Here is a 72089-nt window from a genome sequence, read left to right on the forward strand (position 1 = left end):
AAGTGATTCTAACTCGGATTTGGTTAATATATATGAATCTATCATTATTTTTACCATTTAATTAGTGTTTTGGGTTGGAAAAATTATAAAAATTTCATATAAACTATAATTTGAGGATTTGAAGGTCGAGTTGAGATCGAAATTGAGTAATTTTGATATGGTAGGACTCGTTGTTGAATGAGTGTTAGAATTTTATTAATTTTATCGAATTCCGAGACATGGGCCCCAAGTTGATTTTTTGGGTTGACTTTTTGACCTTTTGTTTTAACAAATAGACCACTAGGCATGCTGCCTAGTAGTTTTTATATTAATAATAAAAAAGAAAAACACACCACAAAGGAAGATTACAAATAAGGGGGACAAAAGTAACAATTGTCTTGCCGCTATGCCTTTGCTATATAATCATCCATCTGCGCCTCCAATACCCTTTGACGCAGCCTCTATAGGCTGCTGGCGTAGTCTCACAAGGGTGAATGATTTTATAGCTATATGGATATATTCCAAAGGCGTAGGAGATGAGCAAGCACATACTGCGCTAAACCTTATCTCACAATTCCTATTGAGGTATTAATAGCCTCAGCTACTAACCAGAATGTAAAAAATATGAAGTAGAACGAAGTAAGTACTGTATGATCATCATAGAGTTTATAACATACTCTATGATGATATTACATATGATTATGCTTAAAAAAAGGTAATATAAAATCATGTATTAATTAATGTCTTGCCCTGAATACTCTAACTTTATGAACTCTTCGACTTGTAGAATCTTGTTTTCTTTATGTACCCTCTTCAAAAAGTATTCAAAGTTCATCATTTCTTCTTTGATCGATTGTACTTGTTGGATCTTGTTGAAGTTGTCGGCACTGTCACTTTTTGTTTTGCAACCCTCATTGCAGGTTTCCTAATGGCAGGTCCTTCTGTCACCCTACCATCCCAACTATGTTGTCTTTCATCTGTCTTGTTCTTGCCCTCATTGCAACCACTTCTCAAATGTCTAGGCGATAAATCCCCTTCCCTAGCTATGTTGGTAAATGATACATGGAGTAATTTTTCCTCTTCCCATTCTTTGTAGAAATCAAGCCCCATATCAATGCCAAAAGGATCCTGTCCAGCTTGTGTATTCGTTACTGCAATACATGGTTGTAAATATTGTTGCTGATGTCCAGCATTTGGAGTTGATATTACTGCTTGTGGCGTACTTGCAATTTGCTTCTGCTGTCCAGCAACTGTTGGTGTTGCTGCATATTAACCAGACACAAGAGTATCAGCTGGAGTGTTTGCAAAAATCTGTTGTTGCCCAGTCCTTTTTGTTGCTGTATTTTTCATCCAGATAACACCTGCTTTGCTTGTTTCAATATGTTCCTGCCCAGCATTTGGTGGGGTTACTGCATTGTGAATGCATGTAGCACCAGGAGGCTTTCTAGGAATGAACTCTGGAGCATCTAAATTAAGCTTGCTCTTTAGTTTTCCAGTCAAGGTACTTTTAGTTTTTGGCATCAGATGGGCATCCTTGATACTTTTTTCCACGTGAGGGCTGGAAAACTGCAGCATTGTAGTGTTGGAACTGAGTATGTTGGGCCTCCAAGCTTGCATTAAAAATCTTTGCCCAGTTCCCTGTGTATCAACCGCAAAACACAATTGTCCATCTATTGGTGCTGCTGTATCTTCATCAACTGGTTGAGTTTGCTCACAATTTTGATCATTAACAGTTACGAGCTGAAGTCTAGCATTTTGGTCCTCTGCTTTTTTCTGTTGCTTTTCACTACCTGTGTAGCCTGTATTTCCAATTGCTGGTCTTGTCGCATCCTCCAGTTGTTGGTCTGTATGCTCAGGTTCATTCATATCATGCTCGACGTCACACAACAAAGCATCAAATGAGTTGGAGTGTGAAACACCAACGATGTTTGAGGACAAATTCTGCTTTTGGATACTTGGAGTTTGCAACCTACTAGGTGTAAGATTCACCACTTTCCAGTCATTGCCCTTTGTAGTAGAGTTGCTGGTGTTTGTAACAGAATGCCTTGCTAAATCCCAGCCTTAGGTGTAGCTCGTTCCATCTTTGTAGGTAATGCTCTAGTAGGTGTCAAAGCCCCAAGTACTTCATTATCCTGACGTACAGTTGTTCGATCACCAACTGCCATATCATCATGTACCTTCTCAATTTGTGCAGTAGATTCAGCTCGAGCAACAACAAAAAGTGTAGCAAGTGGGGCAGCAGTAAGTGTAGCTATACCGATCTGTGCTTTGTTAACTGGTCCTATGTTGCTGGTCGGTAATGGTTGTACAAAATTAATTAGTGATAATTCCCCATTTTTATATTTTGTTGCACCTTTAGATTGATCCTCAAATTTTCCTTGAATGTCAAGATCCTGCCCAGCACCTTTCGCCAATGAATGTACAACCCTTGTAGTGGCTTGATCCACAATTGTATTCAATAAACCAGAATGTGTCAAAACTCCAGGAGTAGCCTCCTCCATTCCAGCTGAAATTTGTGATTTTTTAGTTTCTACATTCATCAAGTTATACCCTGTTGAAGTTGCATACTCCAAGTCCATAACATCGACATGATTTTCCTCAACACCAGCTTCTATAGTTGTTGAGACAGCTCGATCAGTAGCAGCCTTCAAAGTACCAGCTGTAGCTGCATACATCCTTAAAAAAACCGTGGTAGCAGGAATATCAACAGGAATTTTTTCTTGTTGATCCTTCCTTACATGCATATTTTCTAGATAAGCAACACTACTCATAACTTCTTGATTCTCCAGTGCAACCCCATGTTGTTTATTACCAGAAGCAGCTTGACTCAAAACAGCACCCTGGCCAAAGGCACCTATTGGAAAATTCTCGTCAAATTTGTAGCTCAATAATTGATTATATGCTCAATAATTGTAGCTCTAATTTTTATTTTTATTTTTTCGTGTTTAGGCCGAATATGGTATGAAGCTGAAAGGTATAATGGTGTTCTTTTTCTCATTAACAACACCGTTTGGGATAGCACTTGGAATTGGTTTATCAAAAGTGTATAGTGAAAATAGTCCAACAGCACTAATAGTGGTGGGATTGCTAAATGCATGTTCAGCTGGTTTATTGAATTACATGGCATTAGTGGATCTTCTTGCAGCTGATTTTATGGGGACTAAATTGCAGAATAGTATGAAACTTCAATCATGGGCTTATGTTGCTGTTTTACTAGGTGCTGGTGGCATGTCTGTCATGGCCATATGGGCCTAAATTGTTTTGGGGAAAAAAAGAAAAGCATTTAAGCATTTTTTTTAAAAATAATTTTTCTCCCATCACAAATGTAAATAATTTTGAACAAAATAACGTAATGAGTTCGGTCTCCTTTTTATATGCTTTAGTACTTTTACACGGTTGAATTTTAAACTTGTGCTTAGGGTCGGATAGATTGAGGTACCGTGTTCATATGAACCATGTACTTTTGATGCAGAACATAAATTTATGATTAAAAATGCACTAAAATTGTAATAAACTGTAGAACGAACACATAACTTAAAAATTATAATGGGTTCAATGCTAAAAATCTTAAGATTAATAATGAATAAAATTTAAATCCTGAATATGTCACTACTCGTGCCACCAATGCAGTCTAATATTGCCAATACCTTCAAGGATTCAACGTATAACTAGATCATACTATTAAGTGTTGTTTAATTAGAAAGTGCACATGATGGACTGTACCATGTCCTTGCTATGCGAAAAAGCAAGTTATAACATGAATATATATTAGGGACGAAAGAATCGCTCCAATATTTCTGAAATATACTAGTCTGCACTCTGCAGAGCTCATTCTATATATCTACCTCCTCCATGCAATTATTAGACCTATTGAAACATTGTCGCGACTATATTAAGTTCTTGCAAGTTCAATTGTTGAACTTCTAGACTTTATAGGTATGCTTCTTTGGCATGTTGCACCTTGTAATTCCATTTGTGTAACAGTATTGGATGTGACGCCTCTGCCTGCGCTTGGACGCAGGGGCGGACCTAATGTATTGTTGAGAGTGGAGATACTTAAGGAGCCTAGGAGTTAACTGTAGTTAAGCTTAGAAGTTAACTATAGTTAGAGGTAATGTTAATTATTTGTTAAGAGTTAGTTAGGTGGTTAAACAATGAGCTGTCAGTGAGCTGTCATTAGTTAGTTAGTGGAAGTTAACACTGTATATATCTAGGTGTATTGACTTTCCAAATGAATATACAAAAAACATACGACCTCTCTCTGCAAACTTCCTCTTTCCTAATGCTCTGTAGCTACTACTTCAATCTCCATTACTGTAAATTCTACATCTCTAGCTTATAATTTTGACATGGTATTAGAGCTATGGGAGATTAAAGGTTGACCGTTTGATTTCATCGGAAATTTGTTGTAGTTTTTGAAGAGCATGGTTGCTGACGATACAAGTTGAGTCGCAATCACCCATTGTTTTTGACGGTAAATGATAATTCAGGTGCGATATTGATCGCACTACAGCTACGAGGGACAAGGAATTACTCTGTATGCAGCCGAGCGATGAGAATTGCGATCCTTGGTCGTAGCAAGTTAGGGTTCATCGAAGGCACATGTAAAAGAGAGAACTATGGTCCAAATCTCGTTGATTTCTGGGAGTGATGTAACGCTATTGTCTTATCATGGATAATGAATTGTGTTTCAGCTCAATTGTAAAGTGGAATTTTCTACTACTCAAATGCATGTGCAATTTAGAATGAATTGAATGAGCGATTCAATAAGGTAGATTGCTCGAGGATTTTCCAGATTCATAGGCAAATTGCCACAATTAGCAAAGGTACCAGCTTAGTATCAACCTACTTCTCAAAGTTGAAGTTACTTTGGGCAGAATTTGATTATCTGGCCCCAATTCCGGAGTGTGATTGTACTAAATCTCGTAAATTTGTTATTTTTATGGAACTACTGAAGTTGTTACAATTTCTCATGTGACTTAATGAGTCTTATGAACAGTCGCGTAGCCAAATTCTTATGATGGTGCCAGTTCGTACTTTGAACAATGCCTACTCCATGCTCACTGAGCGAGAAAGCCAAAGAAGCATGTCTACTGCTTCTGCCTCTACTGAAGGAGGAGAGATGACCTCTCTGATGGCTGTAGAAGTGGAGGTATGCAAAGACAAAAGAGTAACTATAATGTGCAGTGTGATTTTTGCAAAATGTCCATATGCATACAAATTGCTATAAAATTATAGGATATCCAGCTGACTATAAGCCTAGGATGAAGTTTGGGAACAATACTGCTAACAATGTGACAGTGGAAGAGCATAGTAGAATGGATTTTGGTGGAAATAATAGCAGCACAACCATTGCAGCTGGTGTACCAACTCCATATTTCACACAAGCCAATACAATCAGATTTTGCAGCTACTTAACAAGGATAACTATGCAGAAAGCTCAACCAATATGGCAGGTACAATCAAAGCATTATTGGTTAATTCTGATTCTAAAAATTGGATTGTGGATACAGGAGCAACAAATTACATGATTTCAGATTTAACATGTTGTTTGAAAGGATAAAACTTAATAATACTAAGAAAGTTCATATGCCAAATGGTAGTTGTCACAATCCAAAATACCAACCCATCGTGAAGGCGCCTAACACACCGGCTAAACTAGCTAAAATATAACAATAAAGGACTAGAGTAGCATAATTTATAAAAATAGCTTAAGTCTGAATCTCAATATAACCAAAATACTGCTAATACAAGATAAATCCCCCAAACACTGATAAATACAGAGTTGTGATCTTTATAATGGAATACAAGTCTGAAACTAAACAATAATATCACTGTCTGAACTATAACAATAATATGTAAGGAAAACGACAAGTCAAAACTGCGACCAAGGATGCAACTCTACCTCGCCTCTCTAACTCAGTCCAACAAGCATGCCTACTGCTAATAACTGGTCCCCACACCTGAATCTGCACATTTAAGTACAGAGTGTAGTATGAGTACAACCGACCCAATGTACTCAATAAGTATCATAACTAACATCGGTGAGATAAAATAAGCGAGAACTATAAATGATACTAGCTATGACCTGTACAATTTCATCATTTTTAACAAGTACAGAACATTATTGAAATCAAGTCATAAAGCACAGGAAGAAACATCTGTGTGTGAATGTGCACAGTTACTCAATTACCCGGCTCAGTCAATATTCACCATATAGAGATGATATGCAGATGAGTTAGATAATAATCCATGCAAATTTATAAGTAGAGATGAAATGCAATTCCAAACAACACTGACTAGATTTTTCTCAATATCCGCGTGTACTCTATCAAGAGAGAAACATGAGAGGATTACCCTAGGGGATGGATCCGTATCCACATGCTGCACGGACAACTCACGTGTTGCATGGACAACTCATGTGCTAATAATATAAACTGCACGAACAACTCACGTGTTACATGGATAACTCACGTGCCAATAACATCAACCGCACGGATAACTCACGTGCCAGGAATCACAATCCGCCTGGCGTGTTCACAGGCCACCAGTCCAGCTCGTAACACAGATAAATCAAATATACAAGAATACAAGTACATGATCAATGATTACCAAATTCATACATGATCAATGATTACCAAATTCATACTCCTGGACTGGAATATCTAGCATGCTATAGTGTAGGCATGTTCAATGTGTGGTATCACAACTAAAATAGATAATTCCTTCGTGGAATAATAGCTTATTACTTCCAACCGCAAAAATAACCTTAATGAAACCTCAACATGGTACAAGTAGATCGCAGAGGGGTACTCATAGGAGAAACAACTCAGTTGACGATTAATAATCAATTCAAGGCATGACATATCCTAAACACTAACCCGAGCATGGATAAATAACCTAGTGTTAGCACATGGGCTCAAACCCCACACATGTGCACGCCCATTGCACATAGCTATCACAAATAATTCAAGCAACTAGTGCCTCAATCAAGTTTAGATACGATACCTCAAGTAAACCAAATCACTCCGCTAACAAGCCCTTCCCTCACGTATCAACCTATGAAAGGATCGAATCTAGCCAAAAATAACGTAATACTATCAATACAAGCTATAAGAAGTGATTTCAGAAGATAAAGCTAAGATCTTTAACTCAAGTAAAAAAGTCAACCCCAAAAGTCAACTCCGGAATCGCATATCGGAACACGATAAAATTCACAAATTCCAAATACCCATTCAATTACGAGTCCAACCATGCCAAAATAATCCAATTTTAACCATAAATCGCCCCTCAAATCCTCAACTTTCACTCTCCAATAACATAGTCCAAAAATCTCCAAATTCTAACTTGGATTCCTAAAAACTAATATTTATGGATAAAAGTGATTAAAAATCACTTACATATTCAATCTATGTGGAAATCTCTCCAAACATCACCCTAGTCCAAACTTCAAAATCCCAAAAATGAGAAAATCAACTAAACCTTTTGATTTAAAATCACTCCCAGTGATTCCGCTTCTGCGGACAAAATCAGCGCACATGCGCTTCCACTTTTTCGGAAAGGGCTTCGCTTCTATGAAGTTCACTAAACTCCCGACCTACCACTTTTGTAGCTGAAAATCCCGCTTCTGCGGTTAACCTCAAGCTTTTGTGCGTGCGCACTTGAGGAAACTATCTGCATCTGCAGTCCTAGTGCCTTCGCTTCTGCGGAAACATCGCTCGTACCTGTGAAGTTCCTTACCTAGACCGAAATTCCTCTCATGCTGTAAGGCCCCGTAAATTTTACCTAAAAACTCGGGACTTCGTGGTGTTGGGGTAGACTTATGCTGTATGAACCTTTTGGGTTCAACGATGCACTGGGGAATAAAGGAAAGATTTTTCGCACTGGGTAGACACAACCGCACCGTACGCCACGCCGCCCCATGCGGCGCGCTTGTGGCGATTTCTAGAACATTTCGAAAAAATGTTTCTGGGCACATTTTTCACTGCCGCGCTGCGCCATGTGGTGCCCCATGTGGCGCGGCTATGCTAATTCTGGGTTTTTATAAGCCGAAAATTTATCTAGCTAAGGGTTCATTTTTGGGGGATTTTTTGGTGTTTTATAGAGAGGGGAGAGCGACTCTAGAGAGAGGATAGGGAGGACTAAGGATTTCACTACTCTACCTTGAATCAAACCTTGAAATTTTATCAAAGGGTTGCTAGGGCTTCAAAGAGGTAAGGATTTGTTTCTCCAATTCTTCAATTTCGAAATTTAACTAGAAATGGGTAATTAGTAAGATAATTTTTGGGCATGGAAGTTGTTCATCTTGCATGCATGTGTTATCAAAGGGGTGTAAGGAGATTGTTGAGCTAAAAATGATAGATAATGGGCTTGGGATGATGGAATCCTCCATAAATAGACCTTGGAACCTTAATGCATACCTAGTGTTTGATAAAATGCTCAAATGAGTTAGAACCATGATCATCTTCCTAATTTTGGTTCAATTTGTTACATTTCTAAAATATATTGAAGTTGCTAAGATTTACGGAACATTTTAGAGTGTAAGGAATCTCAAGTGAGCTATGTTTGCTAAACTATTCTTTAAGAATTGAACCCCCCCATTACCCTTGTAAGTTCCAAGATATTTATTATAAATCGAGTATTCCGAATAAGTTTTGTGACAAAGATGTATGTTCAATTCTTGTTTCAAATGATTTTATCATGTTGTATTATAAATTGAAGATATGTTCGAAACCATGGATTGTGTATCTACATGTTATAATTCCAAGTCGTGATTTATGTAAAAGTTATTATGTCAATTTGTGTAGAAATTGTGATTAGGATTACACCTCCACCCGCATACATTGAGGCGGGGCGGCATGGCCACTTTATGTAGGTATTGGTAACGTTGATGCATTTACACCCGCATATATTGGGGTGAGGCGGCATGGCCGCTTTGTGTAGGTTTTTGGTACTGTGGTTATACCTCCACCCTCATACATTGGGGTGAGGCGGCATGGCCGCTTGAGTAGAGTTGTGGTATTGTGTTTACACCTCCACCTGCATACATTGGGGTGAGGCGGCGAGGCCGCTTTGTGTAAAGATGGTTACAGAGGATCTTATCTTAAATTCTATAAATGTTATTGACAGCTCTTGATAAGCTTGCTTTGGCTTAAACAACTATCTATGTTATTCTATTGTCACCCTGATTCATCATATTCATATTGTACTTCCGAGTTATGAAATTGGTGTTTGGTTTTCATACTAGTACTATTCGACATGTACTAACATCCCTTTTATGGGGGCACTGCATCTTTAATGGATGCAGGTAGTTCCACAGCGGAGGATATTGACCAGTGATAGCAGTGCTCATTCTTCCCAGCTGACTTGGTGAGCCCCATCTCATTCCGGGGTCGTGCATCTTTTGTTTCGTATGTGTTATCGTGTTTTAAGGTATAGCCGGAGCCTTATTGCCGGCACTATCATTGTACTCTTTGGTATCTTTAGAGGCACCGTAGACTTAGTGTGGGTTGTATATAGGTGTTGGAAATGTTAAACAAGTCGTGTTTTGATTGAATCACTTGTTCCACTTTGAACCATGAAGGAATGTGCGTGTTTTGGAGACTTATTAAATGAAGTAATTAATGGTAACGAATTTGGTATTGTCTACATGATCTCCTTGTTGGTTAATTAACGAAGTTATGCATACTCTTAAAAATCATGGGTGAGTTGGGTAGAAAGTATTTAATAGGCTTGCTTGACCGGGTTCACTCGGTTAAGCGCTAGTCACGCTCCCTAAGTTTGGGGCGTGACACATGAGTCCTTATAGCCGCACCTATGGCCAAGCCCACCGCAGGTGTGGTTACACCAGCAAAACCAACCCTTCATCCATGCTCTAAGTCCAAATATTGATCCGGTAATAATCCAAAACTCACCCGAGGCCCCCGAACCTCAACCAAACTTGAAACTAACTTAATCGAAGCCTTAAGTCACATCAAACAATATTAAAACCATGAATCACACCCCAATTCAAGCCTAATAAAACTAAGGAATTTCCAACTTCTAAAACCAATACCGGATCATATCAAACCAACTCTGATTCACTTCAAATTCTGCACACAAGTCATAAGTCACACAACAGAGCTATTCCAACTTTCGAAACCAAAATTCGATTCCGGTATCATCAAAGTTAACTCTCAGTCAAACTTCTCAACCTTCCAAACTTTCAACTTTCTTACTTTCGCCAATTCAAGCCAAAACAACCTACAAACCTTCAATTCAATATCCGGAATACTCCTAAGTCTAAAATCACCATACGAAACTAATGGATCCATTAAAACTTCATTCTGTATTCGTTTACACACAAGTCAACATTTGGTCAACTCTTTCAACTTAATGTTCCAACCTTGGGAATAAGTGTCCCAATTCATTTCGAAACATCCCCAAAATCAAACCAACCACCCCGGCAAGTCACGTAACCACAAGTGAACATAGAATAAGAAATAAATAGGGATACAAGACAATAATAATGCACAAGATGACTCATTGGGTCGTCACAGTAGTGTTACTGATGTGTCACATAGCAGGGGATTATTGAATAATGTGTTATATGTCCCTAATTTCAACTACAATCTATTGTCAGTGTCTAAGATCACTAAGGAGCTACAATGTTTTGTTCTTTTTTTCCTGATATCTGTGTATTCCAGGACCTCTGCATTAGAAGGGTGAGGGGATTGGTAAAGAGGATGATGGCTTATACCTGCTGCCTCAATTTTCATGTTGAAAACTCTACAGTATCAGCTAAAAGTTTAAGCACATGATCTGAGAACATGGACCTTGGACTGTGGCAAAGAAAATGTCTTGACTTACCTTTAGTATATTGTATTAGAACTATAAAATAAAACTATAAAAGAATGTTCTGTTTTCCCATTAGCTAGACATACTAGATTACCCTTTCAAAATAATCAAAGCATGGCTACTGAAACTTTCCATGTGATACATATAGATGTTTGGGGCCCTTACAAGTACAGACTCATGATGGAAATAAAATGTTTCTCACTATTGTTGATGATCATTCCAGAGTTACTTGGTTTTTCTTGTTAAAATTAAAAAGTGATGTTGTAGTCATTTTGAGATAATTTTTTAAGATGGTGCACACACAATTCAATAAGACAGTAAAGACAATAAGGTGTGACAATGAGAGTGAATTCATTAACATTGAATGAAAGGAGATTTTATTATCACTTGGGATAGTACATCAAAGAACTTGTGTTTATACACCCCAACAAAATGGGGTGGCTGAGAGGAAACACATGCATGTATTGGAGGTTGCTAGGGCTTTTAGGTTTCAAGAAAGTATCCCACTTATGTTCTGGGGTCATTGTGTTCTAGCTGCCACATACCTTATCAATAGAATTCCTTCAACAGTCTTAAAAGGTAAAAGTCCACACGAGGATTTCCATGAGAATAAACCACCTCTGGATCATCTAAGAGTACTGGGATGCTTATGTTATGCAAAAAGGATGCCTTTGCATGATAAGTTTGCACCAAGGGTAGTGGTTGCAGTAAAGATAGGGTACTCCGAAGTAACTAAAAGATACATACTATATGGTTTGGCTAACCATACATTTTTTATTAACAAGCATGTTGTTTTTATGGAAAATGTGCTTCCTTTCAAACACAGGCCTGAGGCAAGTTCTCAGCTATTCTTGGATGATACAGCTTGGCTGAGGCCCTTGGATATCAAAAGCCATCTAGAAGATAATTCTTTTGATGCAGTGGATAATATTCTATTTGCAGAAGATTTTGAAGCCATCCTAGATCAACCATTGCAGCCTGATGACATGGTCGGTCCTATCATACATGATTTACCAACTAGAGAGTTGGCAGACCTTGTGCCAGATGCTGAACCACCAGGTGTTGAACCATCTGTTCCTCATCCTCCTTCACCAATGCCACCAATTGATTCTACTGTTGTACCTATAAGACACTCTTAGAGGAATAAACAACTACAAGCATGGATGACAGACTTCATCGTAGGATCAAAATCTAAGAGCACATAGCAGCCACCACATTCTATTCATGCCTCTATTGTTTATGACTTATTGATGCCTTCCTACAGGAAATCCTTAGTTGCTTTTACTTCCATAGTGGAACCTATGACATTTCATGAAGTATCTAAAGATCCACTTTGGATTGAGGCTATGGAGATAGAGTTGAAGGCTCTTGAAGATAACAAAGCTAATGGAGACATTGAAAGATACAAAGTCAGGCTAGTGGCTAAAGAATATAGTCAGCATGAGGGGTTGGACTACAATGAAACCTTCTTACCCGTGGTTAAGATTGTCACTGTCAGGGCAATGATGTCCATAGCAGCCATTGAAGGTTGGCACCTACATCAAATGTATGTCTACAATGCATTCCTCCAAGGAGACTTATATGATGAAGTCTATATGAAACTCCCACAAGGCTTTACAAGCCAGGGGGGAGAAGAATGGAGTATGCAGGCTTGTCAAATCCTTGTATAGATTGAAGCAAGAAAGCATGCAATGGAATGTCAAATTGACAGATGCACTGATCAATTTGGGCTTCACTCAGAGTTCACTAGACTATTCATTATTTACCAAAAGACAAGACAAGAGTATTATAGCAGTTTTAGTCTATGTTGATGACATGTTAATAATAGGTAATGACATGAATTTGATAGAGTCCACTAAGAAGGATCTGCAATAAGCATTCAGGATGAAGGACCTTGGTGAATTGACGTATGTTTTGGGAATTGAGTTCTCTAGATTACACAAGGTATTTTGATGAACCAAAGAAAATATGCCTTAAAGCTAATTGCAGATTTAGGTTTGAGTGCTGCCAAATCAATTGGGACTCCTCTGGAGTTCAATTAGAAGCTTACAACAAGGGAACTTGATAAGATAACTGGAACTACAGAAGATGAGTTGTTGGAAGATAAAGGACAATATCAAAAGTTAGTTGGTAAACTGTTGTACCTGACTATGACTAGGCCAGGCATTGCCTATGTAGTGCAAACTCTTAGCCAGTTCATGAAACAACCTAAAAGATCTCATTGAGAAGCAGCTTTAAGAGTGGTGAAATATGTGAAGATGGCACCTAGAATGGGGATATTGATGAGTAGTAAGTAGGGTAACACACTAATAGCATTCCGTTATGCTGATTGGGCATCATGCCCAAATACCAGGAATTAGTTACAGGCTTTATATTAAAGCATGGTGAATCACTCATTGCCTGGAAGTCCAAGAAGCAAAATACAATATCAAGAAGCTCTGTAGAATCAGAGTACATGAGCATAGCTTCTACACTATCAGAACTTATATGGATAATTGGTTTATTTAAGGAACCGGGAGCTGAAGTGAGGGAACATGTTGATTTATATTATGATAGCAAAGCAGAATTACATATTCTGGCTAATCCAATATATCATGAGAGAAAAAAATATTTAGAAGTGGACTGGCACTTCATAAGGGAGAAGATTCAGCAAGTGTTAGTGCAGACACATCATATCAATTCGAAGGGAGCAACAAGCAGACATTCTAACTAAAGCATTGTTGAGATCACAACATGAATATTTGGTCTCCAAGCTGGGAGTGCTTAATATTTTTGCACCTACCATTTTTAAGGAGAGTGTTGAGAGTGGAGTTACTTGAGGAGCCTAGGAGTTAATTGTAGTCAAGCTTAGAAGTTAACTGTAGTTAGAGATAGTGTTAAATATTTGTTAAGAGTTAGTTAGGTTGTTAAATAGGTAAACCGTCAGTGAGTTGTCATTTGTTAACACTGTATATATCTAGGTGTATTGACTTTCCAAATGAATATACATAAAGCATTAATTCGACCTCTCTCTGAAAACTTCCTCTTTCCTAATGCTCTACCGCTACTACTTCAATCTCCATTACTATAAATTCTATATCTCTAGCTTATAATTTTGACATGTATTAGTTACGGGTTCGTCTGAATCTAGTAATTTTGCAGTATTCTTATATAATAAGGCTAGTCTATCCATAATTTAAGCTAGTGTTGAAAGTGCAAGAGGGGGTGAATTGTAATTCTTCTTTTCTTTTTCGAGGTAGTCGACTAGTTTGAGTTCTAGCCGACTGGACTTTTCAGGAATAGAATGTAAATGATAAATTGGAGGAATTAAATAACACAGTGCTTAAGTTATAGCCGACTGGACTTTTCAGACTTCAAGCTTAAGTTCCCTGTCTTTCTTTTCCCTATTAAGTCTCTTTAGCTCATTCAACATTTTTTGAGACTCTTTTAGAGTAAGGTCAAGAATGTCCTGCAATTCATTACATCTACCAAAGTTATAAGATCTTACCTCGCTTGTTTCACCTCGTGCCATGAAACAGTTTTCAGTATTTTCCTTGCATTCATCGTCTGATGTATCTTCATCAGTCCAGCAGCCAGAGTATTTGTTCATATCATTTTCCAGGATGGTCATGAAGCATAGATTTGCTATTTCTTCGTGTTATGAACTATCTTCATCACTCCAACTTTCAAAGGATTTGTTTATGCTGAATCCTCTGGAGACTTTTCTTTTAAGATTTGGGCATTCAGCTTGAACATGCCCATACCTTCCACACTCATAACACCTCCCACCATTCTTGTCTTGTTCATTGTATTGCCTGGTTCGCCTAGATGGCATCCTTACCCTTCTTATATTTCTATACCTTCTTATTAACCCATCCATGTTTCTTGATAACATAGCAATTTCTTCTTCAAGGGCTTCTGGATCGTCATCAATATTACTTTCAGGTCCTTCAGTTATAGATTTGAAGGCAACCATTTTCTTCTTTTCTTCCTGACTTGTCTTCTTGAGATGGGTTTTCTCGAATGCTATAAGATCTTCTCTGAGTTCATCATATGAAAGTTTGTTTAGATCTTGAGATTCAAGTGTAACTACTTTCGTTTGCCAAGTGGTAGGTAAACTCCTTAGTATTTTTCGAACTTGATCACCACTTGAATAGGGTTTATCAAAAGCTTTCAGATCGCTAATGATTTTTGCTGAATCTTGCAAACATTTCCTCAATGGATTCTCCTTCTTTCATCAGGAAGAGTTCATAGTCATGAACCAACATGTTTATCCGAGTTTCTTCCACTTTGCTGGTTCCTTCATAGGTGACCTCCAATTTGTCCCACATTTCTTTAACCGTATCACAGCTTAAAAACTTCTCATACTCTTCTTCACTTATAGCGTTATACATTAGGTTTTGTGACTTAACAGTAACCTGAATGACTGTCATTTGTTCGTTTGTGTATTCATCTATATCTTCAGGATCAACGGGTGGTTGAGTTGCTGCTGGTAGTGGATAGTTTCTTTTTGTGATAACACGCCATACTTTCACATCATAAGATTTTGCATAAATTTCCATTCGCACTTTCCAGTGAGAAAAGTGTTGTCCATTGAAATATGGCGGCCTGACTTGTGACGTTACCTCTTGAAAGAGTGCTCCAATAATTTTTGTGGTAAATTGTTTGAGACACCGGTCAATACATATTTGGCTCAACTTGTATTTGAAAGTGCAAGAGGGGGTGAATTGTAATTTTTTTCTTTTTCGAGGTAGTCGACTAATTTGAGTTCTAGTCGACTGGACTTTTCAGGAATAGAATGTAAAAGATAAATTGCAGAAATTAAATGACATAGTATGCTTTTATACTGGTTCGGATTCAAAGTGAATCCTACGTCCAGTCCCCTTGCGTTGCAAGGGTGATCTGTTTCAAGTATGAAATGGTTTAATACAGATGAATTGATGTTGTTATGCACTAATAACTTATGTCACTCGTTCTTCTCTTTATAATTGATACAATGCCTCACCAATGTTCTTTTCTCTCTCTCTCTCTCTCTTTTCTTCTTTGTTACATAAGGAATCTAAAGTAAACTACAATATTTTGTTTGAAGTGGAACAAAGAGATTGAAGTTGGTTTGATCAAAGTATGTCATTCCAAAGCTAGTGCAGTAGGTATTTATACTTCTCGAGGCCTTCAAGTCTTGTACATCCTTTTGAGAGATTGAGAACCCAAGGGAGTTGTATTCAGACAGATTCGTAGATTGATTCTTTCCGAAATTGATTTTTCTGCTGACTCATCTTCACTCGCGAGTTTGAGTGATTTTATTTTTAAATGATAGAATATTTTCGTTGCCAAATCCCTTGATTGATGCCTTCGATTGACGTCATTATGTGGGAGAATTTTTAGCGAATGATTTCGTTGCCGTAATCTCCTTTGATTTAGATCCTTCCTATAATATATCTTTTAATTAATTTTTCCATCTTCCTTGATTGATTTGTCCGCTTCTCTTTCCTTTTTTATTGGATTCATTTCCTCCATATGCCTCCATTTTATTGCTCAAAATCGTTTCCTGCACATAGGGAGTAATTTATTATTTTGCTTCATTGAAATTTACTGAGATCTAACAATCTCCCTATTTTTTATGATGGCAAAATAACAATGAAAATACTTCCCTATTGATCAACCTTGAGTGTGTTGTTGTCAACTCTCCTTTAATCCGCGTTTCTTGGTAGATGTGTTTAGTCGACTCCCCCTTAGTTGGATATTTTGTTGTGCCTCATTCCCTTCATTTGTAGTCGACTCCCCCTCAGCTGTATACCATGTGATGTACCTGCAAGTTGAAAATAGAGCACAAAACACAGAATGAAAAAGCAGGGAATACATAGAAACACATGCCTTAAGCTTGCTTACTATTTTTATTTGTATACCGTATGATGTACCTGCAAGTTAAAAACATAGCACAAAACACAGAAGCAGGGAATACATAGAAACGCAGGCCTTAAGCTTGCTTACTATTTCTCCCCCTTTGTCATCAACAAAAACAAAATAAAAGCAGGTAAATACAAAGTATTTTTCCTAACAGTACACCTCATGACTGAATCATCAGTTGCAAAAACAAGGCAAAAAGAAAATTATCTTAAACAATCAAACATCAGCGTCACAGAAAGTAGGTAAGGGTGTTGCAAACTGCCTCCTTGAGGCGATCAAAGCTAGCATTCACTGTGACAGATACCCCATTAATTCTGTCGTGCATCTCTTTGAAGGCCCTTACTGCTTTTTCTGCAGTCTTGAGAATCTGCACTCAAATCTTGGACACGTTGGACCCTATCTCCTTTGCCATTCCATGGATATCTTCAATCCGGCTTTGCATAGAGGTTATGGAGTTTTTGATGAAAAACATTGTTTCATTGATGGAGACAAGCTTTTCTAAGAGGTCAGAATCACTTGTACTGGGTGAGACACATGAGCTTTTGAGATGACATTTTGGGTTATCACATGGTTTCAACTTCTTGTTTCTTGACCCAGGCACCCTTTACAGAAATATAACCCATGCTAGCAAATCCCCTTGAATTGTAAGACTTGGTGACAGTGATGTAGGGATGGTCAACAAGGGATATGTTGTTGGATTCTAGCAGATGGTTGATAACCATACCACAAGGAAGACTTGTGGGATCATCAATACTTTCTATCATGAAATTAATGACCCAAAAGCACAACTTGACCTTGTGCTTGGTCAGAAGGCAGTACACTAAGAAGGTATCATACTGGGAGAAGGTAGAGAAGGATCATGTTCTTGGAAGAAGAGTGGTTGCTATAAAATGTGCTAAGATACGAGTTTCAAAACAAACATCACTAGGTCCTAGTTGACAAGGAAGAGAGTCAGAGGGTGATTCAGCTATACACCTTTTAGCCCGATCAAAAGAGATTTTAAAATCCTCAGGTCAGGTATTCTTAAAGAGCATAGAAAAACTAGAACAACTACATTGAAAAAAAGTATCAAACAGATCACAATCCAGAAAAATACGTTTGCTAGGAACCAAGGTTTCTAACTTATCAGGTTTGCTAGAGCGAAGATTAGCATAGAACATTCTAACAAGTGGTTCATATACCTTTGGAGGAGGCAAGGAGAGAAATATTTCCAACCCTAGAAGTCGAAGAGTTCCTTCACTTTGCAGTTGAGGTTGTCCATGAAATTTATGTCGACAACTCTGCCATGAGCGACAGGCTTGTCTTTGAAAGAAATGAAGGCATCCCTGTTTGGAGTGTCCCGGAAATTTAGGTCAGACTCAAGAGAATTGGAGAGATCAATTTTGGGCTTTTTGGGAGTGAAGGTTTCAGGAAGGTCTATCATGGGTCGTTTTTCTAGGGACTTCTCGTTGAGACTGCGAGCATCATCTGAGAGATCTTGAGAGGAGGAAAAGCGCTCAGAGTGGTCTGATCCTATATTGACTGGTTCAGGAGGTTGAGAAGAGGGGTTTGCCCTAGAGCGAGTACTTTTGCGGGTGGAAGCAGAGGGATTTTTGGAGTGCTTTGCCATTGTAGGATTTGGAACAGGGGATTGGAGATACAAACAATATGATAGCCACAGAAGAAGCTTTGAACTTAAAAAAGGTGATAAACGGCAGTTGAGTACAAATAAAAAGGCGTCAGAGATTTGATGCAATGATTGACCGGTCTCTGAAATGGTGTGAAAAAGGAAAAGTAACAGACACACTAATAATGCATCTTGCACACTTAAGGAAATATTTAAACTAAGATACAGTAATAATTAAAAACACCACAAAGGCCCTAAAGTTATGAGTTTATTGAAATAATGCCAAGAGAGTCTCGTAATGCACAAAATCTATCTTCTAACAAGGGTTTTGTAAAAATATCTACTAATTGATTAGTGGAACCTACAAACAATAATTCTACGTTGCCTTTAAGAACATGATCTCTAATAAAATAATGCTTAATATCTATATGCTTAGCTCTAGAATGATGCACAAGATTCTTTGATAGACAAATAGCACTAGAATTATCACATAATATTTGAACATGCTTAAAAAATAATTCACAATCACCTAATTGATGAGACATCCATAGTAATTGAGAACATCATTGTCCAATTGTAATGTTGATATTTTATACGTCAATGCCACACAAGAGAAGGGTGATTTGTGTGGTGCCTGATTTTTGCGTGCACTGGATTATTGAAGGACATGGTTCTTCTATGCGTTCCTTACACTACAGTTGTGGAATAAATAATGCAGAAAGTAAAGAACACAAGGATCTTTACGTGGAAAACACCCGGCTCAAAAGGTTAAAAAATCATGACCTACTACTCAGTAGGATTTTCCCCAACACTTCACTAAATCAATGAGCCAAAACAACATTTACAAAACTCTTTGTAAACCTAAGGATTAACTCTAATCCCGTTGTGGCAACCAGCCTCTAACTATTGCAACAACTTCAAGTTAACTCTAACTTGAATACTTAGAGTACCTAATACAATTGCTTCTAGATAAACCTGAAAGGTATAATTTGAAAACCACCTACTACAATGAAACTAGAATAAAAGACAGACACTTGGAACTAGTTCTTCTATCTGGTTCATGTAGCTTCAAGTTTGCACACTTGAATCACACAAGAATTGTTTCCAAAATGTCTTGCTATTTTGGTATCAACTCACGTTTAACTTCAGTGTTTGTGCATCCCTGTAGAATGAGAACATCCTGCAATATATAGAGTTAGTAGAATGGGAAATAACTAGAGTTCTAATGATACTCTTCCTTGGTGGAAGAGTTCTAGTTATCCACAACTTCTAACTCCTCACTTATCTTGGATAGTGTTTTCTTTGAGTAATGAGTCCTTCTCATTATCAATTATGCAACCTTTTCGATCAGGAGAGATCAGATATAATAAGTTAAGTTTATCTCCTTCACGTACATCCTTTATGCTCTAATATGCCTGTGTCTGTGTACACAGGGGATGGACCTGGTTCATGCCTGAGTTACTTTGTCAATCTTCAAAACAAACTTCACTTGGGCCAATAAATTTCCCTTTTTTGATGATGACAAACTTTGTGCTTTTCATAAGCGTAGGCCCTGTTTCGATTCAGCTCAACATCAACACAATGTTAGAAAATCTTACCCTTTTAAAGTCCACTTATCATCAAGGACCATGTTAATTAGGTTATAAATATCACAATCTAAAGTAAATGCACAACCTAATTCTCCCTTTTGGCATCATCGAAAAGTTGCATAATAATGTTAGATAACCAGATTTTAATAGAAATTACTCATGGCCACTGAGACTACTTCAAATGCAATCATAGAGTCAAATATTATAGATCAATCTAAGGATATTAGCCATCTATGAAATATCAACAACCCGTTAGAGCAAAATCAGTGAATTTCATTGATTGATAAGATCCCACCACAAAGCATAAAAAGAAATAAAAATACTGGATCGTAAGCAAAAGAGGCAAAAACAAAAAATCCCGTACTGGGTCACTGGTTGATCTACACTAGGCTAGGAAGGCTTAAGGCTGGGAAGGTCCAGGTTCTTGGTTTTTGGCTTGAAGCAGTTTCAGCATATCCTGAAGAATGCCATCATCTTTCTCCTTTTCTTTTGCCAGCTCAGCACTGAGAGCATTTCTCTCAGTCTCTACTTCTGCCAACCTCTTCTTCAGCCTATCAATTTCAGCATCCTTATCCCCACTTTCTTCTACCAAGGCTCGCACTTTGTTGTTCACAGGAACCTTTTTGGATGAACCAGGTTCTTTGGGAGTGGTTCGGACTTCATAGTCACAAGCAGTTAGATTGTTTGCCCCAAAATGATCCTTGCTTGTACCAACTTCCCATTTCTTGATGGGTACCTTGAAGTGTGCAAGTACAACCGTGAGAATAAAGCCATAGGGTACGGCATGAGATTTGGTTCCATTCAGAACCCTATCAAGAAGCTGGATGATGAATCCAGGCCAATTGATTTGCCTCCTACTGTCCAAACATTCCATAAGGACCAGGTCCATGAATATGGAAATGTGCCTCCTTTCCTGCCTTGGCAGCACACATTTGTTAACAAATTCGAACAGCACTTTGTGGGGTGGCTTCATCTCACTTTTGTAAATAGTCTTGGGCTCAAGTTCTTCATCATTGTCACCAAACTTCCTAGTAATGGCAAGAGCAGTAGGGAGATTCTCTAGACTTGGCAATTTGAGCTTCTTATAATCATTATACCATTCAGTAGGTACACCTAAGATCTCTCCCAGTTCTTTACCATCAAAAGTCACTGTCACCCCCTTTACCACACTGGTGACCCTACCTTCATTGATCTCACAACTTACCATGAACTCCACAATCTCAGTTTTGGCGAGCCTTCCATCCATCTGAAGGACCATGTCCTTCCATCCTTGCAATTGTAACTTCTTCAACAGCATTAACATACCTTCCTCATCCATGTCCCTGAGGAGTTTACCTTTCAAGATGGTTCTCTTCCCAAACTTGACCATCTTGTCCTTCTCAACATCAGATTCTTCTTCTTCTTCTTCTTCTTCTTCTTCTTCTTCTTCTTCTTCTTCTTCTTCTTCTCTACTCCATTCCTCTTCCTCCAATATTTTCACTTTTCTTGGTTTGAATGCAAACCTGGTTCTTATAGCCAAAGTGGATGGCTCCGCAGACTTTGTTTTTGAAATAGACTTATTTGAGGAAGTCTTGGCTTTCTTTTCCTTTGGAGTCACAACCTCCATTTCCTATGTCTTCTCTTCATCCTGAAGAACCAGGTCTATCTCGTCAATTTTAATAGCCTCAACAGGCTCAACCACCTTTTTTTTCCTTTAGCAGCAGCTTTTCTCTTACTGTCTTCTAAGGCCTTTTCCAGTTCAGCCTCACTCTACTTCTTCTGACTCCTTGTAGCTCTTCCTCTTGTAGGAGGAATCTCTACAGGGATAAAAGAAGCAGCATTTCTCTTCTTGTTTGCCCTAGCAGTGCCAGGAACTTTGACTCCTGAACTCCTTTTCTTTTTGGGATTGTAACTGTCAGTCACCTTTTTCAGTAGGTCTGCGAGGGTTTTCTGCTCAGAAAGAACATGTTCTTGAGCATCTTTCCCTAATCGGACCAACCCTTCAGCAGCTTCTCCATACCCAATTCCCTCTGTTTCTCTCACACTTACTTCTTCTCCATCAGATTCCTCACTCCAAACTACCATATCACATGATTCTTTAGTTAAACCAACAGGAGTGGTTGAAGAATCAACCATTCCTTTTCCCATACCCCTCATAACACATCGATCACCCTCATTATCCTTTTCTTTTCTCTTTTCATTTTTACCACCAACCTTTCCAAACTCAGTAGTTTCAACACTTTCCACAGTTCCTACCAGAACAAACCTAGTCTCCAGATTTGTAGCAACCTCAGAAATAATTTGAGGAGTAACTTTAGGGCAAGAAGTTAGTTTCTCTATTTCAGAAGAAACCGTTTCTTCCCCCTTAGTAGCAGACTTGAATGATTCATCAAATTTTTGGGGTTCTTCTTCTCGACTTGCTTCCAATTTTTCATTAATTTTCTTGAGTTGTTCTTTACCCATAACAACCTTGCGAGCAATCATATTGACTTTTCTTTTCTTATAGATGGGCGTGGTTGAATGTGTGATAGATGGTGTGGGTGTGATTTCTTTGGGTGGTGATGAGGGATTCTCAGAAGGGTTTGCCATTTCTGTGTTTGGGAATTTTGGGGAAAATGGGTTTATGTGTGTTTTGGAAGATGAGCGAAGAGAGAAATTCTTGACGGCTTGAGAATTGAGAAGGAAGAAACTAAGGCCTAATCAATTTAAAGCGGAAGTGTTTGATTGGGTAACGGCAGCCTTTGCAGAAGTCTAATCAAACTGGAATTCAGTTTGAAAGGACGTTGAAGAGTGTCCCTAGAATCTAGGCACTTAATGTGGTTTGGACTCTGTTGATGAACCAGGGGAGAATACGTACCGAGTAATCTTGATGAACCAGGTTCTTCACTGAGAAAGCTCTTGTGTAAGTCTGAATTTTCCAAAAAAGTAGAGATAGTATCATTAGAGATTTAATGAGTCATTTTAGCACATGGCACAAGAGTATACTAAGCAAAATCTAATCTAATTATATACAAATATTCATAATTTTTCTAACCAATTTTTGAGTTAGAATTGGCCCCGTTTAGGTGATCTTAATCATCCCTAATTCTAACATGTTCCTTTCAAAGTGATCTCTACTTAGAGCTTTTGTGAAGATGTCAGCTATTTTCTTGTCAGTAGCACAAAATTCCATAGTGATCAAACCTTTTTTCATAATTGTCCCTTAAAAAGTGATGCCTAGCATCTATGTGCTTCGTTCTCTTATGATGAACCGGGTTCTTGGTCATACTAATTGCACTAGTGTTATCATAGAATATGGGGATACAACCTACATCAATTCCAAAATCTATTAATTGTTGTTTGATCCACAACACTTGAGCACAACATGAGGCAGCAACAACATACTCAGCTTCAGCAGTAGATAAGGCCACAGAATTTTGCTTTTTGGTGACCCAACACACAAGACATAAGCCAAGAAAGTGTGCCATACCTGAAGTGCTCTTTTTACCCACAAGAAAACTTGCATAATCAGCATAAGCATATCCCACTAGATTAAAATTTCTACCTTTTGGATACCATAGACAAAGGTAAGTGGTGTCTTTTAGGTATCTCAAGATCCTTTTGACAACAGTCAAATGAGACTCCTTTGGATTTGCCTAAAATCTAGCACAAAGGCCTACACTGGAAATAATGTCAGGTCTGCTAGCAGTGAGATACAACAAAGAGCCAATCATTCCCCTATACAACTTCTGATCAACAGATGAATCGGGTTCATCTATATCCAATTTTGTGGCTGTTGCAATAGAAGTGTCAATTTCTTTGGAATCTTCCATTTTAAACCTTTTAAGCAACTTTTTCACATACTTCTGCTGATGGATCATAGTTCCATTTGAATATTATTTAATTTGTAAGGCTAAAAAGAAATTAAGCTCAACCATCATACTCATTTCAAATTCACTCCCCATTAGTTTAGCAAATTCATTACTTAACTTATCAGTAGTTGCTCCAAAGATTATATCTTCAACATATATCTGAACGACCAAGAGATCTTTACCTTTTTCTTTCAAGAATAAAGTATTGTCAATTTTATCTCTTTTGTAGCAATGCTCAAGCAAAATTTTTGATAATCTTTCATATCATGCTCTTGGAGCCTGCTTAAGCCCATAAAGTGCTTTGTCAAGCTTGTACACATGATTAGGACATTCCTTGCTTTCAAAGCCTGGAGGTTTCTTAACAAACACTTCTTCCTTTAGATAGCCATTGAGGAAGGCACTCTTGACATCCATCTGATGGAGAGTGAATTCAATGTAAGCATCAAAGGCTATAAGGAGTCTAATTGCTTCCAATCTTGCAATAGGATCAAAAGTCTCATCATAGTCTATGCCCTCCTCGTGACTATATCCTTGAACCACTAATCTTGCCTTGCTTCTTTTAACTATTCCATCTTTATCAAGTTTGTTTCTGAAGACCCATTTTGTGCCAATTACTGATCTGTCCTTGGGTCTTGGTACCAGATGCCAAACTTGACTTCTCTCAAATTGGTTGAGTTCATCTTGCATTGCATTTACCCAGTCTGCATCCTGCAAAGCCTCAACAATATTTTTAGGTTCAATCTAAGATAAAAAAGCATCAAAAGCAAAAATATTCTTCAAAGAAGATCTGGTTTTGATTCCAGAGGTTGGATCAGTGATTATGTTCTCAATGGGATGATAACTTTGATACTTGTAAGGTTTCACAACCAGCCGGTTACCTCTAGATGTTCCTTTAATGTTTTGTTGATGAGGAACAGGTTCATGGACAGGTTCCCTTGAGGTTTGAGGATCACTTCCTCTTTGTTCAGTTCCCCCTGTCAAGTTGCCCTGGGTGGAAGTACCTGTTCCATCACCTGTTCCTACTTCTGGTGCAGCTTCAGTCTGGGCTGTGGTTTCATTTGAGTTTCTCACTAGCCCAATTGCTTCATCATCATGTTCTTGTCTCTCAGAAATAATGTTAGTTTCTTCAAAAACCACATGTACACTTTCTTCTACACACATAGTTCTTTTGTTATAAATCTTATAAGCTTTATTGTGTAAAGAATATTCCAAGAATACTCTCTCATCACTTTTGGGATCAAACTTACCTAGGGAGTCTTTACCATTATTGTGCACAAAACATTTGCATCCAAATACCCTAAGATGGGATATGTTTGGCTTTCTCCTTTTAAGTAACATGCAGTGTTCACAACTTCTACCCAGAAACTATGGGGCAGTTTACTAGAAAGAAGCATAGTCCTAGCCATATCTTCAAGTGTCCTATTTTTTCTTTCAACTACTCCTTTGTGGAGTCCTAGGAGCAGAAATATTATGATCTATGCCATGCTCATCACAAAATTCAGCAAATTTAGCATTCTCAAATTCAGTACCATGATCAGACCTAATTGATGCAAGTTGATTACCTAGTTGTTTCTGAGTTTTTCTAACAAAGGAAATGAACATGTCAAATGCTTCATCTTTAGATGTTATAAACAATGTCCAAGTAAACCTAGAGTAATCATCAACAAGCACCATCACATATCTCTTACCACCTCTGCTTAATGTTCTCATTGGTTCACAAAGATCCATATGGACCAGTTCCATCGTCCTGGTGGTGCTTACCACTTTCTTGCTTTTAAGAGGTGATCTTACCTGCTTCCCCCTTGCACAAGCTTCACAAACTTTATCTTCCTTGAACTTAATGTTAGGCAGTCCTATCACTAAGTCCTTGGAGACTAGTTTATTGAGTTGACTTAGATTGGCATGTCTAAGTCTCTTGTGCCAAAGGGGGGGATCATTGTCCAACACACTTAAGCAAGTGAGTTCACTTTCTGAAAGGGTGGACAGATCTACAACATATATGTTGTTCATTATTTTTCCATGCAAAACAATCTTGTCAGTGGTAAGATTAATCACAAAGCATTTACTAGAGGTGAATGCTACAATGTTACCTCTATCACACAATTGTGATACACTTATTAGACTGTACTTCAGTCCATCTATCAAGTAGACATTTTCAATAGAGTGAGAATCAGTCTTACCTACCTTTCCAACCCCAATTATCTCACCTTTATTCCCATTTCCAAAGGACACATTACCTCCTTTAAGGTCCTCAAGTGAAAGGAACTAGTTCTTGGTTCCCGACATGTGCTTTGAGCAGCCACTATCCGAATACCATATTTGACTGCTCCCCTTCACTTGGACCTGCAAAAGGAAATCAGGGGTTAGTCTTAAGAACCAAAACTAGTTTGGGTACCTTTCTATAGGCAAAAGGATGAATCAAATTGTTTTTTGCCCAACTTAGTAGCCTATTTTTTCCTTGAATAAATTCTTTGTTCTTTTGACTTGCCTTTTCTTTTGCAGTGCATTCACTTTTATAGTGACATGTTTTACCCCAATGTGTGCAAATCTTGTTCTCTGAAAGTGTGAGATACTTGATTTTGGGATCCCATTTAGGTGCCAGATTTCCAAAGTCGAGTCCTCTTCTGTTTCTACTATGATGTTCTTGTAGCCATGAGAGTGCATCGGAGGACCTGTTCTATTTACAAGTTTTGTCTAGCTCATGCTTGGCCTTGGTTAGATCCTCCTTTAGGATTCTCACCTGCTCATCCCTTTTATACAACTCATCTTTCATTTTTCCTACATTTTATTCTAGAGTGAGTTGTGTGTGATCAGCTGTCTTTTTACCTGTTCCTAATTTCAGTTTTAGATTTTTAGATCTAAGTTCTAGAACAGTTGAGTCAAGTGCATGAACCTGGTTTTTCAATACAGTATTGTTACTTACAGTTTCACTAACCCTAAGTTCTAGGTTTTTGCATTTAGCCTTCAAAATCACACATTCTTTAGACAACTGTTCCTTTTCATTGTTTACATCCTCAGATTCATCAATTAGTTCTAGAAGTAACTCAGATAACCTTTCTTTAGACAACAATTTAATCTTGTCTTTGAGATGAATTACACTTACCTCAGTTTCTTCATCAGATTCTCCAATGGCCATAAGTGCTTGTTCATCCCCATCATCATCATCTGATCTTTCTTCCCAAGCAGCGACCATAGCCTTGGTTGATCCTTTGCTTTTCTTGGGTTGAACCTGTTCCTTCTTCCTGTTCCTTCATTCAACTCTTTCCTTCTTCCATTCAATTTCCCATTGGGGACAGTTCTTGATATGGTGATCAGTCTTTCCACACTTGTAGCATCCATTATTGGTTTGGTTCTCAGGAACTTTTGACTTACTATAGCTTCCACTTCTTGAAGGACCCTTTCCTCTCCTCGGGTACTTCTTGAAGTCTTTGGTGATCATAGCCATTTTGTCATTTTCTAGATCAGAGCCTTCAGTGATTCTGAGTACCAGACTCCTTTCTTTCTTAGGTACGTCCATTTTTATGGTTTGACTCCTAAGTTCATAGGCAGTAAGAGTTCCAATTAATTCATCCAGTGGGAGAGTTGCAATGTTCTTTGATTCCTGAATGGCAGTGATTTTGCTTTCCCAAGTAATAGGTAGAACCCTTGTCGATATCTTCTCGACTCTATCTTCTTCAGGAATAATCCTTCCAAGAGACTTTAGTTCATTTGTCAATGTAGTGAACCTTGTGTACATCTCTTGAATGGTTTCTCCTTCCTTCATAGCAAAGTTCTCATATTGAGAATACAATAGAGTTCCTATGGATCTCTTCACCTGAGGTGTTCTTCATAAGCCACTTGCAGAGTGTCCCAGATTTCCTTAGCAATGATACAATTTTGGATTCTGTTGTACTCATCTGGACTAAGTCCACAAACAAGCCATTTCTTGGCTTTAGCGTTCTTCTCCCATTTTTTCAAGTCCTCGGCAGTGCAATCATGTCTTGTATTTGGCACCTCTACTCTTTCATCATTTATCTTCAAGGTAGCCAGTGGACCATCGGTGACAATGTCCCACAACTCATAGTCCTCCCCTATAATGTGATCTCTCATCCTGTGTTTCCACCAAGAGTAGTACTGGCCGTTGAAGAGTGGTGGCCTTATCAGTGGATTGCCCTTCCTAGTTTCCAGGTGGTGCGCTCATCTTGATCTGTTCCTAAGGTGTTAGCCTCTTTAAGGATAACCCGCTCTGATACCAATTGATGTTTTATACTTCAATACCACACAAGAGGGGGGAGGGAGTTGTCTGGTGCCTGATTTTCGCATGCATTGGATTATTGAAGGACCTCATTCTTCTATGCATTTCTTACAGTACAGTTGCGGAATAAATAATGCAGAAAGTAAAGAACACAAGGATTTTTACGTGGAAAACACCCGGCTCAAAAGGTGAAAAAACTACGACCTACTACTCAGTAGGATTTTCCCCAACACTTCACTAAATCAATGAGCCAAAACAGCATTTACAAAACTCTTTGTAAACCTAAGGATTAACTCTAATCCCGTTGTGGCAACCAGCCTCTAACTGTTGCGACAACTTCAAGTTAACTCTAACTTGAATACCTAGAGTACCTAATACAATTGCTTCTAGATAAAGCTGAAATGTACAATTTGAAAATCATCTACTACAATGAAACTAGAATAAAAGACAGACACTTTGAACTGGTTCTTCTATCTGGTTCATGTAACTTCAGGTTCGCACACTTGAATCACACAAGAATTGTTTGCAAAATACCTTGCTATGTTGCTCTCAACTCACGTTTAACTTCAGCGTTTGTGCATCCTTGTAGAATGAGAACATCCTGCAATATATAGAGCTAGTAGAATGGGAAATAACTAGAGTTCTAATGCTACTCTTCCTTGGTGGAAGAGTTCTAGTTATCCACAACTTTTAACTCCTCCCTTATCTTGGATAGTGTTCTCTTTTAGTAAGGAGTCCTTCTCCTTATCAATTATGCAATCTTTTCGATCAGGAGATATCAGATATAACAAGTTAAGCTTATCTCCTTCACGTGCATCCCTTATGCTCGAATCTGCCCGTGTCTGTGTATTCAGGGGACGGACCTGGTTCATGCATGAGTTCCTTTGTAATTCTTCAAAACAAACTTCACTTGGGCCAACAAATGTACTCTGCTTCAGTTGTGGAAAGAACCACTGATCCCTGTTTCTTACTATTCCAGGAGATTAGTGCTTTTCCCAATAATTGACAAGTCCCACTTGTGCTTTTTCTGTCCTCCTTGTCACCTGCAAGATCAGTATCCGATAAACCCTCAAGTTTAAAATTGTTAGAGTGAGGATACCAAAGTCCGTAGGAGGTGGTTCGAATGAGATAGCGAATAATTCGCTTTACTGTTGTTAAGTGAGACTCTTTAAGAGCTGATTGAAACCTGGCATATTTACAAACACTGAACATGATATCTGGTCGACTAGCCGTAGATATAGTAGAGACCCAATCATTCCATGATACTTGGTTTCGTCTACTGATTTTCCCTGTTCATCCATGTCCAAACTTATAGACGGACTCATAGGAATTCCAATTGATTTAGCATTGCTCATTCCAAATTTTTGAATTAATTCCTTTGTATACTTGGTTTGGCAGATGAATATTCCATTTTTCGATTGATGGATTTGTAGTCCAAGGAAAAATGTCAGCTCTCCCATCATACTCATTTCGAACTCACTTTGCATGAGATTTGAAAAATCCTTGCACAAAAGAAGATTAGTACTACCAAATATGATATCATCTACATATATTTGAATAGTCAGATTACCTTCAGTAGATCTCTTGATAAACAAAGTAGTATCCACCTTACCTCTGGTGAACCTATGGTTAGTTAAAAAGGAACTCAATCTTTCATACCAAGCTCGAGGAGCTTGTTTGAATCCAAAGAGCTTTATCTAGCTTGTACACATGATAAGGAAATTGTGAGTTTTCAAAACCAGGAGGTTGTTTTACATATACCTCCTCATCAATAAAATCATTTAGAAAAACACTTTTGACATCCATTTGAAATAGTTTAAAACCTTTGAAAGATGCATAGGCAAGCAATATACGAATAGATTCTAACCTTGCTACCGGTGTAAAGGTTTCATCATAGTCGACTCCTTCCTGCTGTGAGTAGCCTTAAGCTACTAGTCTGACTTTGTTTCTTACTACCTTTCCTCCTTTATTTAGCTTGTTTCGAAATACCCACTTTGTTCCGACTATAGTAGCGTTTGAAGGTTTAGGAACAAATTCCCAAACTTGTTTTTTGTAGAATTGATCAAGTTCGTCCTACATGGCTTGTATCCAACTGGAGTCTTTTAGGGCTTCATCAACTTTCTTTGGTTCTACTTGATAGATGAGTGCAATATTTTCTTTCTTTTTTAGAGACCCTCTGGTTTTCATCCCTTCGCTTGGATCCCCTATGATGAATTTTCGAGGATATTCAGGTTTACTTCTCCATTCATTCGGTCGGGTTCCAACTGCAAAAGTAGTCGACTCCTTTTGTTGTTTAGTAGAATTGATCACAGGTTCATTAGTCGACTTCGTGACTATAGATGGGATATCAGTCGACTTTTGTGGTTTATTTGTCTGTGAAACTTCTTGGCTGGTGTCTTCATCACTTGCAATGATTCCTTTTTCGGCCATAGAGTTATTTTCATCGAATATAACATGCACTGATTCTTCTACAGATAATGTACATTTGTTGTAAACTCTGAATGATCTATTGTTAATAGAGTAACTAAGAAAGTTACCTTCATTACTCCTTGGGTCAAATATTCCAAGGTTATCCTTACTATTGATGTGAATGAAATACTTACTTCCGAACGGGTGAAATTAGCCAATATTTGGCCTCTTACATTTCCATAATTCCTATGGAGTCTTCTTCAAAATAGGTCTTTTGAGGCACCTGTTGAGAATATGACATGCTATACTGACTACTTCTGCCCAGAAGTGATTTGGCAATGAATGTTCTAATATCATTGTTCTTGCCATATCTTGTAGAGTTCTATTTCTTGCACTCAACTACTCCATTTTGTTGGGGTGATCTTGGGGATGAGAAGTTATGGGTATACCCTTGATCATTACATAATCCTTCAAAGGATCTGCTTTCAAACTCTCCTCCATGGTCGCTTTGGATGGTTGTGATCAGATACCCTTTTTCTCTTTCAATTCTTTTGTAGAAAATCTCAAAATGTTTTAGAGTTTCATCTTTATGAGATAAGAAAATTACCCATATAAAACGTGAGTAGTCATCAATAATAACAAAAGCATAAAGTTTACCTCCAATGCTGGCAGTTCTAGTGGGTCCAAACAGGTCCATATGAAGTAATTGCAATAGCTTGGTAGTGGACACAATATCCTTGGTTTTGAAAGTATTTCTAGTTTGTTTACCAATATGACATGCATTACATACATGATTTCTAGAAAAGTTGAGTTTGGGAAGACCAATAACTAAATCATGCTTGGATAGATTTTCAATAAGATGCATGCTTGAATTGCCAAGCTTTTTATGCCAGAGCCATGGATCGTCAGAAATGGATGCTAGACAAAGGTGACTGTCTAGATTTTCAATGCCATCAAGAATATAAACATTTCCATACCTTTTTCTTGGAAGAATAATTTTACATGTTTCATCCTCAATGGCACATCCAGTTTTCTTGAATTTTACTTCATATCCCAAATCACATAGCCGACTTATTCTCAAAAGATTGTAGTTGAGTCCATCTACAACATATACCTCTATAATATCACAATTATTTCCGAATGGAACTGTACCGGTACCAACTACATTTCCTTTTGAATCATCACCAATTTTGACATTTTCACCATTTATTTTTGTGACTTCTTTGAATAGATTTTTGTCATCCGTCATGTGACTAGAACACGCACTATCTAAATACCATTTTCCTTTGCAGCTCTTTCTGTGGTGTTCCTGCAAAATTGAATTGCCACCTTCTTTTAGGTACCCAAGCTTGCATGGGTCCTTGTTGGTTAGTTCTACTAGGATCAGAATTATTTTTGGATTTCCAAATCCATCCTGAAATATTAGATTTATAAATTCGACAAAAGGAATATATATGTCCAATTTTGCTACAGTAATGGCACATAGGGGTTGATCTAGTTTTTGATCTACCACTTGTGTTAGTACTTGTAGACTCAACTCTAGCTAGTCCTTTTCTAGTTGACTTGTAAGTCGCTTGGTTAGAGTTGACTGAAATGTGACAGGTAGATTTGCGCATGCCATTTAGTTGCATTTACAATTCATGAACTTCATCTTGAAGTACATCTCTTTCGATTTAACAGACTTCAAGCTTAAGTTCCTTGTCTTTCTTTTCCCTATTAAGTCTCTTTAGTTCATTCAATATTTTTTAAGACTCTTTTAGAGTAAGGTCAAGAATGTCCTGCAATTCATTACATCTACCAAAGTTATAAGATCTTACCTCGCTTGTTTCACCTCGTGCCATGAAACAGTTTTCAGTATTTTCCTTGCATTCATCGTCTGATGTATCTTCATCAGTCCAGCAGCCAGAGTATTTGTTCATATCATTTTCCAGGATGGTCATGAAGCATAGATTTGCTATTTCTTCGTGTTATGAACTATCTTCATCACTCCAACTTTCAAAGGATTTGTTTATGCTGAATCCTCTGGAGACTTTTCTTTTAAGATTTGGGCATTCAGCTTGAACATGCCCATACCTTCCACACTCATAACACCTCCCACCATTCTTGTCTTGTTCATTGTATTGCCTGGTTCGCCTAGATGGCATCCTTACCCTTCTTATATTTCTATACCTTCTCATTAACCCATCCATATTTCTTGATAACATAGCAATTTCTTCTTCAAGGGCTTCTGGATCGTCATCAATATTATTTTCAGGTCCTTTAGTTATAGATTTGAAGGCAACCATTTTCTTCTTTTCTTCCTGACTTGTTTTCTTGAGATGGGTTTTCTCGAATGCTATAAGATCTCCTCTGAGTTCATCATATGAAAGTTTGTTTAGATCTTGAGATTCAAGTGTAACTACTTTCGTTTGCCAAGTGGTAGGTAAACTCCTTAGTATTTTTCGAACTTGATCACCACTTGAATAGGGTTTATCAAAAGCTTTCAGATCGCTAATGATTTTTGCTGAATCTTGCAAACATTTCCTCAATGGATTCTCCTTCTTTCATCAGGAAGAGTTCATAGTCATGAACCAACATGTTTATCCGAGTTTCTTCCACTTTGTTGGTTCCTTCATAGGTGACCTCCAATTTGTCCCACATTTCTTTAGCCGTATCACAGCTTGAAAACTTCTCATACTCTTCTCCACTTATAGCGTTATACAACAGGTTTTGTGACTTAACAGTAACCTGAACGACTGTTATTTGTTCGTTTGTGTATTCATCTATATCTTCAGGATCAACGGGTGGTTGAGTTGCTGCTGGTAGTGGATAGTTTCTTTTTTTGATAACACGCCATACTTTCACATCATAAGATTTTGCATAGATTTCCATTCGCACTTTCCAGTGAGAAAAGTGTTGTCCATTGAAATATGGCGGCCTGACTTGTGACATTACCTCTTGAAAGAGTGCTCCAACAGTTATTTGATTGGCCATGATTTTTTCTCAGAAGTGGTTAAGCAAAAGTGTGAGACCCGCTCTGATACCAATTGAAAGTGCGGGGGGGAGGGGGGGGAGGAATGAATTGTAATTTTTTTTTTCTTTTTCGAGGTAGTCGACTAATTTGAGTTCTAGTCGACTGGACTTTTCAGGAATAAAATGTAAAAGATAAATTGCAGGAATTAAATGACATAGTATGCTTTTATACTGGTTCGGATTCAAAGTGAATCCTACGTCCAGTCCCCTTGCGTTGCAAGGGTGATCTGTTTCAAGTATGAAATGGTTTAATACAGATGAATTTGCAAGGGTGATCTGTTTCAAGTATGAAATGGTTTAATACAGATGAATTGATGTTGTTATACACCAATAGCTTATGTTACTCGTTCTTCTCTCTATAATTGATACAATGCCTCACCAGTGTGTGTTCTTTTCGCTCTCTCTCTCTCTCTCTCTCTCTCTCTCTCTCTCTCTCTCTCTCTCTCTCTCTCTCTCTTCTCTTCTCTTCTTTGTTACACAAGGAATCTAAAGTAAACTACAATATTTTGTTTGAAGTGGAACAAAGAGATTGAAGTTGGTTTGATCAAAGTATGTCATTCCAAAGCTAGTGCAGTAGGTATTTATACTTCTCGAGGCCTTCAAGACTTATACATCTTTTTGAGAGATTGCGAACCCAAGAGAGTTGTATTCAGACGGATTCGTAGATTGATTCTTTCCGAAATTGATTCTTAATTCTGCTGACTTGTCTTGACTCGCGGGCTTGAGTGATTTCTTTTCTTAAATGAGAGAATATTCCCGTTGCCAAATCCCTTGATTGATGCCTTCAATTGACGTCATTATATGGGAGAATCTTTAGCGGATGATTTCGTGCTCGTAATATCCTTTGATTTAGATCCTTCCTATAATATCTCTTTTAATTAATTTTTCCATCTTCTTTGATTGATTTGTACGCTTCTCTTTCCTTTTTCGTTTGATTCATTTCCTCCATATGCCTCCATTTTATTGCTCAGAATCCTTTCCTGCACATAGGGAGTAATTGGTTATTTTGCACCATTGAAATTTACTGAGATCTAACAAGTGTAAGTACTAATCTCAGCTTCAATTTTCTTGTGTTTGTTTTGCAATTGGATGGCGTATCTGAGATGCTGCAAAAATCCTGTTAATAATTAAATATCATATTTCTTTACGTGGTTTCTTTTAGCAAATGATGGCTGAGTTTTGCCAAGTTAAATGTCCATAGCCTCCTCTTACTTGATTCAGGTTCTTGTCATGAGAAATTTAAATGTGAAAGCTAATAGCTTGTTGTGCCTCATGATAGATATATGTTGTGAAGTAAAATCAACCCAAAACCTTATAAACTGTTTAGTTAGGCCATTTGCTTCTAATTAAAGAGTTATCACATGTTCTTGCTACACTAATCATTGATTCACTGTAATCATCAGTACAACTCAAGACATTTGCCTTGATATATCATCCTTAGTTATTGAGTTTCTTTTTTGTTGGAATCTCATGTTTGAAATTATGTCACTAATTTGGGATTTACTTTTACATAGATTAATGGGTCTAAAGGGGAACTTTGGAGCAACGGTAAAGTTATTTCCGTGTGATTTATAGGTCACAGTTTCGAGTTGTGGAAACAACCACTAATACTTGCATTAGTGTAGACTGTCTATATCACACCCCTTGGAGTGCGATCATTCCCCAGACCCTATAAACAAGGAATGCCTTATACACCCGGTTTGCCTTAATGTATAGATCAGTTGGTCTGCTCAATTGTCTTAAAACTGGTGAAAAGGTTGTATTTAAAGGGTATGCGAGATGCATCTAGGAGAGAATACATTAGTCCGTTAATAGCACATTCAAGATTGCTGTCATTTTTGTGCGCCTACTTCATAAGCAAATGAAATACCAAACTCAAAATTTTGTCATTACTATATGAACTATACATGAAATCTATATTAATGTTACTGTTCGGAACGTGAACAAAGTCTTACATTGGTAGATGAAAAGATTGGGAGGTTATATATAAGGTATAGGGATTTCTTAATGGTGTGTTGCCTTTTGAAAAAAATCGCGTGGGCTTTGCCACCCAAAGTAGACAATATTACACCATGTTAAGGGTATCTTTGGGTTGTTTTAGCCAAACAACTATTGAATGTGCAAACAAAGTTCCATATTGATAGCCCAAAAAATTGGGAGCCTACATTTAAGTTGCAGAGATCTCTTGATTATGTGAGATTATTAGGGAAAAATCATGTAGGTTTCGCCCAAACCAGACAATATCACATCATGGTAAGAGTATCTTTGAGTCGTTTTAGCACACAATCGGTATCAGAGTCCAGTTTCGGCGGAACAAGTATGGTGATGGCGGAGTGATAGTACAGGGCTCAGTTTACTTACCCTTACGAGCTTGGAGATGTGCACACAAGAAGAAGTTAGTTGCGGGCTTCGGTTGTCATATCTAACAATGTGGGTTGCACATGGTGAATTTCGAAAATTGACTCGTGAATCGTGGTAAAGGGTCACGTGGAACTTAGTTCAAGGGGGAGATTGTTGGTCTGCAAATAGAGTTTTGCATTAGTAGCTGAAATAATTGGAACCCTACATATAAAGTGTAGGAATCTCTTAATAGTGCGAGGCATTTTAGGAAAAACCATATGAATTTAACCCAAAGTAAACAATATCATACTATAAAAAGTTATCTTTGGGCTGATTTAGCCCAACAACTGCTCTAGAAAGAACATAGTAGGTCAAACTCTAAAGAGATGGGCAAATGAGAAGGAAGAGCTGGTTCTAAAGAAACTCTATCTCATTTTTCACATCATACTTTTCTTGGATCTTCTATGCTGTGAAAAATGATTTTCATAATGTTTGTTGAATACTTATGAATTTTATGTATTGTGAAAATCTTTTGTGTATTTTGATAATATTTATTATAAATCTAAGTTGCACAAGAATTGTTAAAATGGAATGCATAATATAAACATGAAGGAGAGCTTTGTATGTGATTCTTGGAGAGAAAGAATCCTTATTTATTTGGATTTTCAATTTTTGTATGTGTTTGGCTAATTTTGATAACTCTATAATTAATGGTTAGAGATTGGTATGTTAGAACTTATTTGGGACATTTTCGTAAAATTCCTATTAAAATTAGCGGGGTTAAATCTAATTTAGCAGGAATTGGGCTCTCACTAATTCAAAGCTTTCTAGTAGTGCTATACAAATATATTAAATTTTCTTTCACCGGAAAAGTATATTGTACAAATAGGAAAAAGATATTTTCTTTATGGTTTGTTGAATCTTCTTTTAAAAAATAAAGAAGAGAAGATTCTAATGCAGTGGCAAAAGGGTTCAAATTTGCTTTAGATGACAGTTACATATTCTATGTCCGCCTCATGATGTTTGCCATTTAAATATTACAAGTCGTTACATGTTAGCTCCTCAAAGTTTTCTTTCTTAAAACTTATAACATTGCCCATACGCATAAAATCAACTTATTTCATCAATAACGGTTGTGGTACAATGGTAAGTATTCATTCATCCTTAATCAAAGTTCTCGGGTTCGAGCCATAGATATGAAGTCGTTTTTGTTAGGGAGTGTTTTATCCCCAATGTAGGACTTTCATTTCCGGCGCGAATCCGGATTACTCAGACTTCAATGTGACTACCACACACCGGGTAGGAAACCAAAATAAATAAATAAATAACTTATTTCCGTTCTCTAGTAAACAATTCAAAAAGATATTTTCCAACGGTAATAAATTCATAAAAATGACAAGCATATTCTTACAGGCACATTAGAATATATTCTCAAAAACTTCTAATGTACAGTACTCAAATAGAAGTTCGGGATTCTAATAAATGATTAGGCAAAGAAAGCATATTTCCAAGTGCTGGAATTTTTCAGATGCTGGAATTTTCCAGCGCAGAATTTCTTAAAGGAGTGGAAAAAATAACTACCACAAATTTTTCAAGACTAGAATATGCATTCCTTGAGAATGGATGACACCTTTTCAAATTTAAATTTTACATTACCTAAAATAACTAACAATTCCCTATATGATTTAAGAATTTAAGGAATATAAAACAGTCTTTTATAATGTAATTAGTGAAGGTATCTTGTGAACTTGAACCTTACTTAATATGAAGAAAAAGATTGACCTAAAAAAAGTATACTGTGCAAATTATCCTATTGGAATAGCTCAGTGATCAAATATCTACAATCCGAATTTTAGTAGTGAGTGAAAGAATTGATGCGCAATTGCGCATAATCACAAATATAATGTCATATATGCTTTAGGAATCTAAGTAATAAGTCTATTAAGAAATTTAGATGGATCATCTTAGTTTTAGTTTGTCGAGTATGCCTATTATTTTTGTTAGCTCAAAATTGACAAATCTATATCAGTGTGTGCATCTTCTTCTAAGTGAGAGTATTGAAATTAATCTTTTTGACGCATATTTAGTCTTACTGGCATTGGTATTTAACCCAAAAATAGTTTCATGATAAAACAATTGAATTTATATTTATTGAGGTTACTAACCATCAATTCAAATCAGGGCTTAGATGGGTGAACCGTATAATTAGACTAAAGGAGTAATAAACAATGATAATAAGACGATTAAAGTAGACGAGCAAAAGAAAAAAAATATCTTATAGAGTTTGGTTATAACCCACAATGTTGCAAAGTAAAGATCGATTGCCCAATATGACACTATTAGAAATTCTGTCAAAATCGAATGCGACCGACCGACCGACTTCGAAATAGCTTAGTCAGTGAGTACATATAGAATGGAATAAATTATGTAGAATTGGATCTTAACCGAGAGTAGTGTTTGAACTGAAACAATCATTTATTAGTAAATAGATTTGCATTAGAGCAGCCCCATGTGATTATGTTTGAGCATCTCATTATAGAGAAAAAACAATAATGACCATATTTAAACGTCAATATCCCTAACAACCCACATTTTTATTTTGACTTCCAAGTTTTATGGATTAGAAATATTGGTGGGAGATTTGGACTTGTTATGATCAAATCTTTCTAGCTAGTTGTGGAAGTCATTATTGTTTTCTGAAACTCTCACATGATCCATTCATTTATACTATGAAATAAGGACGTGACTACTTTCACTTTCACATAATAATTTGATAGTTAGGTAACTAAAAATAACTTGACTTTGAAGTAGTTGACACGATGAAAAATATTTTTGATTTTTCGAAAAAAAATTTATCCAAGGAGAATAATTTCTTAGAATATGTTTTTTGGTATTTTATTGTTCGGAAAACAACTAAGAATTCTTTTAAATTCGCCGGTATTGGTGGCATCATTAGAAATGCTAACGAAGACTGGGTTATAGGATTCTTCTCGAGGATTCTTACACTTAATCACACAAATGCAAAACACTTAGCTTTAGAAAATGCACTACTAAAAATTCGGCCAAAATCGACCGCGGCCAACCGGCCGAGGTCAAAAAAGTCGGTCGATTTTTTAAAATATTTTATTTTTTACGAAACTGACCGACTTCGGTCGGGTTGTTTTGGCGCAAAAATGCGGGAAACTATTTTAGCATCCCGAGAAATTTATTTTTTAAGAAACCGACTGAAATCGGTCGGTTTTTCATATAAAATAAATTAAAATTAATATTCAAAAATCGACCGAAATCGGTCGGTTATTTTAGTCAATCATTTTAAAAAACCGACCGACTTCGGTCGTTAATTTTATATTTTTAATAAAACAGACCGAAATCGGTCGGTTATTTTCGCGCGAAAATGCAATTAAAGAGTACAAATAAATTAAAAGAAAGTCATAAACCAAAATTTACCAATAGTATAGCGGTAGAATAGTATCCTGCCATAGTACATACCCTGGTTCGAGTTCTAGACGGTGCATCTGTTAATTGCATAATTAAAAATACCGACCGACTTCGGTCGGTTTTTTTGTCGGTTTTTTCTTTTTGGGTCATTTGTGAAAATTAATTTACCGACCGAAATCGGTCGGAAATTGCGACCGACTTCGATCGCTATTTTTTACCGACCAACTTAATTTCGACGGATTAAAGTTGGTCAGAAATTAGTCGTTTTTTTAGTTTTTCGATCGATTTCGGTCGGTATTTCTGGATCATTTTATGCAGTTTTCTAGTAGTGATGGCCTACAATTAGCTTACGAACATAATCGGTAGGATCCGAAAGTGGAAGTAGACTCCAAAAAGGTAATACACCTAATATTTATCACTTTATTGTCTAACGATTGCAGGTTATTGATGCGGAAGCTGGGGGTCGCGTTGATCAGGCATAATTTCAGTGATGAAAATAAGGTTGCACACCTCTTGGAGAAGGAAATAAGGTTGCACGTCTCTACCCTTGTATTAGTGGAAAAATTGGTTTGATACGTGGAGTGACGACATGGTGACAAGTGAGAGTTGTATCAGATTAATAAGAAGAATGATGAGGTACGGTGAAAGAGAATCATTATTATCACTTATTGTGCGCGATCGTCTATTATTACCATAACCGTTACGAGTAATTTTAGGAGTAAATTTCATGGGTGGTCATTCAACTTTGTGTTCATTACCCAAAAGTCACTTTTCTTTCTTTTGTTACACAAAAATTAGTTTACTTTACTCTATTTATCCCAAAAGTGACTTTGGCCAGGTTTTATAATATTTTTACTTAAAAAGTCTATTATGTCCTTGACATTATAAATTCTCTCATTTATGTAATACCTTCTTTATTATATACTATATAATATATTTTTACCTAGGTATTTTACTTATAATTAAAATAACTTTAAATTATTTTATTTATTATTTTTATAATATATACATACATTTAATTTTTTCATGGCAATCACTTTGTTTAATCATATTTAAACATGAACATATTTTAAATATAAAAAAATATTTATTTTTAAATATTTATTGAAAATAATAAAAATAGATTTGCTTAACAAATGATAGTTTTTATAGTCAATAAAAATTTTAAAAAAAATGCAAAGATATTTGTGTTTAATATTAAATTTTTTAAAGCTTTATCTGTTAATATTATTTATTTGAAAGAATTAATCTGATGTGTCGCTTTTTTAAATGTGGGTATTCTATTTATCTTTAGCAACAAAACATGTCTACTACTAACGAAATTGTTCAGGTGGAGGAGGGGGTCCAAGAAAGACAACAAGCTAGAACTTCACCACACCGTACGCCCACCGCGACTGCACAATGCTCACGTGACAATTCACCTAAAAGGTCTACTACTCATAATGATGGATAACGAGTTAATGAGCAGACCAACGAGCATGATAATTTAAGGCAGATGATTGCTCAACAAGTTGGTGAATCTTTGCGTGCTTTTGCAAGGGAATTGCCTAACGTTGCGTAGACTCCTCCACCAGTAACTACAACTCTGAAAAACCCTCATTCGGAGATTGATAGTTCAGGAAGTGGAGGAATACCAAACGATTCTGAAGATGGAGGTTCAAGTACACCAAATAATTCTAATTTGCAAAGTTTGGTACTAACCTAATAGAAATAGCTCAAGGAACAAAACGAGCGGATTGAACAGATACCTGGAGTGCCACGGGTGATAAAAGGAGTGGATATTGACAAATATTCACAACAACCTTGGAAGCCAAGTACGACACCTTTGCTAATTCTCAAAAAGTTAAAAATGCTTGATATCCCTAAATATGATGGGACCACTAACCCACAGGACCATGTTACCTTATTTACCATATGGGTTAAACGCAATGACTTAACTAAACAGGAAATTGAATCAGTATTAGTGAAAAAAATTGGCGAAACCCTCACGAAAGGAGCATTAGCGTGGTATTCACTATTACTTGAAAATTTTATTGACTCTTTTACTGAGCTTGCAGATTCATTTATAAAAGCACACTCGGGAGCTCAAAAAGTAGAAAAAAGAATGGAAGATATTTTCAAAGTAAAGCAGAAAGCACATAATTGCTCAGGGAATTCGTAGATAGATTTCAGAAAGAGAGGATGATGTTACCACGTGTATGTGATAACTGGGCAGCTATGACATTTGCAAGTAGTTTGAATGAGAAAAGTTCAGAAGCCACTAGAAGATTGAAAAAAAGTCTGCGGGAGTTTCCCGTAATTACCTGGAATGACGTGTACAACAGATATAGTACGAAGTTACGAATGAAAGAAGATACGATTTTCCAGCCAAGGGTAGAGGAAAGGTCTGGATCTAGATGTTCAGATACAGAAAGAAGATCTGGTAAGAACATATACGAACCTTATATGGACCCGCATGATGAGATTCCTCATCAAAACAAGAACATGACGGTTTGATTCGAGATCGAGACAAAAGGAGACGAGTTCTTATTCCCAATTCAAAAAGGAACGGGACATAGCCGGAAATAGTGATCCAAATTCTCGATAAAGATAAGAGATTACAATTTCAGCATTAGTACAACAGAGTTGGTAGCTGTTCTAAGAGGAATGGGTGACAAAGTATGATGGCTGAAAGAAATTGATAGCATCCTAGGAAGCTTAACTATATTCAAGGACAAGAATGAAGCTTTGGAATCTCAAAGAGGGACTTTAACAAAATTTCAAGCTAAAAAGTTGCAAAACAAGGTCATTATACTTCAAGTACAAATAAAGAAGTTGTTAATTGGTAGGAAGAAGAGCTCAAGGATAAAGGATGTGAATTGGCAAGGTGTTACAATTGTTTTATGGCCCAAATTTATGTCCAAGAATAGGAGTATTGGATCCCAAGAGATATCCTTTGAAGGTCCTAATCAGTCCACCTTTGGACTATTTTGGCAACTAAAATGTGTCCAAACTTTCATCCCAATAAGTCCTATATGAAGTCACGTTGTTATAACGTAAAAAAGGACTTACTTGATGTCAAAGAAGAGTACAATAGTCGTGCCAGAAGTTGAGTGCAAGATGGTGCCAAGTTGCTTGCAAATGTCCTTCAAGATTTTCAAGATTTCCAAAATTCTATACAAGATTGGTTTTGGACTTTCAAGATCCTATCCTAAGGTAGTTGGACTTTTTGTCCAAAGTAGTTAGGACTTTCATTCTTTTCCAAAATTTATAATATTTTCAAGATTGGTTTTGGACTTTCAAGATCCTATCCTAAGGTTGTTGGACTTTTGCTCAAAGTAGTTAGGACTTTCCTTCTTTATTTTTGTGGTAGAATTTTGTGACTCCCTCTCTATATAAAGGGGTGTCTTCTTTATTTTAAGGGCACATTATGATAGATAATATCAACAAAAATTGTAAGATTTTTCTTGCACTCTTGTGTGTGGCTGCTACGCTTGGATTTATTCTTCAACCTTCAAGAATCAACTTAATGTGGTAAGATTAAACCCTTTTCGAAATCTTAGATTAATTCTAGGTATTCAAAAAAGGTGATAAGTTTAGGCTTATTGTTGTTCTTGTTATTCTAAAGGGCTGGGTTTCACAATCTATCTCTTATTTTTAATTCTCTACCAAAGGCGGTTAGTTCTTCGTTAGCTAATTGTTGTTACTAGGATTCAACTTCAAGAATAGACTTCTTGAATTCAAGAAACTCTTTCTTGGATTAAATCTATCTTTAATTTCTGTCTTCTTTTTTGTTTCCCTATTTTCTTTTAGCTTCTGCACGTTTCTTGATTTTTTTATTTTTTTGTTTAATAAATTCTTGAATCCCCTATCGTGTTATTATGAAGTGGTATCAGAGCATAGGCTAATCAAAATTTTCATTTTGATAATCTTGGGTGATTCTTGAACAAAACAAAAGGATAAATAAGCAAAAACAAAAACAAACAAAAAAAACAAAAATCAGTCCAAAAAAGTGTTATTGCTCATTATTATTTTCAGATTCAAGTATAATTTGGTTTCCAAGTCAAGAAAGAAACAAGAAGAGGGCATCCTAGTTCTTGAAGATTAAGGTAACTTCTTTCCTTATTCTTGTGGGTTTTAGGTTTCTTAAATTCTTTCTTTTTGTTTCTCTTAATAACCAATTCCTATTCTTCCTAGATTTGGTCCTTCACTTTCCTTTTCCTTTTGTCTAACTCCACATTCTTATCATTAAAGTTGTGACTAGTAAGTTTTATTAATAAATCTAAAAATTAACGACCAAGAGTTACTTTGAGTGAAAAAAAGTCAAGATAGGTGAGAACATTAAAGGGAAAGAGCCAAATTTAAAAAATACATATTTCTTCTAATTTATGTCAAGATGTCTCAAATAGGTAGTTATAGTGAAAGGAGGCGAGCTATGACTCAACAACTTGAAAAGTCGAACTTAAAGTATACCGAATGGAAGGAAGACAATCGTAAAGTTATTTTTCAAATAAGAGCTAAAGTGATGTCTATGATTTGTGCCCTTAGATTTGACAAAGAGTTTGGCTATAACTCAATTAGCACTTATATGGTTGAGAAATTGAACTTGGCTTGTGTTGAGCATATTGAACCTTTACATGTTGAGAGGAGTAAAGGTAGATAAAAGAGTGTTATTACTATTTTTTATTGGAAGGTATGAGGATGCGATCTGGTGTAATATGATTCCCATGGATAATTATCATATCTTGTTGGAAAAGCCATGGTATGTCTACAGAAGAGCTTCATATAACCTGGAAAAAAATATACTCTTTTGAGGTTAATGGGAAGAAACTCATTCTTGGACCTTTGACTCCCTCACAAAATTGTGAAGATGAAAAGATTGTTAAAGAGAATACGAAAAAATATGAGAGAGAAAAGAATGAGAGGAGTAAGGGAGTGCATGTCGACATCCCAAGAGAGGAAAAAGGAGAGGTTGTATTGAGTGAAGAGAATGGGATGTCAAGTGAGAAAAAGAGTGAGCTTGAGTGAAAAGAAAAGAGAGAAGGCAATGAGATAACAAAAGTCTGTGAGGTAGAGAGAGAAAAACAAGAGGGTTTGAGTAAAGAAAAAGAAAAAAACCTTTAGTGAGAAAAAATAGGCTAAGGGTGAGGAGAAAGTTAGTTTTGTGATAAAAGCCAAAGAGAGTGTAAGCAATAAAAAAGTTTCTTTACTTCCTAACCCATTAACTCTTTCTTGTTTGAGTTCTTGTGATTTTGTGCAGCCACGTGTTGAAATACCTTTTGAAAGGGGATGTGAGATGCTAGAGATGGTGGCAAAGGATCCAATTACATTCTTGTTGGATGGTGGAAGATAAAATCTTGGTTAATTTTTTTGTTGTTGAAATTTTTGACTATTTTGATCCTTATTTACAGTTTTATGACATGGAGTTCCCTAAAGACATTGCTAAGTTGGAACCATTGCATAAAAGAATACACGGTGATGATGTTTCATTGGTAAATAAGTCCAAGTATGATATGTATAATTGGTTTATTCAATTTCTTGGGCTTTCTAGAACACCTAAGGTATTTTTGGAGATAATGACCTATACTCTTATTTCTTATGTTGGTGACTTTATTTTTTTATGGATGATGATATTTTGATGCATATCAAGTTATTAACTATAATATCTAAGTTCAAGTGCAAGAGTAATTTGCTTCCTTTTGAAATTGAGTATGACATAGATGATTATGTATTCCAACTTTGTGGAAAGAGGCATGAAATTTATGAGAAGAGACTTGCGAATGAGTTAAATATTTCTTCTTCTCTTATTCAAGTGGCTAATGAGTTCATGTGATAAATTGGTAGAATATCATTTTTGTTGTGTAATGGAAAGTCATTCTTCTAGTCATGTTGATTGTGAGCCTATAAAAGTGTTTGCTACTAGTAAAGAGGCTATGCATGATTATTGTGACGTTAGTGATCAAATGCTCTTTCATGAGCTTATCTATGACTCTTTCTGTGACCCTTTAAGCAATTGTTTAGAATCCTTTGATATTAGATATATTATTGGGGAAAGTTATAATCACGAGCTTGAATATATTGAAACTTTTATTTTGGTAATTATGGGTTCTTCTAACCTTCTTGAGAATTTATGTGCTTCTTTGAATAGCTTATATGTAGAAGAATCCACGAGATTTATAATTGATACTTGGCTATATCAGAAAGGTGTCTTATTTGATACATGTGGTAGAGATACATGTTTTAAATGGATGTGTTATCAATCTTTTGTAATTTCTTTGTCATGCACATTTTTTGACTAACTTAAGAGAGGTTTTTATTGGACAAATCTAAGCAAGCATAAATTTTATTGGGATGATGATGTCCATATGCTTTATAAGGGAGTATATACACCTATTAGTCTTAATTGGGTTAAGTGAATACATGGTCACTATCTTGTTTTATTCCTACCATTTTTTCAGATTAGTGGATATCATATACTAGTGTCTGTCTTCTTTTTCTTGCAAGGTCGAAATTCGAGGACGAATTTTCTTCAAAATGAGGGGAATGATAGCATCCTAGGAAGCTCAACTATATTCAAGGACAAGAATAAAGCTTTGGAATCGCAAAAAGTGCCTTTAATAAGATGTCAAGCTAAAGAGTTGCAAAACAAGGTCATTATACTTCAAGTGCAAATAAAAAAGTTGTTAATTGGGAGGAAGAGATCAAGGATAAAGGATGTGAATTGGCTAGGTGTTACAATTGTTTTATGGCACAAATTAATGTCCAAGAAGAGGAGTATTGGATCCCAAGAGATATCCTTTGAAGAAGGTCCTAATCAGTCCACTTTTGGACCATTTTGGCACCTAAAATGCGTCCAAACTTGCAGCCCTATAAGTCCTACATGAAGTCACGTTTTTATTACATCAAAGGACTTACTTGATGTTAAAGAAGGGTACAATAGTTGTGCTAGAAGTTGAGTGCAAGATGGTGCCAAGTTGCTTGCAAATGTCCTTCATGATTTTCAAGATTTCCAAGATTCTATCCAAGATTGGTTTTGGACTTTCAAGATCCTATCCTAAGGTAGTTGGACTTTTAGTCCAAAGTAGTTAGGACTTTCTTTCTTTTCCAAGATTTCTAATATTTTCAAGATTGATTTTGGACTTTCAAGATCCTATCCTAAGGTAGTTAGACTTTTTGTCCAAAGTAATTAGGACTTTCTTTCTTTGTTTTTGTGGTAGAATTCCGTGACTCCCTCTCTATATAAAGGGGTGTCTTCTTTATTTTTAGGGCAGATTATGATAGACAATATCAATAAAAATTATGAGATTTTTCTTGCACTCTTGTGTGTGGCTACTCTTGGATTTATTCTTCAACTTTCAAGAATTAGCTTAAGGTGGTAAGGTTAAACCCTTTTCGAAATCTTAGATCACTTCTAGGTATTCAAGAAAGGTGATAAGTTTAGGCTTATTGTTGTTCTTGTTATTATAAAGGGTCGGGTTTCACAATCTATCTCTTGTTTTTAATTCTCTACAAAAGGTGATTAGGTCTTCGTTAGCTAATTATTATTGCTAGGATTCAACTTCCAGAATAGACTTCTTGAATTCAAGAAACTCTTTCTTGATTTCAATCTATCTTTAATTTATGTCTTCTTTTTCGTTTCCCTATTTTCTTTTAGCTTTCACACGTTTCTTGATTTTCTTGTTTTTTTTTTAATAAATTCTTGAATCCCCTATCGTGTTGTTATCAGAGATAAGGTCAAATCCTAGCAAAAGATGCCAGGAATTCTGGTATGAATTTCACAATGATCATGGCCATAGAATGGCAGATTGCAGGCTCCTACAAGGAGAAGTTCAATATTTATTGATGCAATGCTACCTCACTGATCTATTTAGTGAAAAAGGAAAACAATCCTACATGAAAAACAAGCAAGAACCACCAAAACCCCTATCACTAAAACGGACGGTAAGTGTTATAATCGGGGGTGAAGAAGTCAATGGGGTAACATACACGATAGCAAAAAAGACATCCAAAGTCACTGTTAGCCATGAGAAATGGGTTCGTCAGGTTCTAGAAGGGGACAACATAGTGTTTGACGATGAAGACGTGGCGAGTGTGTGTGGATTATACTGATTCAAATTAAGCTTGCCATAATTTATTTTATTTACCACATATAGATCAACTAATTTATTCTACTGCAGGTCATAAACTTTTATGTTTTTTAGACGCATATTCTGGTTATAATCAAATAAAGATGGATCCTCTAGATGAGGAAAAAACTTTGTTTATTACAAATAAAGGGACTTACTGTTGTAAAGTTAAGCCGTTCGGCTTAAAAAATGCTAGAACAACATACCAAAGATTGGTGACAAAAATATTTCAATAACACTTGGGGAAAACCATGGAGGTCTATATTGATGACATGTTGGTTAAAACATCACGAGCAGAGGACCATTTTCAGCACTTGAGTGAAACCTTTGAAACTCTCCTTTAAAATTGCAGGTTGTATATAGCTAATATGGAAGCTGAATGATTGAATATAGATGTTCATAACATGCATCGGAAGACAATAACAATCTTAGGCAGATCTTTTTGTATTTAAATTTTATTTACATGTCAATGATCAGATCTAAGACTTACCTGGTGAAGAGAGTCTCAATTCAAAATTCTTCGATAGTGCAAAGACTCTATGCGTATCCATACCAAGACCGATCCTTGCTATCAACTCTTTGATCAATGAAACCCGTGAAAAAATTGAATGAAATATTGTGTTGAAATTTTTTTCAAAAATCTCAACTCAAAGATAGAAGAACAAGAAATACTTTTCTTGTAATTGTATTTTCTCTTTTGGATTTTGTTGCACACTCACTTTTACAAAGTGAATTTTTTTCACAAGAATTGCTCCGGCAAATTTTCTCCATCACCCTTTATATAGCAGCACCTATAAAACCCTTTGGTTGAGGTAATGATTTATTTGGGGTAGAAGTTTTAATTCCACAAATTAACTTTCTGGAATTTCTTATGGAGATTTCGTTACTACCGATCTTTATGGACTTTCCATAAAGTCCAATACCAAATTGGATTATAAGTGTCACGACCCAAAATCCAACTAGTCGTGATGGCACCTAACCCAACCCGCTAGGTAAGTCAATTAACAACTATCCAATTCCAATGATATTTAATAAGACAGTTAAGTAAAGAAATTATCTGAATCTTATACATTTCCCAAGGACTGGTAGTACAAATCATGAGCTTCTAAGAATAGAGTTTACAAAGCTAAAATCATAGATCTAAGGCTACCATGAACAAGAGGCAGCTACAACCGGAATACAGGTACATCTTCAATTCCGGCTCCCGTCGATCACAGCAATGCCAACAGTCAATATTTGCATGCGAGGTGCAGAAGTGTAGTATGAGTACAACCGACCTCATGTACTCAATAAGTAACAAACCTAACCTTAGGTTGAAAGTAGTGACAAGCTAACACAAAGGTCGGGTCCAACACTAATATTCCACAATAGTTCATAACAACATAGTACAAGTAACAAAAGGAGTATCTCAGAAATAAAATGCTCAGGTCATTCACAGTTCCATAAAATAGGCATGCTTTTCAAGTATCTTAGTAAAAACACAAATCTTTTACCGAAATTACCAAAAATATGAGTAAGTTTGAAAACTGTGATTTTTCCCAAAAATCCTTTCAACAATAAATAAGATGTTTCATTTTCCTTTCAGATAGCAAGTGTAAGATGTCTCTCTATGCCCATATGTCAAAATGTATGAGAAGTCATAAATGACGTGATACTATACAGCATGAGGAAAAATGCATCTTTATGCGTGTATGTCAAGTGTGCATGCCAAATGCGATGCAAATCAGTGATAAAGACCATATCCATACTCTTAAAGTATCAATTCACTCAGTCCTCTCAGTCACTCAGTCCTCCCAATCACTCAGTTCTCACAGTCACTCAGTCCTCCCAATCACTCGGCACTCGCACTCAGTAGGTACCTACGCTCACTAGGGGTGTGTACAGACTCCGGAGGGGCTCCTACAGCCCAAGCGCTATAATCCGCACGGACAACTCATGTGCTACACGGACAGCTCATGTGCTATAGTATCAATATTTGGATCCGAACGGACAACTCACGTGCTATAGTATAATATCTGGATCCATACGGATAACTCACATGCTATAATATAATATCTCACAATCAGGCCCTCTACCTCACTCAGTCATCAATATCTCCAGTCTCTCGGGCTCTCAATGTCATGAAATATCAGCCTAAAATAGTGATGTGATGTATCAATATGTCGCAACAGAGACTGAGGTATGATATGAAATGAATGAACATGACTGAGTATGAAATTGCAATGTAGGCAAATAACTCAACAGCAGTAACGACCTCAATGGGTCCCAACAGAGTAAGCACATAGCCTAGACATGATTTCTAACATGAATCACAGCTCCATAGCTCTAGTACGTAGATTTCATGGTTACAGATATGATCAGGTAGTTATACAGTACGACAGAAATAACAGAATTAAAACTTACACGGTGCACGCCCACACACCCGTCACCTAGTATGTGGGTCACCTCACCACCAACCATACAACACGTAATTTGGGGTTTCATACCCTCAGCACCAAGCTTAGAAGTGTTACTTACCTCGAACAAGCCAATTCCAGCACCGAGCAAGCCAAGCGATGCTCTAAAATGCCATCTTGCGCGTTCCGACCTCTGGACGGCTCGAAACTAACCAAAAACAACTCAAATACATCAAACAATGCTAAAGAAAACAATCCCAATCAATAAAGGTCAAATCTTGAATCAAAAGCCAAAAAATCGGCCAAAAAGTCCAACCCGGGCCTACGCCTCGAAACCCGACAAAACTCACAAAATCCGACAACCCATTCAATTATGAGTCCAACTGTCACGACCCAAAATCTCACCCGTCGTGATGGTGCCTATCTCAATACTAGGCAAGCCGACAATCTTGATAAAATATCATATCTCTTAAGTTTGAAAACATAACATCTAAATTTAGCAAAAGAAAAGCTCACAAATACATATATAAACACTCCCAAAACTCGGTGTCACTGAGTACATAAGCATCTAATATGAATACAAGTCTGGAAAATACGGTCTATAATAGTCTGAGACCAAATACAGTAAACAAAGAGATAGGGAAGGAGAGGCAAGGTTTGCGACACACGGCAGCTACCTCTGAATCTCCGAAAAATCAACTATGCGAAAGAAATCAGCACCCGCTACAACCGGGAACACCTGAATCTGCACATGAAGTGCAGGGTGTAGTATGAGTACAACCAACTCAGTAAGTAACAATAATAAATAAAGAACTGAAGATAGTGACGAGCTACACAGTTATAGTTCACTTTCAGTAATTCCAGCAAAGAATAGACATGCTTTCAAATCCAGCAGCTTAAGTCAAATCAATTTTATACAGTTCAAGTTCATGTAATCCGGATAATCCGCACGAACAACTCACGTGCTGCACGGACAACTCACGTGCTATAATATCCCGCACGGACAACTCAGGTGCTGCACGGACAACTCACGTGCTATAATATCCATACATCACCGACAGGCCCTCGGCCTTACTCAGTCATCAACCTCTCTAGTCTCTCGGGCTATCGGAAATCACAAAGATCAGCCCAAACAAAGATAACATAGTATATCAACAAAAATCAAGAAAGACTGAGATATGATACGTAAGAAAAATCATGACTGAGTACAAGACAGCAATTAGCAAATAATTCAACAAGTACGCGACCTCTACGGGTCCCAACAGTACTATCACATAGCCTAAGCATGATTTACAGTCAAATTTCTTTAACACATAGAGAGCATATAGCTCACAATAAGTTATTCAACTTTACAGTTTCACGGGACGAACCAAGTCACAATCCCCTCGGTGCACGCCCACACGCCCGTCACATAACATCTGCGTCACCTCCAAAATAATCACATGACACAAAATCCAGGGTTTCAACCCTCAGGACCAGATTTAAAACTGTTACTTACTTCAAATCGTATAATTCTTTATTCTGCAATGTCGTTTCCTCGTGAATTGGCCTCCAAACGCCTCGAATCTAGACAAAAATAATTTGATTCAGTCAATAAAATTTATTGGAATTAATTCCATGAGAAAATACTAATTTTCCAACAAAATCCGAAATGTAGCTCAAAAATCGCCCATGGGGCCCACATATCAGAACCCGACAAAAGTTACAAAATCTGAAAGCCCATTCAACCACGAGTCTAACCATATCAATTTTACCAAAATCCGACCTCAACTCGACCCTCAAATCTTTAATTTAAACCAAGAGGGTTTTCTAAGTTTTCCAACTTGATTCACCCAATAAATGATAAAAACAACCATGGATTCGGGTAATTTAACCAGTATTAAGTTAAGAACACTTACCCCGTTGTTTCCTCTGAAAATCTCCCAAAAATCGCCTCTTCGCGAGCTCCAATCCATCAAAAATGGAAAATGGGACGAAGTCCCATTTTTAGAACTTAAACTCTCTGCCTAGTCATTTGCTCTATGCGATCGCGAACAATCACACGCGATCGTGAAGGACAGTTTTTCACTACCCAGGTTTAACCCTATGCGATCACGAACAATCACACACGATCGCGATGCATAAGATTCCAGCTCTACGTGATCACATCACTCTTTACGCGATCGCATAGAGAAAATGCGTGGCCCAGCTTCCTCTCAAGCTTCCACTACACAATCGCGGCCTCTTCCATGCGTTTGCGTAGCACAGACTGGCCCAACCTACACGATCGCGGTTGACCTCACGCGATTGCGAAGAAAAAAATTAACACTGCCTCCACTAAGCCTATGCGATCGCGTCCTAATCTTTGCGATCGCGAAGAAAGTCCGAAGCACCAGTAGACAACAGCTACCAGCAGTGCCAAAATGAAGAAAAATAATATGAATACCATCCGAAACACGCCCGAGCCTCTCAGGACCCCAGCCAAATATACCAACAAGTCCTAAATAATCATACGAACTTAGTCGAGTCTTCAAATCACATCCAATAACAGTAAAAACACGAATCACACATAGATTCAATCCTAATGAACTTTGAAACTTTCAATTTCTACAAACGACGATCAGTATTCCAATTTTGCACACAAGTCTTAAATGACATAACAAAGGTATTCCAATTTTTAGAATCAGATTCTGACCCCGATATCAAAAAGTTAACCCCCGGTCAAACTTTTCGAGAAATTTAACTTTCGCCATTTCAAGTCTAATTCCTCTACCGACCTCCAAATAATTTTTCGGACACGCTCCTAAGTCCAAAATCACCATACGGAGCTATTGGAATCATCAGAATTCGAATCCGTGGTCGTTTATGTATAAGCAATATCTAGTCAACTTTTTCAACTTAAGTTTTCAATTATGAGACTAAGTATCTCATTTTACTCCGAAATCCTTACGGACTCGAACCAACTAACTCGGTAAGTTATAAAACAACTGTAAAGAATAACTTGAGCAGTAAATGGGGGAATGAGATTATAATACTCAAAATGATCGGTCGGGTCGTTACATTCTTCCCCTCTTAAACAAACGTTTGTCCTCGAACGGGTTTAGAATCATACCTGGAGTCTCAAATAGGTGTGGATATTTTCTCTGCATCTCCCGCTCAATCTCCCAAGTAGCTTCTCCGACTGGCTGGCCTCTCCATTATACCTTCCCTAATGCTATGTTCTTTGACCTCAACTTTCGAACATGCCGGTCTAAAATAGCCATCGGCTCCACATCATAAGTCAAATTACCGTCCAGTTGTACTGTACTGAAATCCAGAATATGAGACAGATTCCCGACATACTTTCAGAGCATGGATACATGGAATACTGGATGAACACCTGATAGACTAGGTAGCAAAGCAAGTTCATAAGCCACCGCCCCAATTTTCTTAAGTATCTCAAAAGGCCCAATAAACCAAGGGCCCAACTTGCCCTTCTTCCCGAACCTCAACACACCCTTCATGGGTGAAATCTTCAGCATAACCTTCTCCCCAACCATGTAAACAACATCACGAACCTTCCTGTTGGCATAACTCTTCTATCTAGACTGTGTCGTGCGAAGCCATTCCTGAATCACTTTGATCTTCTCTAAATCATCCTGAACCAAGTCAGTACCCATTAGCCTAGCCTCACCCGGCTCAAACCAACCCACCGGGGACCGGCACCGTCTCCGGTACAAAGCCTCATATGGAGCCATCTGAATGCTTGACTGGTAGCTATTATTATAAGCAAACTCCGCGAGTGGGCAGAAATTGATCCCAAGAACCCCTAAAATCAATGACACAAGTGCGTAGCATATCCTCTAATATCTGAATAGTGCATTCGGAGTTGTACTCAACTGAACCTGTGTGCCCAATTCTCGTTGCACTGCTCTCCAAAACTGTGATGTAAACTGCGTGCCCCGATTTGAAATGATGGACACTGGCACACCGTGTAGGCGAACAATCTCGCGGATATAAATGTTAGCCAACTGCTCCAAAGAAAAAATGGTACCAATGCGCGCACTTAGTCAACCGATCTATAATCACCCAAACCGCATCAAACATCCTCAAAGTCCGTGGAAGCTCAACTACGAAGTCCATGGTAATACGCTCCCATTTTCACTCCGGAATTTCAAGTCTCTGAAGTAATCCTCCCAGTCTCTAATGCTCGTACTTTACCTGTTGATAATTTAAACATCGAGCTACAAACCCAACTATATCTTTCTTCATTCACCTCCATCAATAGTGCTACCTCAAATCCTGATACATCTTCGCGGCACCTGGATGAATAGAGTACCGTGAACTGTGAGCTTCCTGGAGAATCAACTCACGCAAACCATCTACATTAGGCACACATAGCCTGCCTTGCATCCGTAATACACCGTCATCTCCAATAGTGATTTCCTTGGCACCACCGTACTAAATCGTGTCCTTAAGGACAAGTGGATGGGGATCGTCATACTGGCGCTCTCTGATGCGATCATATAAAGAAGACCGAGAAACCACACAAGCCAAAACTAGACTCGGCTCGGAAATATCGAATCTAACAAACTGGTTGGCCAAGGCCTGAACATCCAAGGCTAAAGGCCTCTCTGCTACAGGTAAGTATTCTAAGCTGCCCAAACTCTCCGCCTTACGACTCAAGGCATCGGCTACCACATTGACCTTTTCGGGATGATAGAGAATGGTGATATCATAATCCTTAAGCAACTCTAATCACCTCCGCTGCCGCAAATTAAGATCTTTCTGTTTGAACAGATGATGTAGACTCCGATGATCGGCATAAACCTCACAATGGACACCGTACAAATAGTGCTGCCAAATCTTCAAGGCATGAACAATAGCTGCTAATTCGAGGTCATGGACTGGATAATTCTTCTCATGTACCTTTAACTATCTGGACACATAGGCAATCACCCTACCCTCTTGCATCAGCAATGCGCTGAGACCAATATGCGACGCGTCACAATACATAGTATAAGACTTTGAACCTGTAGACAACACCAATACTGGAGCTGTAGTCAAAGCTGTTTTGAGCTTCTAAAATCTCTCTTCACATTTATCCGACCACCTGAATGAAGCACCTTTCTAGGTTAATTTAGTCATAGGCGATGCAATAGACGAGAAACCCTCCACGAAGCGACGATAATAACCGGCCAAGCCGAGAAAACTCTGAATCTTAGTAACTGAAGATGGGCTAGGCCAATTCTGAACTGCCTTTATTTTCTTCGGATCCACCTTAATTCCTTCACCAGACACTATGTGTCCTAAGAATTCCACCGAACTAAGCCAGAACTCACACTTAGAGAATTTGGCAAAAAGTCTCTCCTCTCTCAATCTTTGTAATACAATACCCAAGTATTGTGCATGCTCCTCCTAGCTACGTGAGTACATCAGGATATCATCAATAAATACTATGATAAATGAATCAAGATATGGATGGAATACACTATTCATCAAGTGCATAAATGTTGTTGGGGCATTGGTTAGCCCAAAAGACATCACAAGAAATTCATAATGGCCATAGCAAGTTCTGAATGTCGTCTTTATAATATCCGAATCCCGAATTTTCAACTGGTGATACCCAGATCTCAAATCAATTTTGGAGAACACCCTCACTTCCTTAAGCTGGTCAAACAAGTCATCAATAATCGATGCACATCGGTATAGTACCATCTTTTTTTTTTCACAAACAGAACCAGTACACCCCAAGATGACACACTAGGCCTAATAAACCCCTTTTCAAGGAGTTCCTAAAGTTGCTCTTTCAATTCTTTTAACTCAGCTTAGGCCTGGCAAGTGGGCCAGTCCAGGCCCGGGACCTGCCCAGGACCGCGGGCTAGACGGGCCAAACGGCTAAACGGGCCAGGACCGTTTGGTCCGGTTTTAGCGGGCCTGGTCCGGTCTCGTGGGCCGGTCCTATGATTCGGCCCGCCAGGCCCGGGACCGGTTGGCCCGCCTGGGCCGGGGACCGGACCGGGACCGGCCCGGTCCCCTTAGCGGGCCTAGCGAGCCCAACGGCTAATTTTTAAAATTTTTTTTTTTTTTAAAAAAAAAATAAAAACGTTGGACTGTAAAAAATAGCCGTTGGGCTATCAAAAATAGCCGTTGGCTATTTATGAAATAGCCATTTAACCCCTCAACTTTGTTTTAATCCCAAACTTTTTATAATTATACTTTTTCCCTATTTTCAACTATAAATACCCCATCATTATTTCATTTTTTCTTACAAAATCATCAATCTATCACAATCTCTCTCTAATTTACTTCTACTATTGCTTACTTTATTGTTACAATTTGTGAAATAATTGTAAAGTTGGTGAATTGAAGTCTTCAACGATAATCAATTTCCAACAAGTTGTTCGTCAATTCGGTAAACTCGTTCCAACTCTTAAGTTTTAATATTATAATTTTGTTTGTTTTATTTACTTTGCTTAATTAATTAAGATGGCTTATTCCTTAAAAAATATATTTAGTAAAAATAAGGGAAAATCGAAGAGTGGTGAATCTAGTGGCCAATATGTTCCTCCTCCACTTTCCCCGGCTCCACGACCCAAACATGTTACCCGTCCTACACCTCCTATTCTTGATAGCGATAATAGTTTATTACAATTACCGAGAGTCAATTTTTTCATAATATAGCACCCGGTGAACAATTAAACCATGAATATATGAATGCTCTTTATGGTAATCCAACTATTGATGAAAATGATGATGAAGAAATAGATTTTGATGAAATGCAACCGGATGATGATACACCCACTAGTCCTGCTCCTGAAGTTAACCCAACTAATAATAATCTAGATGATCCCCCATCTGACCCTCCTATTAGTGCCCCTACTTTTTCTAGACAACCTCCTAAACGGGCAGAAACATCTCTTGTTTGGCAATTTTTTACTCAACTAAGAGAAAAAAATAGGGCTAAGTGTAAAACTTGTGGCAAAGAGTTAGTTTTTCAATATGTTGGAAGTCGGGGGAGGGGGAGGGACGGGAAGTTTGGCTAGACACATATTGCTATACCCTCAAGATAAAGCTAGATATTTTCGTATGAAAGCTTTGGCTGAGGGGACAAGTGCACCTAGTCAGGCTGACCTTAGTACCGGGTCAAATCAATTTCACCCGGGAATTAACACTGTTACCGGTGGTATTTTATATTATGATCCAAAAAAAGATCGGGAAGAATTGGCAAAAATGGTCACTATTATGTGCTTACCCTATAGTTTTCTTTCTAACCCCCACTTTGTGCATTATATTAGAAAAATTTTTATAATCCTACTTATAAAGGTTTTCCTCGCACAACCGTAAAGAGTGATATTTATAAATATAAATATGAATATGAACAATATTTGCGCTATTTATTTACTCATATAAATTATCGTCTTGCTATTACAACTGATATTGGTAGAAGTGGTAATGACTGTGATTACCTTACTGTTACCAGTCATTGGATTGATGAGCATTGGATAATGCAAAAGCGCATTATTGCTTATAGAATAATTAATTCACGTCACACAGGGCAGTTTATTTCTAGCACGATTGCGGATATTTGTAGATATTTTTGCATTAGTGATAAAATAATATCAGTTTCAATGGATAATGCTACTAGTAACACAAATGTTGTAGCCTTGCTTACCACGATACTAAGTCCTGTATTTAGTAATATTTTTCATGTTAGATGTATTTGTCATATTTACCATTTAATTGTGGGTGATGGCATGCGAATTTTAAATGTTGAAATTGAAAAAGTTAAAATGGCTCTTAATTGGTTTTTTTTTATTCAAATCGTAGAAGTAGACTTAGAGAATATTTTAAAAGATGCGATGAATTTGGCCTAAGAGAAAGAAAGGTTCCTAAACCTTGTCCAACTAGATGGAATTACATATATGAAAGTTTAGTTATTGCATATGAGTATAGAAACCCCATAAACTCAATGTTTAATGCTCATGTAAGTGATGATGATGAGCACCTTACAAATGCGGATTGGGCTAATGTTAAAATGCTTGTAGATTTTTTAGAAAAATTTCATATTGCTACAAATAAATTTTCTGGGCAATATTATCCTACTATTTCTAACTGTTTAGTTTATATTGCAGAACTTGCAAATTTGTTTGATCATTTTTCAGATGGTGGGGAAATTTATTAACTTGCTATTGATTCCATGAGAAAAAAGTTTAAAAAATATTTTTTCCCTATTCCCCCTATTTATGGTATTGCTGCATTGTTAAATCCTACTATGAAGATGAGGAGTTGTCTAAACTTCCGAACGCAATAGCCTCAATTAAAATAAATGTTCAAACTATTTATAATGCTTATCAAGTTGCATTAGATCATGCTAGACCAAATGTTCCAACTCCTTCTTCTTCTAGTTCTCAATCATCTAAAAGAACTGCGGGAGTAAGAGCATTTAGTGCTTGGGCAGGGTTTAGGGGTTCTCAAGGTTCTAGTACTAGTGATTTTTCACAACTAAATGAGCTTGAAGTTTATTTGTCACAGGGAATTGAGGAAGTGAATCCCGACGGCTCCTTTAATATTTTGGAATGGTGGAAGGACAAAGAAAAACACTTTCTGATTCTTTCAAGGATGGCCCTAGATATTTTAACTATTCAAGTGTCAACAGTGGCATCAGAGAGCGCTTTCAGTCAAGCAAAACTTCAACTCGGTGATTATAGAGCATCTATGAGAGAGAGCTTGGAAAAATCAGTACTTTTCAGAGATTGGATCCGTTCGGAAAGAAGAAATTTTGGACTTGCTGAATCACAACCAGAGATAGACGAAGCTTATGAAGAAATGCTAGCTGAACTTGCGGAGGATGATGCTTCGCCTGGAAGCGGTGATGAGCAAGCTTCATTTCCGCTACCACCAACGGAAATTCCTCCGAACCTTGAAGGATTTATGAAATTTGTAAGAGATATCATGTAAATTAATATGTAACTTGTATTTTGGCACATCTTGATTAGTTTCTTTTTCTTCTCAATGGTGGTATTAGCACCTTATTGTGCTCATTCCATAGGGGGAGGAAGACTAAGAAAGATATTGCCATGATTTTTAATGCTATAATAAAAATATAACGCATTGATTTGAATATCTCTTTACAATATTTTTGTTCTTTTATATCTTAAGCTATACATATAGTATAATATAGTATAGTATATATATACTATACTATAGTCTATACTATATATACATCTCATAAGATATATAAACTATATTCGATATACTATATATACATCTTAAGATATACTATATATACTATACTATATATACATCTTAAGATATACTATATATACTATACTATATATACATCTTAAGATATACTATATATACTATACTACATATACATCTTAAGATATACTATATATACTATACTACATATACATCTTAAGATATACTAAGTATACTAGATATACTAGATATATATAGTAGATATACATGTATATATAGTATATCTTAAGATGTATATATAGTATATAAATCGAATATAGCTTATATATAGTAAGATGTATATATATTATAGTATAGTTTAGTATACATATAAGCTTATATATATACTATACTATAGTCTATACTATATATACATCTCATAAGATATATAAACTATATTCGATATACTATATATACATCTTAAGATATACTATATATACTCTACTATATATACATCTTAAGATATACTATATATACTATACTATATATACATCTTAAGATATACTATATATACTATACTACATATACATCTTAAGATATACATAGTATACTAGATATACTAGATATATATAGTAGATATACATGTATATATAGTATATCTTAAGATGTATATATAGTATATAAATCGAATATAGCTTATATATAGTAAGATGTATATATATTATAGTATAGTTTAGTATACATATAAGCTTATATATATACTATACTATAGTCTATACTATATATACATCTCATAAGATATATAAACTATATTCGATATACTATATATACATCTTAAGATATACTATATATACTATACTATATATACATCTTAAGATATATTATATATACTATACTATATATACATCTTAAGATATACTATATATACTATACTACATATACATCTTAAGATATACATGGTATACTAAATATACTAGATATATATAGTAAATATACATGTATATATAGTATATCTTAAGATGTATATATAGTATATAAATCGAATATAGCTTATATATAGTAAGATGTATATATATTATAGTATAGTTTAGTATACATATAAGCTTATATATATACTATACTATAGTCTATACTATATATACATCTCATAAGATATATAAACTATATTCGATATACTATATATACATCTTAAGATATACTATATATACTATACTATATATACATCTTAAGATATACTATATATACTATACTACATATACATCTTAAGATATACTAAGTATACTAGATATACTAGATATATATAGTAAATATACATGTATATATAGTATATCTTAAGATGTATATATAGTATATAAATCGAATATAGCTTATATATAGTAAGATGTATATATATTATAGTATAGTTTAGTATACATATAAGCTTATATATATACTATACTATAGTCTATACTATATATACATCTCATAAGATATATAAACTATATTCGATATACTATATATACATCTTAAGATATACTATATATACTATACTACATATACATCTTAAGATATACTATATATACTATACTACATATACATCTTAAGATATACTAAGTATACTAGATATACTAGATATATATAGTAGATATACATGTATATATAGTATATCTTAAGATGTATATATAGTATATAAATCGAATATAGCTTATATATAGTAAGATGTATATATATTATAGTATAGTATAGTATACATATAAGCTTATATTTATACTATACTATAGTCTATACTATATATACATCTCATAAGATATATAAACTATATTCGATATACTATATATACATCTTAAGATATACTATATATACTATACTATATATACATCTTAAGATATACTATATATACTATATATATATATATATAGTATATCTTAATATATATATATAGTATATCTTAAGATGTATATATAGTATATTTTAAGATGTATACTATGTATATATAATATAGTATATATATATTTTAAGATGTATATATAGTATATAAATCGAATATAGCTTATATATCTTTATTACTATTCTTTTTTCTAACTTCTATAAAAAAAAATTAAAAAGACAAAGTTTCTGTTGGGCCCGTTTAGGGCCGTTTGGGCCCGGGACTGGCCCACTAAACCCGGGCCCGTTAGTTCGTGGTCCCGGTCCCGAGCTGGTTCCAGCAATAAGCCCTCGAAGCCCAGGACCGTTTAGGACCGGACCGCATAGGACCGGCCCACTTAGGACCGGGCCCGCGAAGCCCACTTAGGACCGGGCCCGGCCCACTTGCCACCCCTAACTCAGCTAGTGCCATACGATACGGAGGAATAGAAATGGTCTGAGTGCCCTGCACCAAGTCAATACTGAAATAACTATCCATGTCGGGTGGCATACCCGACATGTCTACAGGAAATACATCTGAAAAGTCTCGCACGACCGGTACTGAATCAATAATAGGAGTATCTGTATCAACACCTCTCACAAAGGCCAAATATGACAAACATCCCTTTCCAACCATACGTTGGGCCTTCAAATAAGAAATTACCCTGCTAGGAACAAACTCTAGAGAACCTCTCCATTCAACCTTTGGCTACCCCGGCATCGTCAACGTCACGGTTTTTGTGTGACAGTCTGAAATAGCATGACATGGATACAACCAATCCATATCCAGGATTACATCGAAGTTAGCCATACTGAGTAATAAGAGATCAGTCCTAGTCTCTAGTTCCCCAATAGTTACCACACACGACCGATACACACGGTCCACAATAATAATATCGCCCACCGGTGTAGATACACAAACAGGTAAAACTAAGGACTCACAAGGCATAGCCAGATAATAAGAAAAATACGATGATACATATGAATAAGTGGAACCAGGGTCAAATAATATAGAAGCCTCCCTGTGGAACATTGAAATAATACATGTTATCACTGCATATGAAGCAACAACATCTGGCCTGGCAGGAAAAGCATAGAATCGGGCCTGACCTCCACCTGACCAGCCTCCCCCTCTTGGGCGACCCCTAGCTGCCTGACCCCCACCCCGAGCTGACTGGGCGGGTGGTGGAACTGCTGGTGCTGGTGCCGTTGGTCGAGAACTCTACTATAGAGCCCCACTCAATAGCCTAGGACAATCTCTCTTGAAATGACCCAATTCTCTACACTCGAAACAACCCCTCCTCTGACGGAACTGCTGATACTGATAACCCGAGGAATTACCTGTAGAAGCCTGAGCGGACAAGGCATGATGAGAACTTTATGTTGGTAGTGCACTGAATGAAGACTGGTCTGAGTGAGCATTGTAAGAACCGTGGCTAGCTGATGCACCACGATGACCTGGACGAGTCACCTGAGCGTGTCTGAAAGAATGACCCCTACCACGGTAAACCTGACCTCTAAAGGAACATCGCTGAAATCACCTAAACCCACTCCTGACTGCAAACCATCTCAATCTGACGAGCAATGTCGACCACTTCGTCGAAAGTAGCATCAGGTACTCTCTCTCTAGTCATGAGTAATCGTAGTTGAAAAGTGAGGTCATCTATGAACCTCCTGATCCTTTCTCTGTCTGTGGGAATCAACCAGATAGCATGATGGGCCAACTCTGAAAATCTCATCTCATACTGTGTCACGGACATATCACCCTAATGAAGTTGCTCGAACTGCCTACGCAGCGCCTTTCTGTGGGACTAAGGCACGAACTTCTCCAGGAATAGACCGGAGAACTGCTGCCAGGTAAGGGGTACTACACCGACCGGCCTACACCTCTCATAAGCCTCCCACTATCTGAAGGTAGCCCCAAAAAACTGAAAAGTAGTGAACGAGACCCCACTGGTCTCCAGAATACCCGTTGTCCGAAGCATCCATTGACACTTATCCAGAAAGCCCTGAGCATCCAATAACTCAGTACCGCTGAATTATGGTGGTCGAAGCCTCTCAAATCTCTCAAGTCTCCTCTCCTCATCATCTTCCATAACAGGAACTATAGGGGCCTGAGCAGCTGCAGCCGGCTGGGCTGGTAGTGCCCCCGGTATCTGAAGTCCCTGTACTACCTGGTCTGGAGTACGGGCAACGGGGGTATGAGTACCTCCCCCGGCCTGAGAAGTGGCAGGTGCGGCCTGAGCCGAAACCACCTAAGCAAGACCAGTACAAACTGTCAATATATGGGACAGAGCCTCCTAAAGGCCTGGAATCACAATAGGTGTAGTTGGTACCAGAGCTGGTCTGGCCGGCTCAACTGTATCCGGAATCTTCTCCTGAGCTGGAGAAACTGGTGGTACTATATGTGCTGCTCCAACTGCTGCATGAGCTATACCTCGACCTCTACCTCGGCCCCGGCCTTTACTACGGCCCCAGCCTCTCATGGCCCTAACTAGTGGCACCGTGGCTGGCCATCCGATCCGGTAGTACGTGTCCTCACCATCTGTGAGAGAATAGAATAACAGAAATTTAGTTTCCGGAATCAGCAAATTCTCACGACAGAATACAAGAAAGAGAAATTTTTCCTAAGGGTTCTGCAGCCTCTCACAGATAAGTACAGACGTCTCTGTACCGATCCGCATGACTCTACTAAACCTGCTCATGACTCGTGAGACCTATGTAACCTAGGGCTCTGATACCAACTTGTCATGACCCAAAATCTCACCTGTCGTGATGGAGCCTATCTCAATACTAGACAATCCGACAATCTGAATAAAATACCATATCTCTTAAGTTTGAAAACATAACATCTAATTTAGCGGAAGAAAAACTCACAAATACATATATAAACACTCCCAAAACCCGGTGTCACTAAGTACATGAGCATCTAATATGAATTCAAGTCTGGAAAATACGGTCTTTAATAGTCTGAGATCAAATACAGTAAACAAGGAGATAGGGAAGGAGAGGCAAGGTCTGCGAAATACGGCAGCTACCTCTGAATCTCTGGAAAATCAACTGTGCAAGAGCAATCAACACCCGCTACGGCCGGGAACACCTGAATCTGCACACGAAGTGCAGGGTGTAGTATGAGAACAACCAACTCAGTAAGTAACAGTATTAAATAAAGAACTGAAGATAGTGAAGAGCTACACAGTTATAATTCACTTTCAGTAATTCCAGCAAATAATAGACATGTTTTCAAATCCAGCAGCTTAAGTCAAATCAATTTTATACAGTTCAAGTTCATGTAATCCGGATATAAAATCTTTCAGATAATTTCACAACAATGATAGATAGCAACTAAGTGCAACAACAAATGAAAAGTAAGTACAGCCTCTCAGGGCAATAGTCACTCAACTCGTCACAACAGCTCAACCACTCAGCTCTCAGCCCTCAGCACTCACACTCAATGGGTACCGCGATCACTGGGGGTGTACAGACTCCGGAGGGGCTCCTACAGACCAAGCGCTATAATCCGCACGGATAACTCACGTGTTGCACGGATAACTCATGTGTTGCATGGACAACTCACGTGCTATAATATCCATACCTTACTGACAGGCCCTTGGCCTTACTCAGTCATCAACCTCTCTAGTCTCTCGGGCTCTCGGAAATCACAAAGATCAGCCCAAACAGAGATAACATAGTGTATCAACAAAAATCAAGAAAGACTGAGATATGATACGCAAAAAAAAAATCATGATTGAGTACAAGACAGCAATTAGCAACTAATTCAACAAGTACGCGACCTATGCGGGTCCCAACAGTACTATCACATAGCCTAAGCATGATTTACAGTCAAATTTCTTTAACACATAGAGAGCATATAGCTAACAACAAGTTATTCAATTTTACAGTTTTACGGGACGGACCAAGTCACAATCCCCTCGGTGCACGCCTGCACTCCCGTCACCTAGTATGTGTGTCACCTCCAAAATAATCACATGACACAAAATCCGGGGTTTCATACCCTGAGGATCAGATTTAAAACTGTTACTTAACTCAAGCCGTATAATTCTTTATTCTGCAATGTCTTTTCATCATGAATTGGCCTCCAAATGCCTCGAATCTAGCCACAAATAATTCGATTCAGTCAATCAAATTTATTATAATTAATTCCATGAGAAAATACTAATTTTCCAACAAAATTCAAAATTTAGCTCAAAAATCGCATGTGGGGTCCACGTCTTAGAACCTGACAAAAGTTACAAAATCCGAAAGCCCATTCAACCACGAGTCTAACCATACCAATTTTATCAAAATCCGACCTTAACTCGACCCTGAAATCTTGAATTTAAACCAAGAGGGTTTTCTAAATTTTCCAACTTGATTCCCCCAATAAATGATAAAAATAACCATGGATTTGGGTAATTTAGCCAATATTGAGTTAAGAACACTTACCCTGTTGTTTCCTTTGAAAATCTCCCAAAACTCGCCTCTTGTCGAGCTCCAATCCGTCAAAAATGGAAGTCCCATTTTTAGAACTTAAACTCTCTACCCAGTCATTTGCTCTACGCGATCGCGAACAATCAGATACGATCACGAAGAACAGTTATCCACTGCCCAAGGTTTAACCCTACGCGATCGCGAACAATCTCACGCGATCGCGATGCACAAGATTCTAGCTCTACGCGATTGCATCCCTCGTCACGCGATCGCATAGAGCAAACGCGTGGCCCCGCTTCCTCTCAAGTTTCCCTTACGCAATCGCGACCTCTTCCACGCGTTCGCGTAGCACAGACTGGCCCAACATACGCGATCGCGGTTGACCTCACGCGATCACGAAGAACAAAATAAACACTGCCTCAACTAAGCCTACGTGATCGCGTCCCAATCTTCGCGATCGCGAAGAAGGTCTGAAGCACCAGCATACAGCAGCTACCAATAGTGCCAAGATGAAGGAAAATAATCTGAATACCATCCGAAACATGCCCGAGCCCCTCAGGACCCCAGCCAAATATACCAACAAGTCCTAAAATATCATACGAACTTAGTCGAGTCTTCGACTCACATCCAACAACACTAAAAACATGAATCACACATAGATTCAAGCCCAATGAACTTTGAAACTTTCAATTTCTACAAATGACGTCGGAACCTATCAAATCACATCCGATTGACCTCAGATTTTACACACAAGTCATAAATGACATAACAGAGGTATTTCAATTTTTAGAATTGGATTCTGACCCCGATATCAAAAAGTCAACCCCCAGTCAAACTTCCCGAGAAATTCAACTTTCGCCATTTCAAGCCTAATTCCTCTACCGACCTCCAAATAATTTTCCAAACATGCTCCTAAGTCCAAAATCACCATATGGAGCTATTGAAATCATCAGAATTTGAATCCGAGGTTGTTTACGCATAAGTCAATATCTTGTCAATGTTTTCAACTTAAATTTTTAATTATGAGACTAAGTGTCTCATTTCACTCTGAAATCCTTACGGACCAGAACCAACAAACTCGGTAAGTTATAAAACAACTGTAAAGAATAAATTGAGCAGTAAATGTGGGAATGAGGTTATAATACTCAAAATGACTGGCCGGGTCGTTACACCAACCATACTAGTTTCACTCAAATCCGACTCCAAATCGGTGTTCAAAACTCAAAAATTGTATTATGAAACTTTAGGCTAAAACCCCCAATTTCTCTTTTGGAATCCTCAATCAAATGCCAAAAATGAAGAAAGATTCATGATATAAAATCAAAAATAAGTAGAGAACACTTACCCCAGTCCAAAAGATGAAAATTGTTTCAAGAATCGCCTCAATCCGAGCTGCATAGCTCCCAAAATGAATAAAGAACCAAAACCCTCGATAATATAGCTTCTGCCCAGCGATTCCGCATTTGCGGACAATTCGTCGCATCTGCGACCACCAATTTTCAGAATCGGATTCCGACCTTGATCTCAAAAAGTCAACACCCCGGTCAAACTTTTCAAAAATTCAACTTTCGCCATTTCAAGCCTAATTCCACTACGGACCTCCAAAATTCTTTCGGACACGCCCCTAAGTCCAAAGTCACCATACGGAGCTATTGGAATCATCAGAATTTCATTCCGGATTCAAATTCACAAAAAGTCAAACTTGGTCAACTCTCCAAATTTAAAGCTTCAACCATGAAATCCATTCTTTCAATTCGATTCCAAATAACCTGAAAACCAAAATTGACGATTCACATAAGTCATAATACATCATACAAAGCTACTAATTCCCATAAACTACCGAACAAAGTGCAAATGCTCAAAACGATCGGTTGGGTCGTTACAATAAGTTTTATTAGTATTTTAGTACAAAAAAATACAAATCCCATTCTTAATGGGTTTAGGTTGTCGACTCGTCCAATTATGTACTTTAACGTGATGTCCTTACGGACTTTCAGTTATTCTAATTTCAAAGACAAGTCTTTATGAATATTTTATATAACATATCTTATATAAAATAAGTGTTAATTATATATATCACATATATATTTTAACCAAGAGATATAATTTAATTTTCTATTCAAAATAGAAAACTTCAATTTGTTCCAATATTAATTATATCCTCTGTGCTAGCAAAGAATATAATAATATTTTATTTGGACTAATAACTAAGTTTATTTGAATAATTAAATTCTTTAATTTAATTATCAAACAATAAAGTAATTAATCTTTTAGCAAAGATCAGAACACTCGTTAGTGTGCGACCTCATAGGTTCAATACTAAGCCCGGTAGTAAATTGATCATATCAATATACTAATCAAGGGTGACGTCTAGCAACACTCCTTAACGACCGGATAGAATAAAGTATACAATTTACTCTCAAGAACAAATAGAAGAATAATGCAGTATTTCTTTGTCCTTATAACTCTGGGTCACCCTAGGATATGGTTCAACCGTCAAATCCTAATAGGCGATCAACTATGTGTTCATGTCAAATATAATCGACCATTGAATGACCTAAGAAACTCTTTTCTTCTTTCATTCAATTGCCTTGGCCAAGGTCTTAGTTTGGTCATTTATAATTCATGACAACATGGAGCTTAAACTCATTACCAAGAGTTGAGTAATTCCATCTTGATCAATCATTAATTCTACAAGCATTTAATCATACCCAATATCCTTTCAACTATCGCCCGGGGGCCATAGGTGTCTAGTATCAAACCGCAATAAATAACTTGTCATTTACTATGACGATCTCAGGTCAAAGGAAATTCTTACATCACATTCTTCAAGAGAATATTCTATTGACAGTTTATGATAATTCTAACCATTCGGAATTATCCAATGAGTCAGTTCAATTATCATATCTCTATATGCATCATCTATCTATGTGATTTAGTTAATGAGATCAACTAATCTTTATCCCATAAAGACGATCATATAAATATTAATCTAACCAGATTATTAATGTCCAAATTAATAATCCTATGATCAAGAACAAATTTAGATTAAATTGTAAGAGACTTTACTCTCTTTATCATGATCTCCATCACGATGACAAATCTCAAAATTTAATCAAGGGCCTTATTAAATTAATAAAGTAATTAATAATAACTATGATAAAAGAATATCAAATGCCATATATTTGTTATATCAAATAACATTCACAAAATATGTTCAAATCATCAACTATGAAATTGGATCTAGGGCATATCCATTATATCCCTAACAATCTCCCACTTGCACTAGACCCAATCGCTCTTGTACTTCATGCCCAATTTCACTTGTTCTTGTCAAACTCCTTTGAGCCAAGAACTTTAGTGAATGGGTCTGCAACATTTTCCTTTCCATCAACCTTTTGAATCTCAACGTCTCTACGTTCAATGATCTCTCTTATCAAGTGATACCTTCGCAGAACATGTTTAGATTTTTGGTGTGATCTTGGTTCTTTTGCTTGAGCAATGGCTCCAGTATTGTCACACAACAATAGAACTGTACCTTCTATTGAAGGAACCATACCAAGTTCAGTTAAGAACTTTTTCATCCATACAACTTCCTTAGCAGCTTCACTAGCTGATATATATTCTACTTCAGTCACTGAATCAGCTACTGCAGCTTGTTTGGAACTTTTCCAACTCACTGCACCACCATTTAAGTTGAATACATAACCTGAAATAGATTTTTTATCATCTTTATCTGAATAGAAACTTGCATCAGTATAACCTTCAAGTTTCAACTCAGAATCTCCATAGATGAGGAATTGGTCTTTAGTCCTTCTTAAGTAATTAAGAATGGTCTTCACCACCTTCTAGTGTTCCTCGCTAGGATTTGCCTGATATCGACTAGTCACTCCAAGTGCATAAGCTACATCAGGACGTGTACATGTCATGGTATACATGATAGATCCCACTGCACTAGCGTATGGGATCCTACTCATGCGTTCTCTTTCTTCAGGTGTTTTAGTACAATCCTCCCTACTGAGAGTAATTCCAGTGCCTATCGGTAGATACCCTCCTTTGAAATTATCCATGTTATACCTCTTTAAGATGGTATCAATGTACAAAGACTGGAAAAGTCCAAGCAGCTTCATCGATCTATCTCTATAGATCATTATTCCCAATATACAAGTTGTTTCTCCCAAGTCCTTCATGGAGAACTATTCAAATAGCCAAATCTTGGTACTTTGCAATGTCGGTATATCATTCCCTATGAGTAATATATCATAAACAAACACTACTAAGAATACAATTGTGCTCCCATTAACCTTTTTGTACACACAAGGTTCTTTCTCGCATCTAACAAAATTGAACCTTTCAATTGTCTTGTTAAAGCGAATATTCCACTATAGGTTTTATATCCTTTGAAGGTTCAACTAAAGTCCATACTTTATTTTCCTTCATGGATTCCATTTCGGATTTCATGGCTTTTTGCCATTTCTTATAGTCAGAACCTTGTATCACCTCTTCATAGGTCTTAGGGTCATCATCATTATTATCAACCTCATTTGATACATCATCTTGTACCATTAGATTCAATCTAGTTGGTACGTGATATTTTTATGTAGACCTTCTAAGAGGCTCTTGTACAACTTGCTCACCTTGTGTTGGATTTGGTTGTTGTTCAATATGTATTGGAACTGGTTCATTAACCTGTTCTTGAACTATATTTAGTTCTTGAACTTCAACCGTTGAAGATGGCAACTTTCTTGTCAACTTCAAAACATCCAATAAAGGTTCTTCAACTTGTGTCTCGTGATCTTTATTTTATGTTGATTCATTAATTTCTTGAACTTCATCAAGTTCTATTTCTCCACTATAATTTCCTTCCAAATGAAATTCCCTTTCCAAAAAGATTGCTCTTCTAGCCACAAATACTTTATGGTCAGAAAGGTGATAGAAATAATATCCCATAATTCCTTTGAGATACCCAATGAACCAACACTTATCAGATCTTGAGTCAGGTTTATCAGACTGAAATCTCTTAACATAAGCTGAACAACCCCAAACTTTAATATGTTTAAGGTTAGGCTTACATCATTTTCATATCTCATATGATGTTGTAGAGACTGACTTAGTAGGAAATTTATTAAGTAAGTATGTTGTTGCTTCCAAAGCATATCCCCATAAATTTATGGGAAGATTAATGAACCACATCATGAATCTCATCATATCTAATAAGGTTCAATTTCTTCTTTCAAACACACCAATGTGTTGTGGTATTCCTGAAGATGTCCACTGTGAGAGAATCCCATTCTCTTTGAGATATCTAGTAAAATCTTCACTAAGATATTCTCCACCTCTATCAAACCTTAGTACATTAATGCTTTTATCAGTCGGTTTCTCAACTTCACTACGGAACCTTTTGAACATTCCAAAAGATTCAGATTTGTATTTCAAAAGATACACAAATCCATATCTTGACATATCATCAGTGAAGGTGATTAAGTAAGAATATCTACCTCTAGCTTAAATTTTCATGGGCCCAAAAACATCTGTATAAATTAGTCCCAATAATTCACAAGCTCTTTCTCCACTTCCAGTAAATGGAGATTTGGTCATTTTTCCTTTGAGGCAAGATTCACAAGTTGGATATGATTCAAAATCATACTTATCAAGGTACCCTTCCTTGTACAACTTGTTAATTCTTTTCTCTCCAATATGACCAAGCCTACAATGCCAAAGGTATGTGTGATTTACTTGATCATCTCTTTTCTTCTTAAGACTTGAAACATGCATAATCAAATTAGCATTCTCATTAGTTAAGACATAAACATCATGTTGGAGATAGCCATTCACATATAAATCATCATTATAATAAATAGAGCAAATACCATTGCCTATGTTAATGCGAAATCCACGCTTGTCCAACATAGAAGTTGAAATTATGTTCGAAACACATTTACGAACATAACAATCATCTAGCATAAGTACTTTGCCCGAAGGTATTATTAAAGAAATTGATCCTACAGCTATGGCTGCAACTTTTGCACCACTTCCAACTTGTAGATTAACTTCTCTTTTCTTTAGTCTCCTACTTATCTTGAACCCTTATAACATATTGCAGATGTTATAACCACTGCCAGTATCTAATACACACAGTGAAGAATTAGAAGTATCTAAAGAAACCTTGAAAACATTTTTCATTAATATCTCACCTTGTTTCTTGTCCTTTAGAGTTGCAAGATACTCCTTGTCGTTTCTCTTCCAATGCCCTTTCTTCTTACAGTGAAAACACTCAGGATCATATACTGACCGCAAGATCAAATCGTCAAAAATCTCTTTACCAAGCTTGTACCCTAACTTCTCATGTTCTTCGGTAAGAACAATCACATGATTTACAAAGGGCCTAACTGGAGAGTTTTCAATGTCCAATTGTGCATCAACCATCTTCTTAAGATATTCAATGATTGCAATTGGATTTATATTCTGATGTTTCTTCTAGAATTCAGAACTCATAGAAGTGAGAATGATGCGTTTAATAGCAAGACATTCTTCCAAGTGTTTCTGATAAACATTGGTGCCTTGAACATCATTCTCTGGTGGGATTATCTTTGCAGGCTTATCGATCACATCAATGAGCTTTTCATGCATGAGAACAATTTTCAAATTTCCATACAAGTCATTAAAGTTTGGTCCTACCAACTTGTTGGTCTCAAGTATTTTATGTAGTGATATAACAGACATATTGAGAAATCTAAAATATAGAAAAGAAAAGGCAATAATATAAGAACATATTTACATATATCATAAAGATATGGACTTTTATCTAAATGATATTTTCACTAATTATTTTAAACTATTTACCCCCATTATAGTTTAAGAGATCTTTATTTCTTTTAGTGGAGTAAAAGAATCCTTTAACAATATGTATGAGCCCCTTGAAAGTCAAGTCATTTTCCACATATATTTTAAAGGTAGGTACTCTTACCAATTG

At 37.0% G+C, this 72089-nt stretch overlaps 1 protein-coding gene across 1 annotated transcript; it reads right to left on the reverse strand.

Annotated features, from left to right (window-relative positions):
* Positions 1-27536: 27536 nt before the first annotated feature.
* Positions 27537-32309, reverse strand: LOC142173366 (uncharacterized). The gene is made up of 6 exons (XM_075238947.1): positions 32187-32309; positions 30819-31783; positions 30038-30466; positions 29147-29583; positions 28889-29003; positions 27537-27816 (listed from the first exon to the last, which is right to left on the reverse strand). The coding sequence occupies exons 1-6, from the start codon at positions 32307-32309 to the stop codon at positions 27537-27539; spliced, it is 2349 nt and encodes a 782-aa protein (XP_075095048.1).
* Positions 32310-72089: the final 39780 nt, after the last annotated feature.

This window comes from Nicotiana tabacum, chromosome 19, assembly GCF_000715075.1.
Source record: "Nicotiana tabacum cultivar K326 chromosome 19, ASM71507v2, whole genome shotgun sequence".
Classification (NCBI taxonomy): Eukaryota; Viridiplantae; Streptophyta; class Magnoliopsida; order Solanales; family Solanaceae; genus Nicotiana; species Nicotiana tabacum.

Excerpts from the sequence above, each read along its gene's own strand:
- LOC142173366 (XM_075238947.1), bottom strand. The coding sequence starts at position 32,309 with ATGACCATCCTGGAAAATGATATGAACAAATACTCTGGCTGCTGGACT. Across the intron at positions 29,584-30,037 it reads TCCAGTTGGATACAAGCCAT|GTTCACCAGAGGTAAGGTGG; the intron begins GTAGGACGAACT and ends AACTAACCATAG. Across the intron at positions 27,817-28,888 it reads CTTTCCACAACTGAAGCAGA|GATGAGAGATCACATTATAG; the intron begins GTACATTTGTTG and ends GTGGAAACACAG.